This window comes from Oryx dammah, unplaced genomic scaffold (genome assembly GCF_014754425.2).
Source record: "Oryx dammah isolate SB20612 unplaced genomic scaffold, SCBI_Odam_1.1 HiC_scaffold_3, whole genome shotgun sequence".
NCBI lineage: Eukaryota > Metazoa > Chordata > Mammalia > Artiodactyla > Bovidae > Oryx > Oryx dammah.
Genome location: NW_024070187.1, coordinates 66,862,133 through 66,934,221, shown reverse-complemented (window position 1 = coordinate 66,934,221; position 72,089 = coordinate 66,862,133). Strand labels below are relative to the sequence as shown.

The following is a 72,089-nucleotide window of genomic DNA, read 5'->3' as shown; positions in this document are numbered from 1 at the left end:
GAAATGATATATTATATAGTAACATCATAACAATGTTCTCATTTCTGAGGCTGTAAGTTTGATAGTACAGACCTTATCAAATAAATGATTTTCATAATTTATCATAATTGTGAACTTTAACCTAGCCCTTTTGGACTTCCTCTAATACACATCCAATCTTGAGATATCAGCTTACTCTGAAACCTAAGATAAATGTGCTGTTGGAACACTTTGCAAAGTCCTCACAGTGCCTAAAGTTCAAAAGCTCTGTTTATATTAGAAGAAAGATACTAAAAAGTTATTAACCTGTACTAAAGGGCCAAAATTGATATGAAACACTGAAAACTAAAGCCATTTGGAGTGTTAATTGAGGGACAGCATTTATCTAAACTGAAAATCTGAAAATATAGTTACAAAATCATATTTATTGTCTTTCTATTCTGTTAATGACAGAGGCCAACTGTAGTCCTAAGTCATCATGTGTCAGATTTGCTTGAAGGGATGTATTTATAAAGCCATGTTATATTGTGTGTTAGATGCAGATATGTATAGATATATATCTCCTGGCTTCCTTGTTGGCTCAGTGGTAAAGAATCTGCCTCCCAATGCAGGAAACATGGGTTCAGTCCCTGAGTTGAGAAGATCCCCTAGAGGAGGAAATAGCAACCCACTCCAGTATTCTTGCCTGGATAATCCCATGGATAGAGGAGCCTGGAGGGCTATAGTTCAGGGGGTCACAAAGAGTCAGATACGACTTAGTGACTAAACAACAAACAAATATATCTCCTGCTGGATAGGACAAAGAGACAGAGGTTATGAGGAGTTGGCCTATGTAATTATGGAGGCTGAGAAGACCCATGGTCTGCATCTGCAAGCTGGAGACACAGGAAAGCTGGGTCAAGGGCCTGAGAATCAGAGGGGCCGATGGTGTAAATTTCAATCCAGGGTTCAGCGAGAATGAGATGAGGAGTCCCAGCTCTATCAGTGAGGCAGCGAAAAACAGAGCGAGTTAGACCTTCCTCCACCTTTTTATTCTGTTCAGGCCCTCAACCGATTGGATGATGCTCGCCCTCATTGGGAGGACAATTTACTGAGTCCACTGATTCAAATGCTAATCTTATCCGCAAACATCCTGGATCAGATAATTGACATAATCAAAAAAATTTTTTTTTCATTTTTATGTATTTATTTTTGGCTGCTCTGGGTCTTCGTTGCTGCTCAGGGCTTTCTCTGGTTGCAGAACACGAGCTCTAGAGCGTGGGCTCAGTAGCTGAGGCATGCGAGCTGAGTTGCCTCATGGTATATGGAATATTCCCAGACCAGGGATAGAACCCAGGTCCCCTGCATTGGCAGACAGATTCTCAACCACTGGACCACCAAAGAAGTCCACTTTTAGTGAGGGCATATATGGCTAGTCAAGTTGACACATAATCATCACACATTCTTTTCACTAATTTTCTTAAAGAAAAAATGAATTTGGATTCTAGCATCTCTAATAAAGAAGTATTCCCGTCAGAAGTTTCTAATTCTAGTAGTATCTTCGCTTATCTATTATTTAACAACACTTAAAACTTAGGATTTTTTAATAGGACACTAACCTCAAAGCCTTATTATAACCAATGAGGAAAAAAAAATGTTTTTAGGTCTCACCACTGTTCACCAATCCCAAAAACAATGGTTGGGACATTTCTCAATATACTGTAAGGAAGAACTCAGAGATGGGTCCTTAGGAATATAGGCTTCCCACAGCTACTAAAAACATATCAAAAATTTCAAGAAGCTGTGCTGATTATATCAGTTTTTGTCAACACAGCATCTTCTAGGATCATACTCCTTAATAACAAAAACAGTAATAATGATAAGAGCTAACACTTATGTAGCAGTTTACTTTGTGCCAGGAACTGTTTTAATGAGCTTATGTATACTAACTCATTTAATCTCATAATTACCTTCTGTGATAGGCTCACTAATACTACACCTACATTACAGCTGGGAAGCAGGCACAGAGAGAAACATCCAAATTCATACACTTACTAAATGCAAAACACACCCCGGATTCCATGTATTTTCCCTACCGAGGTGTTCGTGTGCCATATCTACACTCGTGTACAGTAAAGCAGACTTTCACGTTAACTGGATCATGTAAGGAAGATCTAATGTGAGATATAACTCAGTTCTTCCAGATTTTATTCTTTTATATTCATATTTTTTTTATGCTGGACATCATGGCATTTCACCCCTAAATACTTCAGTATGCAGCTCACAAATATAAGGACATCCTATGTAACCAAAATGAATTCTTTTTACTCCTAACAAGTCATAATATTAATCCTAATATTAAACTTAATGAGCTTTAATATCATTTATGACCCAAGTCTTATTCCAATTTTCACAGTTATTCTCCCAGTATATGTTCAAAACTGTTCAAACTAGAATCTAATCTAGGACCACAGGCTGCACTTGTGGTTGGGTCCCAGTTTCTTTTCCTCCATAACATCCTTGGTTTCTATGGTGCTGACTTGCTGGGAGTCCAAAGCAGTTGTCCACTGGAATATCTCACCTTTCAAGATTTGCCTGAATGCTTTGTCATACTGTTTAGCCTGTTCCTGCTTTTCCATTTATTTTCTTTCTTGTAAATACTCTTCTGATACTTAGAAAGGCAAGAAAATAAATCAAGTCTGCAGGTTATTAGAGCAACCTAGAAAGAAATTTCTGAAGACTGAAGCTGAAGAAATAAAAGAACATTTTTATTATTATTATCTTTAGATTTAAATCATTTGAGTAATTCTCAGGTGAATGACTGCAAGCAACTGAGAGTAGAACAGCCTAAACAACTTTCATTCTGAACAAAGACTGGGAAATGTAGGTACAAGGCAGCTTTGTGAAATGAAGGGCCCTATGATCCTCACAAAGTAGGATTTGGGTGTTTTGCCTAACAAGCTTTACCATATTAGGTGGGGCTTTGTGATACAAGTTCTGACTGGAGACTCCAATTTTTCCAGGGTCCAAATGTTAAGCAGCCAGGCTTAGCTGCCTGGGCAACCAACAAATATAAGACTGAGAGTTATAAACTCAACTTGTTGCTTACTTGCAGTCACGAAAGTCTTTTGAATCTTTCTTCAAAGACAGCTTATTTGAATGTGCTTTAAAAGCTCAGGAAATTGCCCTGGAAAATCTTTATTCAAAGCTGGTAAACAAAAACTACCCTTTCTACAGTATTATTCAAATAGACTGGATCCATTTCAAGATGCTTCCTGTGTCATCCACTTACCAAACACACTCAGGACTGCTTTGGTGAGGACCATGGACACATTGCATGTGTGAATTTTAGCTCATCTCACCAGGGTTCAGAAAAAGCCACGTTCTTATGTCTCTAGATAAAATTACAATTGTTAGGTGTACACTGCTACTCAGGAAATTCAAACTTGTGAATTTGATGGGGGCAGAGAGGGGAGGTACCCTTCTCCTAGGGTCAAGAGTAGGGCTCTGGGACTCTGGCACAACCCAGAGCATTTTAGACGGCCCTCTGATCCCCTGTGGTGCAGTGGAGATGGTCAATGTCAAAGTCCACACAATCCCTTGAAATCTGTGGCCCCAACCCAGCACCACAACTTATGAAGGCAGGGAAGCTAAATGTTCAATGACCCTCCCTTCTCGGGGCACACTGGAGCTCTTTTGCCATGAGGTCCTTTCACAGACCAGATCTAGAAAGAGGGAGAGAAGTGTTGGCCTCCACTCCTCCAGGTTCCACACATTTCTGTTTCCTCTCCAGTCCCTCCAGAAACTCAAAATCTTCCCTCTAGGATCAGTCCACTTCTCCCTCTCTCAGCCAGGGCTCTTTTTTCCTACCACAAAATTTTACAAAGGGATGATGTTCTAGATGCCTGCTTCATGCTTTTTAAATGAACTCTCCCTTTATACTTCTGATGCAAAAGACGTCAACAAACCTGGAGTTGTCACAGCAACAACAGAAAATGAGTGAACACCCTTGGCACATACCAAACAGGCCTCAAGTTTGGCCTACAAGAATTGAACAATCTTGGTTATTCTTTAGCTGTTACTACTAACAAACACTTGTAGCTGGACTTGTCCTTCTCAAAGCAAATTACTCTCTATACCCTGCACCTCGCTTTCTTTTCCCCCTATACTCTTGTAGCATTTTGCATCTCAAAAAAGAAGGTCACAGGTGGATAACCTCAGAACACAAGACCCAGTTACTGAATTATCTGATGCCAGGTGTGGCCATTTTGAAACTCTGCAAGAGAGAAAAAAAAGCAAAACCTTCAAGAGGATATTAAACCTCTCCCTATTCTCGAGAAAGGGAGACACAGTTCCTGAAACACTAGCCTGCTGTGTTTCTCTTTTGCCTGGCAAAAATAATAAAGCTCCTCTTTTCTATTTCCTCTAAACTCTGTCTCCGTATTTCTATTTGGCATTGCAGGTCAGGGAGCCAAAATTTTGGCCACAGAGTTAAGGCCACCCTTGAGGATTTTCTTGCTATGGGGAAGTCCCACTATTTGCTCAAGCTGCTGAACAAGAAACAGAAATTAATATCTTAAGGCGGTTTTACCGCCACAGACATGAAGGTGAGAAAGACAGTCCCTGCCTCCAGGGATCTCACATCTTGAGAGACAAATAAAGAGGTCATTCAAGTATAGCACACAGGAAGGATCACTGCACAAGAGGCTAGGGAGGGTTTTTCTGAAGGAGATGGGCGTGAACACAAACTGCTTGCTCTACTTAGGTGTCAGATACCATGCCAAGCCATTATTTATATTAATATAACTATAGTCTATAGGCATACATTGGGGCTATAACTGAATCCAGGCAATCTAGCTCGAGTCCAAGTACTAAATTCCTAGGCTCTGAACTCTGGGTGAAAATAATGTGTCAACATAGGTTCACCCATTACAACCAACACTCCATTCTTTTGGGGGAGGTTGATAACGGGAAAGATGTACAGGAGTGGAGGTTGGGGGAGATCTTTGTACCTTCCTCTTCATTTTGCTGAGAATCTAAAACTGCTCTAAACAAGAAAGTCTATTTTTTCAAAACACATCAGCTTTACCCAAACTTCTATCAATTAGATTTTGATTAATTAGCCTCTCTTCTAAAGTAGAATTATGCCCTGCAAGGAGCCAAATCCGTTCTTGTGTTTATCAGTCAGTTCAGTTCAGTCGCTCAGTCGTGTCTGACTCTTTGTGACCCCATGAATCGCAGCACGCCAGGCCTCCCTGTCCATCACCAACTCCCGGAGTTCACTCAGACTCACGTCCATCGAGTCAGTGATGCCATCCAGCCATCTCATCCTCTGTCGTCCCCTTCTCCTCTGGTCCCCAATCCCTCCCAGCATCAGAGTCTTTTCCAATGAGTCAACTCTTCGCATGAGGTGGCCAAAGGACTGGAGTTTCAGCTTTAGCATCATTCCTTCCAAAGAAATGCCAGGGCTGATCTCCTTCAGAATGGACTTGTGTTCATACCCTGTTGTATTTTTCACCATAAAATCAAATTGCTTTTCTGAATCTGTCTGCGATGTAGGAGACCTGGGTTGGGAAGATCCCCTGGAGAAGGGAATGGCAACCCACTCCAGTATTCTTGCCTGGAGAATTCCATGGACAGAGGAGCCTGGTGGGCTACCATCCATGGAGTCGCAAAGCATCAGACACGACTGAGTGACTAACACACACACACACAACACTGCTACCCCTACTCCAGCCACACTGGGAGGCCCTTCTAGAGAGAGGCTCAGATCAGACACCAAGACACAAAGATGACAGCGCCCCCTTGGAGAGAGGTCAAAATATCTGCCACAAGATATTATTGTCCTCTGCCTGACCGCATATTCTCTCTGCCAGAGCAGGAGCATTCTGGGTTTTGCATTCAAAGGGCTCTGCACATTGTAGGCTGTGGGAAGCAGCTCTGGAATATTAAAGTACTAAATTAACTTTCAGGATGTCAATCATGGGCATTCATGAGCAAAATAAAGGATAGGCCTGTCTCAGGAAGACTGGAGACACGACCAAATTGATGTACACTCATCCTTATATTTCAGATTTTCCCCATTTGGGCCAAAATTATGATCCTTGGGTCTGACTTTGCTTCTTGCTGAGTCTGGCAGCCTGAGCATCAAATCTAAAGAAAGCTAAAACAGCGGGGCTCTGGGTTGATGGCCCAAAAGCTCAAGCTGAGAGCCTGGCAACACGCCTATCCTGACAACCATGCCCATTCACAAAGGAGAACAGAACCCGTGCTCCATCTTTGCATCATGCTTTCTGTAAACCCAACTGCTCAGCTTTTGTGAGACTTGACATTATTTATTCCTCAGAGAGGGAATGAGTGACTCAACGAGATCTTGTGATTCACAGAAGTAGGCAGCTGGCAAGTGGGGAGCTGGCACAGAAAAAGGAAGGCTGGAAGGTGAGAGTTGCTCTGGCCACTCCAAGGTCATTCAAGATGCCCCCCACCATCCCCACCACACCCGCCCCCACATACACACACACAAGGAAACATCCCCACCAGATCCCAGAGTCCCTTTTAACCAGCAGGGAAGAGGTCGTTGTGAGCGAGCCCAGAGCTCCCTAAGGCACTTATAGAGATTCCCACCAGGATTTTGTTTTCTATGCATCCCCTACCCTGCCCTCCCAACTAGGGCCTGCTCTTCAGTCAGTCTCGTGGCAGGCTGCTCCTAAGTGCTTATCAGGGTCCTTCTCCCTACCTCGCTGCCTGAGTTTCCATACTCTGCCTCTAGTTTTGCATCAATTTTTGTGTCTTTTCTGCCCACCAGGGCTAGTGGAGACATATTTATTCTAGAGGTTCAGAGCATGAGTCTGGAGCCAAGCCACTAAGGTTTGAATCCTGGCTGTGCCTGCTCCCAGCTATGACCTTGGCTATGTTACTGGACTTCTCTTGGCCTCATTTTTCTTACATGTAAAGCTTGAATAATAATACCAATTTCTCGGGTTTTTTAAAAGGCCCTGCAACCATTTGGGGAAGGAAAAAAGGAGAAAAAGAGACTGTGAGTCTCTTGAAATAAAGGACCAGGTATTATTCATTTTTTTAATTCCATGCCTTATTAAACCTATTTACTCATTCTTGAGTTCATACTGTGTTCCATTTACTGAGCAAGATCAGTCCCTGTCCTCAAGGAGCTCACAGTCAAGAGGAGTGACCATGAATGACATCAGTGGTTGTAACATAAAGTGATGACAGCTGAGAGACAGTTCTGAAATGTACGGCTCTCAGTCCTGGGTTCAAATGCTGGTCCTGTCACTTCCTGGCTAAGTTACTAGCATATCAGTCAGGTGACTGCTGTGCGGATGGTTAAAAGGTGAAAAGAGACCAGAAGAACACGTGGCACATAGTGTTTAATACATGTTAGTTATAACTGTTAAACTTGTATACACATACGTGCATAACAAAAACATATATATGCACACACATATACATAATAAGTATCCACTGCAAAGTGCAATGGGAACCCAGGAGTTGGGAAAGCAAGCTTGAGTCTGGCCAAGCTGTCAAGAAGAAGTGATATCTAGGCATAGTCTTTAAGAATGAGTGAGACAACCAGCAAAACTAAAAGATAACCTACTGAATGAGAGAAAATATTTGCTGATAAGGCCTAATATGCAAAATATATAAACAGCTCACATAACTCAACATCAAACAAGCAAACAATCTGAGTTAAAAATGGGCTGCTACTGCTAAGTCAGCTTCAGTCATGTCCGACTCTTAGCAACCCCATGGACTGCAGCCCACCAGGCTCCTCCGTCCACTGGATTTTTCCAGGCAAGAGTACTGGAATGGGGTGCCATTGCCTTCTCCGAAAAAAAAAAAAAAGGCAGAAGACCCAAAAAGAGATTTTTCCAAAGAGGGCATGAAGATGGACAATAGGCACTTGAAAATGTGCTCTACATTGTCAAAGAAATTCAAGTTAAAAAACACAATGAGGTTATCACCTCACACCTGTCAGAATGGCTATCATAAGAAAAAACACAAATAATGAATGTTGGCAAGGAGGCAGAGAAAAGGGAGCCCTCATACACAGTTAATGGGAATGTAAATTGGTGCAGCCACTGTGAAAAACAGTACGGAGTTTTCTCAAAAAACTAAAAATACAACTACCATATGACCCAGCGATTCCACTCCTGGGTATATATACAAAAAAAAAAACAAAAAACACTAATTCCAAAAGATACATATATGCAATGTTCATAGCAGCATTATTTATAATTGCCAAGATATGAAAGCAACTTAAGCATTCATCAATATGAATGGATAAAGAAGATGTGGTATATATACAATGGAATATTACTTGGCCATAAAAAAATTTTTGCCATTTGCAACATGTGTGGACTTTGAGAACATCACGCTAAATGAAATAAGTCACAGAAAGACAAATACTGTATGATATCATTTATTTGTGAATCTAAAAAAATACAACAAACTAGTGAATATAACAAAAAAGATTCAGTTACAGAGAACAAACTAGGGGTTAACCAGTGGGGAGAGAGAAGGGGAGATGGAATTAAGAGGCACAAACTATTATGCATAAAATAAGCTACAAGGATACACTGTACAACACAGGGAGTAGAGCCAATATTTTCTAATAACCATAAGTGGAGTATAACCTTTAAAAATTCTGATTCATTATTTTGTACACCTGTAACATATAATACTGCACATCAGCTATACTTCAATTTTTTAAAAAATGGGTAAGGGAGGGGTGGAGAATGCAGAAGCTGAAGCCCCAGCATATGCAAAAGCATGAAGCATGAGAAGGGAGAACCTCAGTCTCTCTGTAGGACCCCTGAAGGGCCTAAGATCGCTGTGCTGGAGAGACAGGCAGGGGCTGAATCCTGTAGGGCCCTGCTAATGAGCTGGGATCTTTCCTGGGGACAGCACAGAGCTATGGAAATTGTTCAAGCTGCAGCCTGCCATGAACGTTTTTGCACTTTCTAAATCAGCCACAGTTTCTGTAACATTAGCCAGCGATAATCAACTTTGCCATCATGATCCTGAGGCCCCGGCAGCTACTGAGGCATGACCTAAGAAAGGCTCTGTTCACAAGATTGTAAATCAACTATATTTCAATAGAATTAAAAAAAAAAAAAACCTGAAACTAACACACTGAAAATCAGCTATATTACAATAATTTTTTAAAAATAAAATTTTAGTAAAGAAAGGCTCTGTTCAGTATTATCCACTTCTAGGGCTACAGATATTATATTTTATCCTAATTCTTTGGGAAGTGATCTGTCCTTTGTGGAAGGGACCCATGTCTTTTCTCTTTTATCTCTGAAAGTACCTAGAACAATACAGGGGCACCTCACATTTGTCCAACCAGTACCAGGTGATGAATTTATATAACCCATGCCCACGACATATGGGTGCTGTGCTTAATCTCTCAGTCATGTCCGACTCTTTGTGACCCCATGGACTGCAGCCTGCCAGGGTCCTCTGTCTATGGGGATTCTCCAGGCAAGAATTCTGGAATGGGTTGCCATGCTCTCCTCCACGGGATCTTTCCAACCCAGGGATCAAACACAGATCTCCCACATTGCAGGTGGATTCTTTACTATCTGATGGATAACTTCTAGTTATTTCAGACAATTAAGCAGAACATTCTGGTGGAAAGTAGAAATGAGGGTAGGGACATAGACTGTACTGTAGCAAGATGTTAAAAGGTCAAATGCCTGTAGCATATTTGTTGGAAGATAAACTTCGGTGTAACGGACGCTATTCAATTTTATCACAAAACTGATCAGAAAGCTCTTCCTTTTAGACCACGAAATAGAGTTATTTCTGACTTCCGGTAACACAAAGCAAAATTAGCAACAGAATTGTATCTCCTTTCATTTAGAGGGGGGAAATGGGAGTGAAAAGAAACCAGTGAATCACATGGAGGAACAGTGGTCTGGGGGTGTCCTGGGAAGAACACAGATTCTCCCAAACAGTATCCTGACATCCAGCCTTTGAACTCAGACTCATTGGCTCATTCATTCATTCAGCAGCTCTTCACTGGACCCTTCCAAATATGAGATGCTAAGTATACAATGGTGGGCAAAATAATACTATCTTGTTCTGTATCTCAGGAAGAGGACACTGAAGAAGGGGAAACAAATTTTAAAGGAGTAAGCACACTAACAGAAGTGTTCATGATAACGCATGATAAGTGCTATGAACAAGCAAAAGGGAGACCCACTTTAGGCTGCGTGGGGTCAAGGCAGGTCCCCATGAGGAAGAGTCAGAGAAGAATGAGCAGGAAAAAACCAGCACAAACCTGATGGGGAGAGGAGTCCAGGCAGGGGGGAGGCTCCATGCCAGGCCTCACTCAGGTGGGAAGAACTGGGTGAACACGAGGAACAGAAGGAAGGCCCAGTGGATGGCGGAAGGGCTCACAAGAGGCCAGAGGTGTAGAGACTAATTAGGACAGTCGGAAAAGATGTGAAATGATAAGGGCCTTCCATGTGAGGCACAGCCTCTCTTCCAACTCAAGACATTCCCTGAGTCCCAGTGGCATGTTCCAGGGAGGAATGGCAGCTGAGGTTGGGGAGAGTGACACAGGTAGGAAAGATGTATCTTTTATTTTTTACTTAAATACTTTACCGACAAAGGTTCGTATGGTCAAAGCTATGGTTTTTCCAGTAGTCGTGTATGGATGTGAGAATTGGACCATAAAGAAAGCTGAGTGCCAACGAATTGATACTTTTGAACTGTGGTGTTGGAGCAGACTCTTGAGAGTCCCTTGGACTGCAAGGAGATGCAACCAGTCCATTCTGAAGGAGATCAGCCCTGGCATTTCTTTGGAAGGACTGATGCTAAAGCTGAAACTCCAGTCCTTTGGCCACCTCATGCGAAGAGTTGACTCATTGGAAAAGACTCTGATGCTGGGAGGGACTGGGGGCAGGAGGAGAAGGGGACGACAGAGGATGAGATGGCTGGATGGCATCACCAACTCAGTGGACATGAGTTTGAGCAAGCTCTGGGAGATGGTGATGGACAGGGAGGCCTGGTGTGCTGCAGTGCATGGGTGGCAAAGAGTCAGACACCACTGAGACTGAACAACCAGTGTGGCCTGGCACAACTCAGTTGCCTGGTCCATAAAATGCAGATAACAGTATTCTCTGTAGAGAGTTGTAGAAAAGATTGCATAGGGATTGGCAAAATGAGTGAAGGGCATCAAAGGTGGAAAATTCCAGGTATAAAATAAGTCATGGGAATGTAACGTACAGCATGGCAACTATAGTTAATAATACTATATATATATTACATATTTGAAAGTTGCTAAAAGGAGATTTTAAAAATCCTCATCCAAGGGGAGGGGTGGGGTAATCTTTTTTGGTAACTACAAATAGTGAGGGATGTTAACTAGATTTACTGAGTGATCATTTTGCAACGTATACAAATATTGAATCATTATGTTGAGCTCCTAAACTTAATATAACATTATGCCAATTACACTGCAAAAAAAAGAAAAGACAAGACAAGCCTGCAGATAAGTGGAAGTAGCCGCCTCGTCCAAGGAGGGTGTTCAATAAATGGTTGTCGCTGTTTTTGTTGGGAGGAAAGGAGTTATTTGAAAGGCAATCGAGGAAGTATTCAGTAGAATCTACCGGGTGTCTGGACAAGACTTGGGAGTGGAGTCGGAGATTCCAGCAGGAGCCGAGTTTCAGCCGGGGCAGTTGTGTGTGGGTGTAAGGACACCAATAGAGAAAGGGACTGCGAGGCGGGGGATGGGGTGCACTTGTTGAATGACTCACGCGAGGAAGCGAGGGGCGGGGCGCCACGGGGGCGGAGCGAGAGTCAGAAAGAGGCGGAGGGAAGCTCCAGAGCACAGGCGAGGTCCTGGAAGCGAGCGCGGTAAGGGGACCACGGTAAGGGCTCCGGGGGTTCGCCAGGGGCGGGCGCGGGCACCGGGGAAGCCGGAGCATCCGAGCAGCAGCCGCGGCCGCACAGGGTGGCGAGCTTGGCTGGGAGCGCGAGGGAGACGCGGCCTGCGAGGCGATCCTCAGCCCCGCGGGTGTGCCCTCTTGGGGGGTGGGGGCAGGTAACAGCGGGTGCGATAGCGAGAGGGGGTGGCCTTCTTTGACTACATGACTTCTGGGGTCCTCAGGACGGTGGTACTTAGCCTAGAATCGCCCCTTACAACCCCCCCCAACCCGGCCCAGCTCCAGATGCGACCCCGATGGCAGCAATTTCCTGCAAGCTGATCCCGCCCCACCCCCACCCCCACTCCCCGTCCCTACTCCCCTACCAGAAAGTGCAGGCACCCGCCCCGGCTGTGTCGGATCACACGCCCGCACCCCCCTATCCTGCCGATCGCCTCCCTCCCACTGCCCACCCGTCAGGACTTTTGCCACCCCACCCCCAACAACTAAAGAAGCAGAGGGACCCCAAACCAGATCTGGGCGTAGGGTGGGGGCTGCACCTTTAGGCAACACCCTGAGAAGCCCAGCTTAGATGTGGACTGAAGGCTAAGTGGGTGTGAAGGGACTTCACCCCCAAAGCCCAGTTGTAGTGTTTTTGCTTCCGGATTTGAGGCAATGGCCTAACTAGGCAAAGATAATCTAATTTGGCCTTATGGCAGCAAAGACTTCCTGGAAGTCCTCAAGAAATAGGGTGCTCAAGGTTCTGACAGCTGCCCTTTGCTGCTCACACCCGCGCTGTGTGCTGGGTGTGGAGCTGCTGACTTGTGGACCTCACCCCTCATCCTTGTTCTAGCCACTTAAGGTCCACTACCTGCGCTTGGCAGTTGAGAAGCTGCGGCACAGACACTTTAAGTTCCTTATCCCAAAGCCAGGCTACCAAGTAGTCAGGATCTGAACTCAGGTCTTCCTGATTCCAAGACTTTCCACCCTAGGGCATCATACTCCCTCTACAATAACATCAAGCAACGAAAGTGAAGCTTGGTCAAGTACGGATCCCCTTGGCTGATATTCCTGGCAGCTTAGTAGGAAACTGAATTGTGTATGAAAATATGTTCATTTTGCATGGAAGTCAGTGGTTGTCATGGAGTCCAGACCTGCAGAGGGCAGTGGCCTGCTGGCTGGGCAGGAGGTTGGGTAGGGTTCATGGTCCATCTGGACTATGCTCGTTGTTCTGAGCCACGTGATCCTGATGATTTATTTCTTCCTCAGGCACTCTTTCCTCTTTGTATCAGCTCTTCTTTCTCAGTCCTCTCCTTGGCCTGTTGTTCTTCCTCCTGTTGGTATTCCCTTGGCCTCTGGTACCCTTCTTACCCAATTTTATTCCTGTTTCCCACTTTACCTGTCATCTCTTAGATGGCAACTTCCAAACTGATCTTTCCAGCCTACTCTTATTCCGTAACTCTAGACCCAAATCCTCAAATATTCTACTTCCTAATGGCTAATTCCAATGTATGCCCCAACAGGCACCCAAATCCAACATTTCCAGATGCAAAATGATCATCTCTAGCCTTCCCACAAGGGTCTTGGTTCAGGCCTCTTGACTTCGTTCCCTAGACTATGATGGCTCTTTCCAATCTGGTCTCCCTCCCCTGGAGTCCATCCACTCTCCAGAGGCCGTCTTGAAAGCTCAAGAGTCTCAGTCTTTGGTGCCTTCAGATCTAACCAGAGAGAACATGCCTTCTTTCTTCTCCTTCCTCAGCACCCTGTGCCTACCTCTAGGGAAGACTTCTGCATGTTGTATAACTGCCTGTCTTCCTGGTAGACTGTGAGTTACTTTAGTATTGATTTCGTCTTCTTTTGTATCCTTTGGTCTGGCACATAATAGACAGTAAATATTTGTGTAAGTTAATGACCTTGTAATGAATTAAAATTTTTTCGGGGTAGTTTATAAGTCTTAAGGGCTTCCCTGATGGCTCAGATGGTAAGGAATGTGCCTGCAACACGGGAGACCAGGGTTGGATCCCTGGGTTGGGAAGGTCCTCTGGAGAAGGGAATGGCTACCCACTCCAGTATTCTTGCCTAGAGAATTCCATGGACAGAGGGAGCCTGGTAGGCTACACAGTCCGTGGGGTCACAAAGAGTCAGACGCGACCAGGTGACTGACACTATAGGTTGTAAACCATTTCCTTATGCCTTCTTTGACATCCCACTCCACTCCACCTCTGATCTGTCACCATCAGTCTGTTAGTGTGCGTGCGTGTGTGTGTGTGTGTGTGTGTGTTGCTGGGAAAGGAGCATTAGAAAGTGAGTTTGCAGGTGGTTGGAAGTTAAGATTAATGACAAAATGAAAGTAAGTTTCCCAAATGGGAGAGTTGATCCTAAGGGTGTTTTTATGGTCGACAAAAATATTCAGTCACTGCAAGGCGACTCTCTTCTACTTTCCTTAGATAGTGGGTCAACCAGGAAGCCGAGTCCACTCAGCTAGAAGAGAAGCAAAGACAAGGTCATCATGGCTTCAGTGTCCACGCATGAAAACCAAGAAAAAGGTCCCCATTTGCCACCACCAAGCAAGCAGGTATGTATTTATCATTTGAAGTCTGCCATCCGAAGAGGAATATCATAGAGAACTTCCCCTTAAACCTCATCCGTGATCAATTGTCTTACTTTTCTCTGCCTTCCATATTGTGGGATAGGCTCAAGGAAAATAGAACGGAGAGGGAAAGTATGTTTCTGGCTGTCTTGAAAAGGAGACCTTTATTTACAAAATCTTTTCTTTACTCTTCCCTGTTTAGAATTCCACTTAACTAACACTTCTATAGGTTGTCAGTGACTGAAGAGGTTTCCTTTAGCAGAGCAAAACTCTTTATTGAATCTAACAGAATGCTACATGATGCAGGTTTTTTACGTTTCTGTTACCAAGGCTAATTATGCTAAGGATATGCTGCTGACTGTAGTTACTGTTCGAGATGGCAGAGCCCTTAACTACTAAATTAGTCATCAGATTGAGAACCCAAGTGTTAACTGGGGCACAGTTTTTCAGCTTGTTGAGACTGAAGATTATGTGTCTTGGGGACACATGAATGAAGAAAAGAGAAGGTATTGTGATGGGTAAGTAGAGTTAATTGTTCTCTGAGGTCAAGTTTTCAAGCTAAAAATGGGTTATGAGGATTATATTTAAGAGCAAAGTTTAGGAGAGGCAAATAGACAAATGATATCATGTCACAAGGAAAAGAATTTAGACACCCAAGTTGCCTCTGTGAAATGGAGAGCCATAAAACATTTATGGCTCCACAGAAAAGGCTCACCAGGGCTCCCTGAGGACACTCTGCTGGAACTTCAGTCTTGACTGCAGGACTCACAGCAGCTGTGACAGTCGGGTTCCCTGACCCTGCATGTGTGTGTGTGTCGGGGAGGGGAAGGAGAGAGATGCTTATCTCTGCCCCAGGCAAAACCAAGAAGAAATATTTAATATTAACCGAGGAGGAGTGTTTGCTGAGCTAACATGAGTGCAGCATAAGAGCAGCTCCTTCTCTGGTTGCTGTGGCTCACCCTGACCACTGCTTCCCCGTGCTGCACTGGGTGCTGTAGAGGAAGAAGAGAGGCGTTGCCTGCTTGGGTGGTAGGTAGAGCTCTGAAGGCACTGGCACCACAGGATCCTTGTACCTCACCATCATGCATGTAAAGTGCTTGGCACAGTGCCTGGCCCAGGGGCAAGTGTTCAAGAAATGGTAATCACCATTCACGCTGACATCTACTACAGAAACTCCAAAAAGAACATTCGCAAAATCAACAGGGTGAACTTCAAGAGCCATAGACCTGCACCTCAACAAGAAAAGCACTAAAATTCCAAGAGATAAAAGGCAAAGGACCTACATAAGTAATTCACAAACAAGGAAATATAAGTGTGATTTAAGGAAAAATTTCAATAAAGTTTGCTTCTAAAAAACAAATGAATCACCCACAGAATGGGAAAAATTATTTATGAATTATATAGCTGATAAGGGTTTAGTATCCATAATATATAAAGAGCTCTTACAACTCAACAACAGAAAGACAACCTAATTAAAAAATGAGCAAAGGGCTTGAATAGGTATTTCTCCAAAGAAGATATGCACATGGCCAAAAATCTGATGAAAAGATACTTAATGTCATTAGTCATTAGGAAAATGCAAATCACAACCTCCATTTCACAACCACTAGCATGACCACAATAAAAACAGAAACAATTTAGTTTTTTAGTTTAAACAAATTAATAATTTATATTAAAAGCATTTAATGTGCTAATTTTAAATAAGAAATACTGGGGTTCAACCCCTGGTAGGGGAACTAAGATCCCATAAATTGCACAGTGCAACTAACAGAAAAGAAAGAGAACAGAAAATAACAAGTGTTGACAAGGATATAGAAAAATTGAAAACCTCATACATTGTTCGGAGAAGGCAATGGCAACCCACTCCAGTACGCTTGCCTGGAAAATCCCATGGACGGAGGAGCCTGTTAGGCTGCAGTCTATGGGGTCTCGAAGAGTCGGACACGACTGAGCAATTTCACTTTCACTTCTCACTTTCATGCATTTGAGAAGGAACTGGCAACCCCAGTGTTCTTGCCTGGAGAATCCCAAGGCTGGGGGAGCCTGGTGGGCTGCCGTCCATGGGGTCGCACAGAATTGGACACGACTGAAGTGACTTAGCAGCAGCAGCAGCAGCATACATTGTTGGTGGGATTGTAAAATTGTGCAGCTCCTATGGAAAACAGTTTGGCATTTCCCCAATAAGTTAAACACAGAGTTACAACATGGCCCAGCAGAGCGGAAAACTAAAACTTGTACAGGAATGTTCACAGCAGCATTATTCACAATAGTAGACAGTGGAAACAGTCCAGATATCCATCAGTGGATGAATGGATAAACAGAATGTGTTTTGTGCATACACTGGAACATTACTGAGCCATAAAAAGAAATGAAATACATGTTTCATTGTGGATGAACCTTTGAAACATTACACAAAGGAAAAGAAGCTAGCCACACAAGGCCACATGCTGTATGATATTGTTTGTACAAAATATCCAGAATCAGTTCAGTTCAGTTCAGTTGCTCAGTTGTGTCTGACTCTTTGCGACCCCATGAATCACAGCACGCCAGGCCTCCCTGTCCATCATCAACTCCCGGATTTCACTCAAACATGTCCATCGAGGCAGTGATGCCATCCAGCCATCTCATCCTCTGTCGTCCCCTTCTCCTCCTGCCCCCAATCCCTCCCAGCATCAAAGTCTTTTCCAATGAGTCAACTCTTCACATGAGGTGCCCAAAGTACTGGAGTTTCAGCTTCAGCATCAGTTCAGTTCAGTTCAGTTCAGTTCAGTCGCTCAGTCGTGTCCGACTCTTTGCAACCCCATGAATTGCAGCACGCCAAGCCTCCCTGTCCATCACCAACTCCCAGAGTTCACTCAGATTCACGTCCATTGAGTCAGTGATGCCATCCAGCCATCTCATCCTCTGTCGTCCCCTTCTCCTTCTGCCCCCAGGGCTGATCTCCTTCAGAATGGACTGGTTGGATCTCTTTGCAGTCCAAGGGACTCTTGAGAGTCTTCTCCAACACCACAGTTCAAAAGCATCAATTCTTCGGCGCTCAGCTTTCTTCACAGTCCAACTCTCACATCCATACATGACCACTGGAAAAACCATAGCCTTGACCAGACAGACCTTTGTTGGCAAAGTAATGTCTCTGCTTTTCAATATGCTATCTAGGTTGGTCATAACTTTTCTTCCAAGGGGTAAGTGTCTTTTAATTTCATGGCTGCATTCACCATCTGCAGTGATTTTGGAGCCCCCAAAAATAAAGTCTGACACTGTTTGCACTGTTTCCCCATCTATTTCCCATGAAGTGATGGGACCAGATGCCATAATCTTGATTTTCTGAATGTTGAGCTTTAAGCCAACTTTTTCACTCTCCACTTTCACTTTCATCAAGAGGCTTTTTAGTTCCTCTTCGCTTTCTGCCATAAGGGTGGTGTCATCTGCATATCTGAGGTTATTGATATTTCTGCCGGCAATCTTGATTCCAGCTTGTGCTTCTTCCAGCACAGCGTTTCTCATTATGTACTCTGCATATAAGTTAAATAAGCAGATTAATGGTTGCTAGGTGATTAGGGAATGAGGAGAGACTCCTCGATGGGTATGGAATTTCCTTTGAGGGTGATGAAAAAGTTCTGGAACTAGATAGATATGGCTGTACAATATTATAGATATACTTAATGCCATTTATTGTATACTTTTTATTGTATACAATGGTTAAACACGTTTTGGTAAACCAACTATACTTCAATATAGAATTTTTTTAAAATAAAGTATACCAGAGTATGAAAAAAATTTTTAAGTAAAATTGTTAAAATGGTAACTATTATGGGTATTTTACCATAATAAAAAATTAATGAGTCACTGAACAACAAAAGATTACAACCCAGAGAGTGAGTAGAATTGCAGGGGAAGTGACTGTGTGCAGAGGCTAGAAGTAAGAAGAAAATGTGGGGACTTCCCTGGTGGTCCCGTGGCTAAGACTCTGAGCTTCCAATGCAGGGAGCCGGGGTTCAGTCCCTGGTCAGGGAACTAGAGCCCGCATGCCACAACTAAGAACCGGTGCTGCTGCTGCTGCTAAGTCGCTTCAGTTGTGTCCGACTCTGTGCGACCCCATAGACGGCAGCCCACCAGGCTCCGCCATCCCTGGGATTCTCCAGGCAAGAGTACTGGTGCAGCCTAGTTAAATAAATATTTAAGAAAGAAAATGTGGTCTCAGCAGTAACGCATTCTGACCAGATATCTGCTTTATGCTCACTAAACCATGAATCACTGTTTGCTTCTCAAATAAATTCTTTTCTTGCTCAAGTTCACCCAGCGCTTGCATCTGGAAAGCACTGGCTGAAACTGGCTATTGCTCAGTGCTGGCAGCCAGGATCTAAGGCACACACGCTGTGAGACCAGAGGGAAGAGACCTCCTTGCCCTCCTCGGGAGGAAAATAGAACAGATGCTTTTCTGATGATTTCAGTCAACTCATCATGTAACTTCTCTTGCAGAGTCTGTTGTTTTGTCCAAAATCAAAACTGCACATCCACAGATCAGAGATTTCAAAGATTATCCGGGAATGTCAAGAAGAAAGTTTCTGGAAGAGAGGTAATCGCACCCCTCTTAATTGTTGTTAACACTTTATTTGCTGCCTAATATAAACTGCCTAATATCATATTAGAATTATGGTAATGATTTTTTTTTTTGAGCAGGAACTTTGCATAATTCTGGGAAGAACATTGGTATCTGAGGCTGTTTGGAATTTAAATCCATATTGAGACTTTTTTAAGGGCAGGGACAATATCTGATGTAGGAACTGTTGACCCTCCTTAGCAAAAAGTGATTCACCCCTAACACTTTCCTTCATGTGACCGAGAAAGTGAACCAAGAGTGTTAACTTAGAATTTCTTGAAAGAGTAGACCTTCCACAATTCCACTGGACTCTAACCTTCATCAAGTTCAGGTTCATTGCGCCCTCCTAGAGCCAAGCACAGTGCTTCACGTACAAAAATATGTGAACCAGTTAAATATTTGTGGAATGAATGAAGAGTGGGAGCATTCTGTTAATGCTTCCCTTACAGTGTCTTGAAATAACTTTTTCTGTCAAGTCTCTTTCTCTTTCTGGGCCTGCTTTATATAAGACAAGGGTGTGAATTTAGGCAGTGCATTAAAGTCCCATCTAATTTTAAAAATTCATGACTTTTCATTTGAAAATGTCATACTAGAGCCTGTAGATATAGTCCCAATATTGCTGGCGTAGAGATAATTTTACTTTGAAATACTCATTTTGATTTCTTAAATCATTTAAATCCAGTATCAATTGTTTTGGAAATTACACTGCTTAGAAGTTGATATTTGCTATGCATTACTGTTTATTGATTATGCTGTTAGAAATTATTTTCTGATAACCCTTGAGTAAGTTATTGAAGTAAGCCCCTAGTAGATTAACATTACAGTATGACTCATTTGCCTACCATCAGGTAGATAGGTCTGAGTGGAAAAGCTGGTTGCTATTTGATTTGGCTTGGTTACTAGGAAGAGCTAGCAACTAAGCCAAATCAAATAGTGTGTGTGTATATATATATATATATAAAATATAATAATCCTGTTAATATATATAAAATTATATATATATATAATCACTTCTCCCTGCTGGGGAAGAAGTGATTTGACACATTTTGACTAGAAACTGCTTTTGCCAGACCAATGTGTCTGTTTTTAAAAATCATCTCTAAACATTGCCCATGTTTACTGCAAATATAGTAATTTTCAGAAAATAAACATATCCAAATCGTGCAACAAACTGGCAATAAAAGACAAAAGCAGGGCACTATCCTAAACAGGATGTGCATTTTATTGTCCTTTTTTTAAAAAAACTTTTTTGCAGGATTGAAATTTACTAACTATACAGCTTACGGCAACTCCCAAATTCCCCAGCTCAGTGCACGCTCACACAAAGATGCCTATGTTGTGTGTAGTGATGAGAGTCATGATGCATGGTGGGTGTTGGAGATGGAATTGCAGGGAGTCTAGATTTTGTTATGTTAATGCTGTGCATTAGGTTGAGTGCCTGGGGCAGACCCCAAGAAAATTCTCCATGTGGCGCTTAATATTTGTCAAATAAGTAAAGTAACAAATGACTAAGATCTCACTGCCAAAGTAAGAAGAAAAAAACCAGAGTAATTCTCCCTGACCTCTAGGGGAGGTGCCAAATTTCAAAATACCAATACTTAAGGGCTTTTTTGTTTTACAGCTCTGCCTTTTTCTCTTGTAAGCATGCTTGTCACCCAAGGACTGGTCCATCATGGTAAGAATCGGTATTTAGTAAATGTTTTAACTTAAGAGAATCCAGTTTCCTGTGGTCTTCCTGGCAGGTTTTGGTACAATACTTGGCATTTCTGTTTTGGTGAAGGATTTATTTATGCAGGCTTTAGACTGTTTCTAGTCTATGTCCCCATACTTCTTTCCCATAGATGTCCTCTTCCCTGGAACGAGTGACTGTGTTAGGTTACATGGCAAAGGGAAATTAAATTTGCAGATGAAATTAAGACTTCTTTATCTTTTATGAATTTAAATGTTATAAAATGAAATAATAATGTCTTTATACATTACTTCCTAGGTTATTTAGCAGCGAATCCAAGATTTGGTTCATTGCCTAAAGTTGCACGTAAGTGATAGAAGCTAAAAAACAAAGATTCATTTTTATAAAAAGGAAATGTTTATAGTAACTGGAGATAGGAATTTCCAGGTCAACCTCTCTGAAACACTAGTGTCCATTTTTTGCCGCATTGCAGTTTTTTAGTTCATTCGACACTTTCTGACAGAAAGCTGAGCAGTAGGGACTTCACCTTAGTCCTCTCTGAAGCGTGGCCCTCCTAGGGGGGCCTGGCAGGAGACACAAGAGGACATTGCCAGCAGAGCCTCTGAATAACAGCTCCACAAGGGATTTTAATTTTTTATTTTGGCCAATCTTTTCCAAATATTTTCTATAATGGACGTGATAAATGAATAGTTTTTTTTTAAATCAGGGCTTTCTGATAACGTTGTTGTTTAGTTGCTAAGTCATGTCCAACTTTTTCGCGACCCCATGGACTGTAGCCCACCGGGCTCCTCTGTACGTGGGATTCTCCAGGCAAGAATACTGGAGTGGGTTGTCATTTCCTCCTCCAGGGGCACTTCATAACTCAGGGATTGAACCTGAGTGTCCTACACCGGCAGGCAGATTCTTTACCACTAAACCACCAGGGAAGCCCATTTTCTAATATACATTTACCATAAACTTAGGCTTTCACCTTCTTGCACTGATTATGCAGAGACCTTTTATGTCCACAGAAGATGCATTCTGGTGTACCATCCAAAACCTCATTCCCAGCGAGAATAGCAGGTTAGAGATGTTTTCCATGGTCCTGCCTCGTGACCTCCCTCCCCTGCCTGCAAGATAATGTGGCTCCCCATACTCCATCCATACAGAGAATTAGGGGGTCTCCTACCTAGTGATTTGGAGGCTACCCAGAGCCACAACTCAAGTCCCCCCTCTCCCTTCCTGGGTGACTTCACAGACTGGTCTGCCAGTTGGGCCTCCCTCTGGCTGCCCATGTCAGAGCATCACCTTGGCTTGCTGTAAAATGGCCCTTCTATCTCCAGTTCAAAACTGAGGAGATCAAAAAGTCTCTAGTTCCCAATCCTGCTCTTTAATAGAGAGCTTCATTCCCAGAGTTTTTGTTCATTGATTTAGTCAGGTACTTTTGATATAAGAATTATTGCTGTTAACAAAGAAAGTTCTAGCAGACAATGGAGGTTCCAAATATTTAAATTGTTTATCTTTCTTAACCTGCTTTTACAGTTGCTGGTATCTTAGGATTTGGCCTTGGAAAAGCATCGTATATAGGAGTATGCCAAAGTAAATTCCATTCCTTTGAAGGCCAGCTGCGTGGAGCTGGTTTCGGTCCAGGGCATAACAGGTTTGTACTCTGTTTGGTTAAGGGATTATAATAAAGGTAACTATTAAAAAATAAATAAAAGGTCATTCAACCATTTGTAATATTAAAATAGTTTTTAACATTGATATGTTGAAAAAAATTCAAAGAGTTGTTGCTATTTAACTTCATTAATAATTATGATTTAACTGAGTTACCTATTTTGTTTGCTCATCAATCATTTAGTAAGTACCTACTATGTTCAAGACATTGTACAAGTGTCTAATGAATGCCTTAATCAGCCGACACAGCTTCCACAGTCACAAGATTACACAAGTTCAACCAGGACTCTCAATTGCAAGACTTCTCAGAGCCTTTACTATTAATACAAGTTGTGATGTTCATGAGGGGATACAAGCAGTAGGACTCTGGAGTTAGCCACATTACCTCTGCTGTTAGAGTCGCTGGGTTCAAAAGCAGTTCTGTTCACTTACCAAGTTGTGTGACCTTGGACATGTTTCTTAAACTCTCAAATCTTCAGTTTTCTCATCTGTATAAAATGGTGATCAGAATTTTTTTATGGGATGTTATAAGGAATAGGAATGATTGTTTATGACACTCAGTGAGTGCTCCGTGAATAATAACTATTTCTACCATGGTACTATAGGACTCCTGTTGGGGACACCTTACTCTAAACACCCGATACTTGTTTGAAAGGCCGCACAGCATGCTGACAACAGCATTGGACAGGAAGACCGTTGTTGGCCTTCTAGTGGGTGGAATTCCAGGACTCTGAAACCAAGAAACAACTCCGATTATTCCTGAGAAAAAACAAGCTTGAAAACTTTAGCTTAGAAAATACTTCTAAATAATCTAAAATATGATGTAAATGAATTTATTTACAAAACAGAAACAGACTCAAAAACATAGAAAATAAACTTATGGATACTAAAGGGAAAAGGGGGTGAGAACCAAATTGGGAGTTTGGGATTAACAGATGCACAACTACTATATATAAAATAGATAAACAATAAGGCCTTACTGTATAACCCAGGGAACTATATTCAATATCCTGTAATAAACCATAATAGAAAATAATATATATATAAACATATGTATATGGAGAACTGAATCACTTTGTGTACACTAGAAACTAACACATTGTAAACTAGCTATATATCAATTAAAATTTTTTTTTAATCTCTAAATAATATTGTGTTCAGACTAGAGCTTCCAGTGTCAAAGTACAAACCAACATTTTTGCTTCTGTTTTAGGCACTGCCTGCTTACCTGTGAGGAATGCAAAACAAAGCATGGATTAAGTCAGGAGAGAAGTTCACAGCCTTCAACTTCCTAAACTCTGTCTGTGGGCACTGAAGTCTCTAAAAGCATCTGAATTTGAACACCTTTAAAATGTCAAGTGTACTTTAAAATAACTTACTTATTGTGGAACAGCAACATTGTGATTCTCCTGCTCTATTGAAATGCTTTCTTGTTAATTCTCAATTTTGAGCATTCCATGTTTTCTGCTGTTTAAGAACATATTGGGAGCATTCATACACCAAATAACATTGCATTGCACTCTTATTTCCTTACAGCTAAATGAAAGAGTTTGAAGTCTTCTCTGATTCACCCCCATTCACCCCCATTTCACTCTTGCTTTTGTTCAGGGTTTTAAGATCTCTGATCGAGAACAGGAATGAATGCTGAGAAACTTGGGAAATCATGCCCAAAGAAAACCAATGTGTATGGAGGTAGAAATACAGAAATACAAGAAAGACTGTGTCTATGGGAAGTGGTTTCTAAAATGTAGGGGCCAAGCTTTTTTAACTTAATGAAAAATATTTCATTTGAGAGCATCACAATATAAATCAGCTGTCCTTTTAGTGATCTTAGAGACTGAAGCGACTTAGCAGCAGCAGCAGCAGTGATTTTATGTCTGCCCGGTTTGGTGAAGTTTTGGGAAAGCTGGTTGTTGGTTGTTTTAGGTTACTTGATTAGCTCATGGTCAGTTCTCGAGAACTGGGGCTTTTTTGTATGCTGCTGCTGGCTTAAAAGAATAAACACAACTTCTCCAAATGTCCCTCTGGAACAGTTTGCATATTTCTGGGAAGAATCACTGGAAGAATTAATTCAGAGACTGATAAACTTCAGGGTTTTAAGGGAGCTCAGAGGAAGCCAATCCAACCCCAAGAGTTGCATTCTTATTCTCACGCCAGGTTTTTTTTTGCATGAAGACAAACTCTCCCACTGGGGACCTTTTGTCTTTGTTAGGTTGTCTGAGCCCTACATGAAAATTTCTGCATCTTTGTACTTTCTCAGGAAAATGCTTTATATATGTGTGTCACTATTCATTTAATGAAGGTTTGTGTATGTACACTTTACGTTTTACTTAACTCAACTTGAAAACTGTATCATGGAGGTAAAAAGGAAAACCTCATTGAAAGTTAATGCTTAAAAATAAAAAAATTCAAAGAAAAAAATTAATGCTTGATATATATTTTATTTTCCACATCAAAAATATTTAAAAGTTTTTATTTTTACATGGATATTAAGTATATGAAATGGAGTAATTTTGACCATGTCTCTTTTTATATGGTGGGCTTCTCTTATGGCTCATGGTAAAGAATCTGCCTGCAATGCAGGAGACTCGGGTTTGATCCTGGGTCAGGAAGATCCCCTGCAGAAGGAAATGGCAACTCACTCCAGTTTTCTTGCCTGGAGAATCCCATGGGCAGAGGAGACAGTTGGGCTATAGACAATGGGGTTGAGAAGAGTCAGACACAACTGAGCAACTAACACCCACACACTTTTATATTACATACCCTGGGTTTTCTTCCTGTCAATAAAATTCTTTTTGTATAAATCAGGATGCAGAGCCAATATCCTGGGTTTTTGGGTGCAGTTTAACTCCTGGTTCTGACAACTAGCAGTTGATGACTCTGTATTATCTCAGCTATTGGCAGAAATTCAGAATTGGGCACATTTATTTTCTGTGTTCCCGAAAATGAATTTCCAGGGATCAGAGTATTTTCACATTGTTAAGCACAGCAAGTCAATGTGAAAACCCATCTTGGGGTAGTGGGGAAGGATTAATCTATTATTGCTGAAAGGGAACATTATGCTTATTGCTGACATCGTCATAGTCCTTCTGACTCCAATTGGGTTTATGGTTTGGGCTCTCTGATTTTCCTAAGTGGGTAAGTTTCTTATTGAAGCAGTTTATCACAGTGATCTTAGTGCGAAAGCAAATCAGGGAAAAAACCTCGAAGGTCAGCCAAGAAATCTTGAATATTTTGCTGCATTATCTCTGGTGTTTATTAGGAAACAGGTGTCTGAGGGTGGCTCTGTTTTTGCAGGAAAGATGTTAAAGGAGGAGCATTTGTCTGTTAGCATTTAGCAGTTATCAACACTCACCAGCAAGGTGGTCATAAGTTTTTGAAGCAGTATTTTCGTGATTTACAACAAAAAAAACCTTGGCAAAGCACAAGATAAAATTGTACATAAAATTGCATAAAAGAAAACTAAAGAGACTACATGGTAAACATTGGCTATCTAACCAGCTTCCTTGGCAAAACTTTCCTTATTCCTTATTGGACTGATGTTCAAGAGTGAATAAAATGGAAACTTTTCACATTTGGTTTTTGGAATTTAAAATGTAATGTTTAGATACTGCAAAGAAATAGAGGAAAACAATAGAATGGGAAAGACTAGAGATCTCTTCAAGAAACTTAGAGATACCAAGGGAACATTTCATGAAAAGAGGGGCACAATAAAGGACAGAAATGGTATGGACATGACAGAAGCAGAAGATATTAAGAAGAGGTGGCAAGAATACACAGAACTGTACAAAAAAGATCTTAACCACCCAGATAATCGCAATGGTGTGATCACTCACCTGGAGCCAGACATCTTGGAATGCGAAGTCAAGTGGGCCTTAGGAAGCATCACTATGAACAAAGTGGAGGTGATGGAATTCTAGTTGAGCTATTTCATATCCTAAAAGATGATGCTGTGAAAGTGCTGCACTCAATATGCCAACAAATTTGGAAACTCAGCAGTGGCCACAGGACTGGAAAAGGTCAGTTTTCATTCAAATCCCAAAGAAAGGCAATGCCAAAGAATGCTCAAACTACTGCACAATTGCACTCATCTCACATGCTAATAAAGTAATGCTCAAAATTCTCCAAGCCAGGCTTCAACAGTACGTGAACCGTGAACTTCCAGGTGTTCAAGCTGGATTTAGAAAAGGCAAAGGAACCAGAGATCAAATTGCCAACATCTGCTGGATCATGGAAAAAGCAAGAGAGTTCTACTTCTGCTTTATTGACTATGTCAAAGCCTTTGACTGTGTGGATCACAACAAACTGGAAAATCTTTAAAGAGATGGGAATACCAGACCACCTCACTTGCCTCCTGAGAAATCTGTATGTAAATCAGGAAGCAACAGTTAGAACTGGACATGGAACAACAGACTGGTTCCAAATCGGGAAAGGAGTACATCAAGTCTGTATATTGTCACCCTGCTTATTTAACTTATTTAACATCATTATTTAACTTTTAACAATTATTTATTTAACATTTATTTAACATTATTTAACATTTAACATCTTTAACTTATTTAACATCATGTGAAATGCGGGGGGCGCTCCGCAGAAAGAGAGAGGCAGTGGAACTTCCCTCAGCAAAGCCGAGGGGTCCCGAGGAGACGTGAGCCTGCTGTCCGCCAACCCAGCCCCTTGGCAGGCGAGAGACAATCAGACGCGACACGGGTTCCGTCTAAGCAGTTCCGCTTTGTTGTTGTAAGCTCTTGGTTTTTAAAGGCAAGCAGGGAGGGGTTTGCGAGGGACTTTCCATAGTTGTACCAATCACATTAAAGGTCAAATCGTCATGTGCCATCATTATAACAGGAGTCTATGGTGATCACGCGCTGTCTACGTGCACAGAAATCAAGGGAGCCAATCAAAAGTTTTGACAGACAACTTAGGCCGCGCCCTCATCTCTTCTGCCAGGCGCCATCTTAGCTCTAAACTGCAAAGCTAGCCCTTCTTTTTTAAGGTTTCCCATTTAGGGCCCCACAGTGAAATCCCAGGCTGGATGAATCACAAGCTGGAATCAAGATTGCTGGGAGAAATATCAATAATCTCAGATATGCAGATGACACCACCCTTATGGCAGAAAGCAAAGAACTAAAGAGCCTCTTGATGAAAGTGAAAGAGGAGAGTGAAAAAGTTGTCTTAAAATTCAACATTCAGAAAACTAAGATTATAGCATCTGGTCCCATCAATTCATGGCAAATAGATGGGGAAACAGTGGAAACAGTGAGAAACTTTATTTTTTGGGGCTCCAAAATCACAGCAGATGGTGATTGCAGCCATGAAATTAAAAGACGTTTACTCCTTGGAAGGAAAGCTATGACCAACCTAGACAGCATATTCAAAAGAAGAGACATTAATTTGCCAACAAAGGTCCATCAGGTCAAAGCTATGGTTTTTCCAGTAGTCATGTTTGGATGTGAGAGTTGGACTATAAAGAAAACTGAGCCCCGAAGAATTGATGCTTTTAAACTGTAGTGCTGGAAAAGACTCTTGAAAGTCCCTTGGACTGCAAGGAGATCTAACTAGTCCATCCTAAAGGAAATCAGTCCTGAATGTTCATTGGAAGGCCTGATGCTGAAGCTGAAACTCCAACACTTTGGCCACCTGATGCTAAAAACTGACTCATTTTAAAAGACCCTGAAGCTGGGAAAGATTGAAGGCAGGAGGAAAAGGGGACGACAGAGGATGAGATGGTTGGATGGCATCACTGACTCAATGGACATGAGTTTGAGTGTACTCCAGGAGTTGGTGATGGACAGGGAGGCTTTGAGCATGCTGCAGTCCATGGGGTCGCAAAGAGTCAGATATGACTGAGTGACGGAACTGACTGAGATACTTTATTTGTGGATGTACCTATAAAAAGAGACAAGTGATATCTGAAATCACAAGTGTTATCCTGCATCTGTATTTTATTTAGAGAACATGGTAAAATGTTCTTAACAGTGGCATGCGTACATGCTAGGTTGCTTCAGTTGTGTCTGACTCTTTGCAACCCCATGTCTGTAGCCTGCCAGGCTCGTCTGTCCATGGGATTTCCCAGGCAAGAATACTGGAGTGTGTTGCCATTATCTCCTCCAGAGGATCTTCCCAATCCTGAGATCAAACCCATATCTCTTATGTCTCCTGCATTGGCAAGCAGACTCTTTACCCCAGCACCATGTGGGAAGCCCATTAATAGTGGAGAAGGGCAGGAATAAGGATGATCCTCATCCAATCAGAAAACATCATTGAAGTGATTAATTTTACTTCCATGTGATACTTCCTGAATATACATTAGAAGGACTGATGCTGAAGCTGAAAAAACAAAAAAAAGGAAGCTTCCTATACTTTGGTCACCTGATATGGAGAACTGACTCACTGGAAAAGGCCCTAATGCTGGCAAAGATTGAGGGCAGAGGGGAGAAGGGGACGACAGAGGATGAGATTATTGGATGGCATCACCGACTTGATGGACATGAGTTTGAGCAAGCTCCAGGGGGGTTGGTGATGGACAGGGAAGCCGGGCATGCTACAGTCCACGGGGTCGCAAAGAATCAGACACGACTGAGTGATGAACTGACCTGACACTCCAGTGATGCCAGAAATGTGTTTCTGTCTAGGTAACGTATGTATGGGTGACTAGAAAGGACTCTATAAAAGATATTTTAAATTCTGAGACATTGCTCAAACGATCCACCCAGTATTAGCTAGGGTGACCATTTGTTTCTAAATTTTGCTTTGGTGTGATCCTGAAGTTCAGAAGTTATTGCTGGAGTTTAACTATATTCTGCATGAAATAAACATCTCACAATTTAAAAAATAGTAGCAAAATCCTCTTATGTCTGATTCATTTACCAAAGTAGATCATAATTTCCATATTTTTCAATATATATTGTATGTTATCTATCTATAACTATATATAATGATATACTGTATACAATGCTAATGTATTTTCTAAATTCTCATTGAAGCAAAGATTTTCTCTTCCTATGCTGTCAGAATGATTTTCCTAGTTTCTGTTAACATTGTGATAGTAATACTTATCTTGAATGACTTAATTAATGAAAATGTCATGTAGGTAATTTTCTTACTATTCAACAATGGAATTTGCTAATCAACAGAAAACATTTTCACTTTGAAACTCTACACCCAAATCTGAACTATAAAATCTGATTTCATAGACATTTATAGAGTTGTAGAGATTTCAGTGATTAACCCAGAGGCTTCAAAGTCTGCGACCAGAACATGTGGTTGTGTGAAGCTGGACCAGCGGCATATTATACACTAGCATATTCTTCACTTCCGCACACACGCAATAATAGTTGCATCATTAAAGTCAAGGACTTTTAGTTCTTCCTCAAGGTCTGTAGCTAATACTCTGAGTATGTCCTTTGGGATGTTTCGAAGATACTAAAACTCCTACCAGGTGGGAGAAGTTAACTGTATGCTGCCCACAAAACACATAGACTTCAAACTGTTGGAACCAGAAGGTTGATGATGTCAACTCCCGATTACCTCACCACCAACCAATCAGGCTAAGATCACCAGCTGTCTGCACCATGGTGGTTCGACCTGCTTCTGACCCAGATGCCAGAGGACCACACAGGGGAAAAAGGAGGTGGCACCAGGAAGAACCCTCCCTCTTTTCAGAAAGCAATGCATATGTCTCCCCCTCATTAAACTTTCCCTAAAATCCTGCCTCAGTCATCTATGTAAGAAGTTGATTTATGAACTAAGTTCCCATGTCTCCATTCTCTGGCCATTGAATAAGGCTTCAGTTTCAGCTTTGAACTCATTTTTGAGTGCATGAACCCCAATGGAAAAAGAACATTCCTCACTGAGGCAGGGGCCTCTGCTGGGCTAGAGCCCAAATGGGATCCTTATGACCTAATTCGCTAACAAATGGATGTTAGCTATGAGGATAACAACTAACTACTGCTATAGTCCAAACCTGTGTGATTGTGTCATGCCTTTGGCCCATGCTAGGCTTTTTCACATGATCTGCCTTCAAGTTTCATCTGCCTATTTTATGCTTATGCAGCTGGTCATTCTGAACTTCAGTATAACTCGTTATACACTTATCTCTTTTCAATTTCATGGAACTATTTTCAGACTCAAGTATCTGTCCTTTTCAGGCCAAAATTTGTGATTAAAGTTTTGTGTCACCTGTACTGAAAACTAGTTTGACCTTTTGCTTTATTAATGTGTAATATTCATGTTAATTGTCTAAAAAATCTTTTGACTGAAGGACTGTCTTGAAGAATTTATATTATAAAATATTTATTAGATTCTCTCATTTCTAGAAGCGGCTGGGGCAAGAATAAGTATGGAAATGGGGAAGTGACAAGAGAAGGAACCTGGGAAGTAGAAATTAATGATGGTGAGGAAAGAAATATCAAAAAGGAAGCTCCCTGGTGCTTTCCTGGTGGTCCAGTGGTTAAGATGTCACGTTTCCACTGCATGGAGCATGGGTTTGATCCCTGCTTGGGGAGCTAAGATTCTGTGTCACACAACATGGCCAAAAAATAGAGGGGGTTGGGGGGAAGGAAGCTTCCAAAGAATGTTTTGAAAACCAGAGCTAATGATTTGGAAGCCCAGAAAGGCTTCATCTATTAACTCCACAAATACTTTTCAGGACCTTCAATACGCAAGGCAATTTGTTTGAAGAAATAGGGATACATACATATATAAAATAATCCCTGCTTTCAAAGAGATTAGTGCAGGAGGTAAGATATTTAAATACATAGCTATAATACAATGTGATGTAATGTCTGTGTGAGATAGATACAAGCTAAATGCCTTTAGAATGCCAGGGGCAGGACTGGTCACTTCTGCTCCCCTTGTGATTGTACTACTGGCCCAATTCTTTTAACGATTCATTTATTTGGGTACACTGGGTCTTGTGGCACACAGTCTTTTAGTTGAGGCAAGCAAACTCTTGGTTGCAGCATGTGAGATCTGCATTGGGAGTACCAGGGAAGACCCTTGAGTAAGCCAATTCCTTCTCTCTCTTTACATGCAAGCTTTTTGCCATCTAATTTTGTATTTCTCTCCCATTGTTAGTGGGATGCACTTACCTATCTCTTGACCTTGGGCTTGTCCATATGACTTGTTTTAGGAAAAATATGAGGCAGAAATGAAAGTATGACAGTTCCAAATTTAGGCCTAGAGTGACCTGTTTCTACTTAGGTCTCTATCGTGACCGTAAGAACATGCCTAATACTAGTTGCAGACACAATAAATAGACTGATTTATCAGTTTCACAATTTCCTAAGGTCTAATTCCTTAACAAATCTCTTTCATTCAGAACAATTCTACTTTCTTATCAAACTCTTAATACAGAAACTGGGTAGCTGGAAGCAAGGAGCTGCCATAAAAGCCTGAAACACGTGGCATGGTTTGGGAAACACATGGCAGATGGATACCGGCAGGACCTTGAGGAGGTTTTCATGAAAACCTGAAGGGCCTGGATGAGGGTGAAAAGGAGGAATTATAGGGAATAAACGAAAATGTTATTGGAAGCTGGAAGAGACCCTAACTGTGTAAAGTCGCTCAGTCGTGTCCGACTCTTGGTGACCCCATGGACTATATACAGTCCATGGAATTCTCCAGGCCAGAATACTGGAGTGGGTAGCCTTTCCTTTCTCCAGGGGATCGTCCCAACCCAGGGATCGAACCCAGGTTTCCTGTATTGCAGGCGGATTCTTTACCAGCTGAGCCACAAGGCAAGATTGTGTAGTAGAGTTTAGCAAAACTGCTACCTGTGGTAAAATGGAAAATAAAAAATATATACACCTAATAAACTTGATCTAGTTATTTCAGGTCAGTGCTGAGGATGTCACCTGGATTTTTCTAGCTGTGTAAGTAAAATGAGGCGAAACCTTACATAAGGAACAAATGTGATTTGGAAAAAACATAAAGGCTCAGAAGAGTCTTTTAAGCCAGTAAAGTATTCTCATATACAGAAATAGCTTCCAGGCAAAGGTCAAATTCAGAGAAGGGCACCAAGATTTCATTTCAGATCTGAGAAAGATGACAGTGCCTCAGAACATTTCAGATGCAAATGGCCTTCTACAAGTCTTAAAGGTATAACTTTGAAGACCCTGTCCAAAGCTTCCAAGAATTTTAGGGAGGTCGTTCATCAGCCTCACAGGGAGGCCAACATAGAAGAGACTATTTCTAATAGACTTACAGGGGCTTTTGTGTAATCAAGTGGACCTACGAGCTCCACAGGTTTAAAAAATCCTATCAGCTTGGATAGGAATAATATAGAGACCTTGGAATTCCTAATTCCTACGGGAAAGAGGCAGCTTGAGAGCACTACTCAGTGGCAATCATGTGCTACCTTTGTGGGAAAGGATGACTCAGAGGGCAGGACCAAGAGCCCCAGGAGTTATGCCTAAATCCTAGTCAAAGCAACACAAGACTGGCTGGGTTTAAGTGCCAAAGATAAGTGACTGCTGTATGTCTCTCATTCTCATTCCCCCTTTAAAAAGGAAAGTCTAAAGCAGCAAGAATTTGGGACAAACAGGGAAGATTACTTCTAAGTTCATAGGTATTCAGACTGAGAGGAATGATACTTAAGGACCTTTACCTCATCCACACCTGGACCTGATTAGATGATGAGCTCCTAGACCCTGAGCTGTCACAATGGAATTCCGGAAAAAGTATGAGTTTATTTTACACGTGAGAATGGTGTGAATTACTGTGGTCAAATAGGGGGCTGAAGAGAGCTCAACATCTTCCATCCCATGTCTCTTTTTTTAAAAAACGTGACTAGGTGTGAAGTTTATGCTCCTGCCTTGAGGCAGGTTTACAAAAAATGCTTCGGGACTTGTGAGGTAAGGTCAGAAAAAAAAGTCAAGTTTCTGAAATGCTTGCTGCACTCACACTAGAGCCCTAATGATCAAGTAAACAGTCTAATGGCCTTGAGCACAACATGCTGTGGGGAGCCCACACTCTACCCAGAGACACAGCAAGGTCCTGAAGCTAAGAGAAGCCTGGCTAGGCCTCAGCCCAGCTGCCTGCTGTTTCCATTCCATCCAGCACCTGACTGCAAACCTCAGAGACCCAGAGTCACTCAGCTGAATCCTTCCTTAAATTCTGAGACAGAAAAACTGAGACAATGAATTGTTGCTGTTTTAGGCCACAAAGTTTGGGGATGATTTGCAGCAGTAACTAACTGAAATACTGTTTCTGGTGGAAATGTAATACAATTAAGTATAATTTAGATGAGACCACAATTTCACTTTCCATTCACCTGAACCAGAAACAAACATTACGTCAATAATGAAGAAAATACAGTATACCAAATTTTTATTCCCCTGGAATTTGCAAATTTTTCAAACACCGCTTTTTCAGGGCATTGGGCTATTCACTGTATGTTGCTTTATTTGAGTCACATTCTTTGTATCATAATTAAATATTCAGATAGATGACTTTATTTCCTATCCCTACAAAACTCTTTCTTATGATTGTACTTAAGAAGAGGGCAACCCACTCCAGTATTCTTGCCTGGAGAATCCCATGGGCAGGAGCCTGGCAGGCTCCAGTCCATAGGATTGCAGAGTCAGACACGACTGAAGGAATTTATCACACAGGCAGACTAGAAACAATAAGACCATAAAATCAATGGAGATACACGTTCCTTTATATTTTATTTACCATAAACACTAAGAGAATACAGCAAACACTGGAGAAAGGCGTTTTAATAATTTTGATGTAAAGTTTAACACTTAAAATTATGCTTGCTCCCCCCGACCCCAATTCAACATGCAGGTATCATTTATTTCCAGATGCAGTGATTGTAGAGCATTACATTCTCTTGAAAGTTTTATAAGAGTATCCTTGTCCTGTAACTTAAAAGAATTTCATAAACTACGTATAATCATGGTATAATAACATCATTCAAAGAGTTCCCCAAATGACTACATTCACACAATACTAATATTAAAGTCTTGAGTTTTTAAAACATCATCTCAATAAGCCAAACCACAAAAACCCAGGTTCTAGTTTTAAATGTGGCTGCTGAGCTCAAAGCATGCAGATGTTCATGACCACCTAGATGAAGCTGGATACTGAAATTCCTTCAGTAGGTCCAATGATGCAATTTTTCACTCATCCCAAGTGTCTCCGTATTTGTTTACTTTGACTAGGAAAAAAGCACAAATAATTGATGATTCCAAATAGTAATAAGTGAAAGGAACTTTTTTATGTTTGCTATTATTATGACTTAAATTATGTTTCTCATTTGAATAAATGTACATGAGAGTCAAATTATAATTATAAAAAGGGCCTGGCTAGCCTTTTGTGAACTGGAGGTTCGACATAAATACGGTATCAAGACCTTTACATATGTATTTGATCTCTAAAACAACCTGATAAAGTAAATATAATCCCCGTTCTAAGGAAAACAGATTAGTAACTTGCCCAAGGTACAAGCCTAATAAAACAGGTAGAACTGAAACGTGAACACAGGTCTATTTAGGTCCAAAGCCTGGGTACCTTTACAACTTTACCATCTAAAGTAAGCATGGTATACATTACAGGATGTACAATAGTTACCAGTAAATGAAAAATAAAACAATAATGAATATTTGAATTCCATTTTCCACAGAAATCTCAGATTAGATTAATTTAATCTCTCTTAGGAGATTAATACCAGTACAAGGAGGGAATGCTTTCCAGTATTTTTGTATTTTATGTGATATTATATTTTGAAACATGTTCTTCTATCTTCTCTACTCTTACTTTTTAGCCTCTCTTTTACACAGCCATCATCTGTGAATTATGACTCTTCAGAAGACCCAAGTATTCATAACAATGCAAAGAAGCAGTTATCAAAGTATAAGGGGATTCCCTTCCTCAAGACTTTTTCAATGAAGTCTTTAAAGTCAAAATTATTTCATCATTATACTAAGACACTGTTCTGCTTTTCCTCCTTGCTCTTCTTCCCTTATGTGTAGAAGGCAGTTTTCAAGGAGCCACATGATGTGTGAGACATCACTGCTGACAGCTAACTGAAAATATGTTTAGATGTTTAAAATTTCTGCCATAATTTCTAACTAGTTAAAGTAACAACGAATATAATCCACATAAACAAAAGCTGAGAATTTTTAAATGACACTTTTTGACCTAGTGAATCTACATTGTACTGTTAAATTTCTGTCTAGGTTCTAGAACAGAAATCACAAACTGTTCATAACTTTTTTCTTAAATTATATAAAGCACACACACAAAAAAGCTTTCTTTTTACAAAGAAAAACAGTTCACATCACTGTATCACGAAACACAACTTCAAAACTGTTCACAGCCAAAAGCACCAATGTCCAAATCCAGCAAATATCACTCATCTACCATGTTATCTTTTCTTGGTTTTTAGCACTAGAAGGCCCAACCAAAACACAACATTCCTGACATATCAAACAACGGCACTATGCTATGCAGATATACAGTAGAGCAGATTACAAAAATGAGAAGAATACTACCGCCTGCCCTCGGGGAGCTTACAGTCTAAATTGTCAAATTAATTAGAAGATTAGAGTACAAGTGAATCTTCACATATTACAGAGTAATAACTACTAAATACATAAGGCTTATGTTTTACTACAAACATTAACAAGTATTGCTGATTACAAATCTATTTTAAAGCTGTAAAGAACATCAATAATATGACAGAGGTGGATCACTGTTGTAAAATAGGATTAAATGAAACAATTACTACCGATCAGAAATAAAACTAGCTCTAAAGGAATGATCATAATAAAAAATACTAAGGATTTTTTAAATGTATTTTTGCATTCTCTGTGGCATACTCTCAAGAAGGTACAAAGGACATTTTTGTTCCTTCAATTTTTAAAGTAGTAAATAGAAAACCTTGAAACAATGATATATCCTCTAAAATTCCTCAAGAAAGATATTACAAAATTTTATACTGAAACAGCTACAAAGTCCTATTCAAAATGCCCTCTTGTTACTGACAAATCTTTGGTGTCAGAAAATTTACTCTGGGTTATGCACAGCTGCTCCAAAAAGTCTTAAATCGTGATATTAAAAATCTCTATGTATTAATTAATTATAGAGTGAAGTACTGTTTAGGGGCTTCCCTGGCAACTCAGTGGTAAAGAATTCACCTGCTAATGTAAGAGGTATGGGTTCAGTCCCTGGGTCAGGAAGATCCACAGGAGGAGGAAATGGCAACCCACTCCGGTATTCTTCCTGGGAGCCTGGTGGGCTACAGGACATGGGGTCGCAACTGAGCAACTATGCACAAAGTACTGTTAAAAGTCAAACTCCCTATTTGGAAATGTCCTAAAAGCTAGTTCATAAGCACGTAACTCTTTCAATTTCATAGACATACAAGACCATCATTTTATTACTCAATCAGGATTCTGTGATTCTGCCAAAAGTGGCATTATCAATCCAATCTGGTTTTATGCAATAGATAACATCATTTAAAAAAAATGTTATCAATTCCCAAGGTGGCTTCTCATACAATGAGATGTCTGTATAATTTCTACATTAAAAATTTAGTCTTACTGTTTTAAGCTATACTATTTGGACTTCATTATTTTCTAACATAAAATGGCTTTTGGAACACTTTAAAAAAGGAAGAACTGATAACTATTAATAGTTACCGTCTTAAAAAATGTTATTTTGGTTAATTGCCTGAGGCATTAAGTCACACGTTAGTATAATTAACCTGGTGCTGCAGTTTCTAATTCTAAAGAGTCAAGCGATTCAGACTAGACTGTCATACCTTCTTTTTTTGGCATTCTTTCCTGCATAGGCCTGACTGAGGGGTCAGTCTTATGTGTTAAAGTAACTTCATATGACTCTCTGTTCTTATTCCTTAATTCCTCATATGTAATATTTTTTCTTTTAGGACTTTCTTCAATGTTGGGATCAGGTCCTAAAACAACAAACAGTTAATAAATGGTGATAAAAGGATTTGAATAAATCTAAAGCAACTAAAGTTTACAAATGCTTCTTACCTACTAAAAAATTAAAGTGAAGGATCAGATTATTACCAGTATTCCAAAGGTTCTGTATTTTCCCCAAGGTAATTATAAAACCAAAATCTACTTCCTCTTACACTTTCAAGCTTGTATTTCTAAAGTTAAAAATATATTTTTTTAAACTACCCATGGCCAGAAGAAGAATGGATATAATATATACCAGCACAATTCACTCATTAAAATGCTAGTATTGCTCTAAACTGGGAGGTTATTCATACAGTTTATATAATTAAAGAGAAATATACTCTATTAGCAACAATTGAACAAACCGAGACATGGTGTAGATTTAGTAATAGTTCCATAGTTAAATGTTACTGTATCCAGCCTATATATATACAAACAACTCCAGCAATTAAAAAACATTTGTTTTCTTGTATTTCAATAATACTTGAAAATGGCTATTGAAAGGTATAAAATATAGTCTTTAACCACAGGAAGCATCATTTTGATTTAGGTCTAATGGATGCAATACTGAGGCAGAAAAAAGTAGCAACTTTTACCTGGGGAACCAGCATTTATTCTCTCTCTCTCCCAAAGAAAGTCAAAGTATGAAAACATTTTATCAAAGAGTCAAATACTGATATAAAAATAAGGAAATGGTTAGGTGACAGGACTAAATATTGAATACAGTTTATAAAATATATAGTTAGCAAGCAAAGCCAGATAACACTTTTTAAAAGTCAATTAATGCTAACAGTGAACTATTTAACTTACAAAATCTAACAAACCACTCCCAAAATAATATTTTTCAGAGGTTTTTAATGAGACACAGAAATTAGGTATATCATTTTAATAATATAACCATATGAATTAAAATAATTGTTTTAAAGCAGTTTTTATAAATGGTACTATTTTGAAAGTCAATAGTAAGATCCCAGCGAATACTCACATTTTTCAAAGCAACATAACTATTCATTGAATATATTCAACTACAATCTTTTACCATAAAGTATACTTGCACTGATACAAAGCAGAGGATTTAAATTTCTAATTAGTTCTAATATTATATACCATGGATAAAAACCAAACTTTTCTTGCTTAAAGAAAAATATTAAAACTGTATACTGCATTTAAAAGCACCTTGCATTTCATTAGTAATAAGTTATTGAATTCATTTCCTTTCAGCATAAATGATATTTTTTAAATTCTGAAGGAGACAGCTTATACTAGATGAGTAGTTAGGAACCCTAGATTCTCATTCCCACTCTGACAACATTTAATGAATGTCCTTGGGCAAATCACTAAGCTTCTTTGAGTCTTGGTTTTCTCAACTGTGAAATACGGAAGTTTGAACTAGATGACCTTCACTAAAGTTCCTTCCAGGTCTAATACATTTTCTTATCAAAAAGAAAGACATTTCATTGTTCTGAAATTCTGCAATGAATAATGAAAACACGAATCAGACAGAAAATTAGGGATAATTTCTTTCCGTTGTAAAAGCCAAATGAAAATATCTTGCACTGTGTAGGGAGCAAGAGCTGGAAGGAACAGGAAAATGTAAAAAAGCACTGATTTAAATCTAACTGTAATAAACTTATTGTAGTTTCATAACAACTATGAAATAATGCTTTCTACTCTGAGAGATTAATAACTTTCAATTCCTGGTAAGAGAAACCAGAGGACAAACAGGACTTAAACAAAAGGGGAGGATGTCCTGGTAAGGGAGGACTCCAGGAAAGCAAAGGAGGCCACTGTGGGCTCACGTGGGGAACTAAAGTGGCAATCTTGCCTTGGGGGTAGGGGGGTAAGACAGCAGAGCATGATGGATGGATGGCTACAGTGGAGGACTTAAAATACATTAAAGTTTGGTCCTTGCTGTAGTCTGTGGGCAGATACCAAAGGGCGTTTTGTTTGTTTTTACCGGCAAAGAAATTATGTAACATGGAATGAAATTTTCTAATGCAAATGCAAGGAAAGATGCAAGACATAGCAAGGGAAGACCTGGTACACGGCTAGAACAGTAGAATAGATTTGAATTTGGGAGACTGGAGAAATGGGAAACTCTGTGAGACAGCTGACTGTGGAGATAAAACGATGACTTTAACCATTCTCTCCTATGCTGCTGACCTCTTTTCCTCTCTCACTAATCAGGTGTCTCATGTCCAGCCACTAAGGGGGGAAAACAGGTGAGAATTAAAAGACTTTCAAACTTTCCTGATGATCCAGTACAGCATGTGGGTTTGATCCCTGGTCAGAGAACTAAAACTCCACACGTTGCACAGTACAGTCAAAAAATAAGACTTAAGAATCTCTTCAGTTATCTCAACCCTTTAACTTCACTTTCTCCTATCTCTTTTGAAAAGTTAAATATTCACTGCCCTCCCCACCCCCACCAATGACTCTTGCTCTGAGACAGTGCTGTCCAATACAATTTTCCATAATGATGAGAATGTTCTCTACACAGTCCAACACAGTAGCCAGTAGCACATATGGCTACTGAGCAACTGAAACGCTACCAAAGCAACTGAGGAACTGAATTTTCAATTTGTCTTAATTTTAATGAATTTAAACAGCCACATATAGCAAATGGCTATTTTATATCCTGACCAACCTAGAACCCTTTCTGCACCATCTGGAACCTTACTTGATCTATAATCAACACCTCTCTTTCCACTCTATACCTTCTATCCTTTTAACATATTCATACATAAGAGAATAAAATCTGTTCTGTCTGAAAACAAATGAAGGCCCGAATGTCCCTTTAACCTTGTTTGCTCCCCACAGGTACTAACTTATCGTATTTATTTCAAAGCACGTGTTTTCAAATACTCTATGAGATCCACAATCCCGTCTCCAAACCCTTGGGAGTCAGAAATGCTTCAAAAATCAGAGTTTTAGATTTTAGAAAAAACATTACCGTATATATCCCTTATTACTTAATGTCCATTGAAGTAGTGATGAATAAGCAAACACAACATTCCTAAAACAAAATCTAGGAAAAATATTAAGATAAATAAAGATTATCAATATAGTTCTATCCAGTTGAAATCTATTTGAGTTCAGGTCAGAATTTTATCACTAATTATTTAAAAATCTGTTCTATTTTTTAAAATTTTGGATTTTAGGTAAGGAATTACAAACTTACACTTTGTTTCCAATTATCTTTCATGGCAAATTAGACTGAAGAAAGCAAGGAAGCAAGCTAGCTAACATTTGCTGACAGTCTATTATTAATACTTTTCAGGCATTACCTCTCATTAGTTCATTTCATTCCCAAAGTTCTTCAAGAGAGGTATTATCATCTTAATTCAAGAGATCAAGAGACTGAAGGCACCACAAATTACTTGTCTAAAGACATATAGCTAGCAAATGTCAATCACGATTCATATGCAGGCCTTAATCCAAAGTTGATGTTGTTTCACTCACATCACATGATCTTCAAAGCTAATATTCACAACAAACTTCACAAAGCACTTTCACATGCATTTTCTCACTTGACAACAGTTCTGTAAAGCAGGTAATTTTTCTCACATTACAAAGAAGCTAAAAGAGCCTTTAAGACCACAGTAATAAATGAAATCTTTTAAAGACTCTTTCAAGGACCATTTATCATTTCATCTTTGCTATTTCACTAAACATGGTTAGCATTTTCAATTAATGGAGCATATTAATAAATTATTCTTATTTTTCTATATCTTCCAGCAGATTGAGAGAGTTTTTCAGGGCAAACAGCCAGCTCTTATTCATCTTTATTTCCATACCTAGCAGAGTACCTAATACCTACTGGACCTCAAAAAGTGTTGAATGAATGAAGAATGAATTCAAATGAACAGATGAGCAAACAAACATCTGAGTTTAGGCTGATGGTGGAATACAGAGGTGCTATCCAGCTAAAAAGGTCATCAAATAAAGTTTATACATACGTTGGACCATAAAAGCTGAAATTCATTTCAAGAGAAGTTTCTACCTTGGGCAATATGATCAGTAATACCAGTTGGAGTAGATTCATTCAAAGAAGCACTGAATGGAATTGGCTCATAATGAGGGAGCATCTCTTTTTCTAAGTTGTCTGCTGCTGGGGATGTTGCAAAAGATGAATGACCACTCACATTTGAGTCATATTTTGACCTCTGAGAATAGTGCCTATAAAATAAAATCATATTGTATAAAGAAACAGGGTTACTGTCTATGCCTTATTTAAAGAAGTGTGTTACGATACAAAAATTAAGTCATTTTCTAAATGAATAATATAATGTTAGTATAGTTATTTAAAACAGTAAAATAAAGTCTGTTTTTGCCACAAAAACAAAAATATGTTCTAATCCACTTATACAACTAAAAAATTGTCACTCTTAACATAGAGAAGAGAAAATATATATCCATTTTTCTATTATTAGGCTTCAGAGATCCCTTTAATGTGTTTAAAGTTCTTGGAAAGAAAAAGTACCTCAGATCAGAAAATGTGTCCATTTCTCACATTAACTGGGAAGTTACTTCCACAGGGAGTAGTCCATATCTACACGATTTTGCTGTAATCGTGTAGATTTCATATAAATGACAGCAGTTCTCATGGGGTTTCTGTCACTTGCCATTTGTGACAGGACAATTTATCTACTGAATCTACTTAATTATCTTATTATTTATCTACCTCTCAAGACAGATTCACTTATCTATACTTATAAAATTTTAAACAACAGGATTAAAAAGTTGAAATCTGTCAAGAGATGAGACTGATAATATTTGGCAATTAAAAAAAATAAGAGTATAGTAAGCAAACGAGTTTGCCAAACTAAAATCTCTCATTCTTGGACATGAACTCCCAATAGGATGCAACTCTTTATTTTAAACTAAACAAATCTTGTTTTTACTTTAAAAAATAAAACTAGCTTTAGCTTGCCGCAAAATGGCAAGTTTCCAGCGGTCCTTCAGTAAGGCAATGTTTCATGCACTCAACTACATCAGTATCTAGTTACAGGTTTGTTTTTTTTTTTTAGCTAAAATGAAAGCCTTTATAGAGTTCTGAACGGCCTACCCAGTTGGTGAAGATCGTCGTGCCTGTCCTGATCGTAAAGCTTCTCCGAGAGGGGAATTCTCAAGATTCTTGAACTTCTCCTGGCAAGTTTTCACATAGGAAAGCTTTCCAGCAAAGTATCCCATGATGCAAGCAACTTATTTGTAAAAATAAACAAAAAGTGTAACTCAATGTGCCTCTTTAGACAAAAATCTTTTCTAAAAGAACACTTCAAAAAAATGTAGTTCTAAATATGTCTCTGCTGTGGAAAAACAGATTTCCTGAAATACTGGTAAAAGTACAACACTGAGTTGCATTCAGAGTTCACAGAAAGGTTCAGTGGATATAATTCACTTTCACAAAATCAAGTAAGTTAAAAATTATGTGAAACAAATCCCTTAAAATGATAAATTATGAAGTGCTACCTAAGCATGGCTACTGTTGTATCTTTCCAATACAGAAGACAGAATACCCTGGAAAGATTCATAAAAAGCTTCAGACACTCTCTTTAAGGGCAATTTACTATTTTTTATTAACCATATCATAAAATGTAAAGAAACTATACTTATAAATGCTATTATGTTTATTTACTAATTGCAAATTAGGGTTTTTTAAAAATTATACTTAATTTTAAATATTCTTTGATTAATCAGAATAGCTGAACTTTCTTTCCTCATAGACCAAGATAACTTATTTTCAAATATTATATTTTTACAAAATAATTTAAAACTAATGGTTTTAGACATTATAAAAACAGGGGAAAATGCCTCTTTCAACTAACTCATGGTTTTTAACGCTAACAATAAAATGCCCAAGTAGTTCATTTAAAACTTAAACACAATGATTTATCAAAACAAATAACCAAATAACTGTTATTAGTAAGACAGAACATTTGTAAAAGCTATTTATTTTACTTAGGCAAAAAAGCTAAGAGAATTAGTATTGTTCATACTTACATATAAGTTTAGGAATGGAACCATATTTGGGATGACTTGAAAGGATTCCTAAAGATAAAACAGTAAATATTTCTGAGCAACACTGTTACATTTACATAATAAAGATGTTTTTTATTTTTTATTGCAAGGAAAGAAGTTTATGCTAACAGTATAAGAACGGTACAGAAATTATGGTCAATAATACAAAGAAAATAATTCTGCTAGTCACATACTTCTGCTGGTCTTTTATAATGTGAGACAAAAGTAGTTGTAAGTTTAGCAGTGCAGTATAAAGCAAGATATATATATTTCTTAGTGGCTTTGAGCAACCCACAAAGACATAAGGAAAAATTAGTACAGACTACCTTTATATATTATCTGACAGCATTAGCTCTTTCCAGAATACCAAAGCAGCCTGAAGCTATTCAAAAGAGAATTCAATATCAAGAGAAATATGAAGAAATCAAGATTCTAATCTATTAGAATGGATGAATTCAGCAAGATGACTTGATACAAGGTCAATATACAAAAATACACAAAAACAAAAAATACACATCTCTATGAATCAGGAACAAACAAACAAAAAACCCAATAAAAAAGGATACTACTACAGCACCAAAAACCATCAAAGACCCAAAAACAAATCTAATAAAAAATTAGAAAGATTCTGAAAACTAAAAAATTTACTAAGGGAAATGAAAGCTAAGTAAATGGAGAAACACACCATGTTCATGAATTCAACGATTAAATAAAGATGGTAATTCCTCATAAACATCTATATATTCAACGCAATCCCAATTAAAAGCTAAGAAAGTTTTTTCCCCAAACTGAAAAGCTTATTCTAATATTCATGTGGAAACACAAACGGTCAAGAAAAATCATGACAATGTTGAAGAATACCACAATGGAGAACTAGCTATCACCAGATATCAAGATCTACGCTAAAGCTATACTAATTAAGATAATGTGTTATAAGTACAAGAACACATAAACTGACCAAATTCAGAAAAATCCAGAAACAGACCCACACATACAGTCACTTGATTTATAACAGAGGCAACAACACTGCATTGCAGTGAACAAAGACTAGTCTTCAAAATATAGTGCTGGGCCAACCACGAATCCGTACGGGGCAAACATGTACCTTGATCCTACCTCATATAATGTTCAAAAGTAATTCAGGATGACTCAAAAATAAAAGTATGAAAAGACAAAACAGGGAATTCCCTAGCAAAGCACAAGAGTCTTCATGTCCTTATACCAGATAAATATCCTGAAGAGACTACAGAAAGCCCTTCTTATAAGAAGAGATCTGATAAACACACACGAGATCAACTTCATCAACCATGAGGGAGATGCAAATTAAACTATAATGAAATCACTATCGTGTTCACTAACAACGGCTAAACTTCAAAAGACACAAAAGTAACATGTGTTGGTGATAGTGACACAAACAGAAATTAATGAACTGATAGTAGGAGTGTAAATTGGTCTAAACAGTTTGGAGAGTTTAGAAAGTATCTACTAAAATTGAACCTGGACATAATCTATGACCAAGCAAAACGTCTACAAAGAGACATGGAGTTCATGGCAGAACCATTTGTAATGTCAAAATTGGAAACTACACAATCATCAATATACAAAAGGATGGACAGACTGCTATGATATATTCACATAGCAGAAAACTATATGCAATGAGTATATATAATTTACAACTACATGCAACAATGTGAATGAATCTAGTGACATGCTGGTAAACAAGCTCTCCAAATAAAAGGGTCTGATTTGTAATGTTAGTTGATTTCTGTGGTGTAAATACTTACCCTATGACCAATTTCAAGCTACTAATGTTTTAAAAATTGGTTTGTCAAGTTCCTAAAATTTTTAACAATTAGCCCTCTGGAGCTGGTACAAGCCAGTTTGGGCATACTACTGGATGAATCTCACAATGCTGAAAGAAGGTACATAAAAGATTGTATCATGTATATGTAATTTTGCCATTTAATTTTATATAAAATGAATTGAGATGATGAGAAAAGGGAGGACTAACAATATCTACATTTACACAAAAACATTGTTTCTTTATTCTGTCAGCAAATACCTATAGACCACCTATAATACACAGGCACTACATTCTAGGAAATAAGAATATAACAGTAAAGAGACACTATCTTTAACTTCACAGAGCTTTAGTCTACAGAGCAAATGAAGACAAACAGAATATAGTGTAATGGTTGCTATTCATCCACTTAAATACAGACACAGATTGGAGATAACTGCAGGTTCAGTTCCAGACCAGTGTAATAAAGCAAATCACACAAATTTACTGGTTTCTCACTGCATATTAAAATTCATGTTTATACTATGTTGTAGTCTATTAAATGTGCAATAGTATTATGTCTAAAAAACAATGTACATACCTTAATTAAAAAAAAATACTTTGTGCTTAAAAATGCTAACCACCTGAGCCTTCAGCAAGCTATAATCTTTGTAACAACATCATCAAAGAGCACTGATTACAGATCATCATGACAAATATAATGAAAAAGTTTGAATTACTGCAAGAATTACCAAGATATGACACAGAGACACAAAAGTGAACAGCTACTTTCAGAAAAATGATATTGATAAGACTTGCTCTATGCAGCTTGTCACAAATTTTCAATCTGTAAAAAAACAAAAGTATCTGTAAAGCACAATAAAATGAATTATTCTTGTATTTTAGTGTCTACTGCATGCACTATGCCCTGTCAACTGCCAAAAAAAAGTCCATATTTTAAAGGGAAGTACCAAGAATGGAGACAAATACAATTACTGAGACTAATGCAATATTCTTACCAACAAATGATACATGATAATTCATGGGAGTGCAGATAAAAATAGATAGCTTACAGAAATACTTAAGAGCTAGACTACAGAATGGACAGTTGTTGGACAAAGCAGGTAAGGAAGAGAAGTGAAAAATGTCTGTATCCTGGCGAGAGAGTGATGCCATTCAGACCCCGGGGGGAATGGAGGAATTAATTTATGGAGAAGTGAATTCAGTTTGGGACTGAACTTGAGTTCAATTTGAGGAGCCTGTAAAAGGGCCATTCATGTGGAGATGTGCAGAACGTGGTTCTGGAGCCAATTACCTAGGCTCAAGACAATTATGAGGATTTACAGCAATAAATGGTCACTAAACTTCCCATCACTGTTGGATAGTACACGGACTAAAAATTCAAAGGCAAAGTAAAACTCTTAACACAATGAAGGAAAAAACCCACACTAAGAATGTAGGCACTAAGAGGTTGTGGGGTTTTGTCTTCAATGCTACATACCCAGAACAGTATATAGTGCATATCAGACATTCAAAAAAACATGAAAAATAATGGAGAAGCTGCCTGCAATAGGAGAAAAACCAGAAGAAAGTGCTATAATTGAAGCCAAGAGAAGAGAACATTTTAAGAAGGACTGGTTAAAGTTGTGTAATGGTCATGAAGAAAACCTGTCTATCCAAGCAACAAAAAGGTTGCACTGGTACGTTTTAGTACATGTCAGATTATATACATAATCTGTGACATATACTGCAGTAGGTCAAAAGAAAAAGTGAAGTGCTCATTCATGGAGTCTGGCTTCAAATTCAAGACAACTAGGAGCAGCTGTAAAAGGATAAAAAAGATTTTTTCTTTTTTATGTTCTGAAGTTAGAAATGATCTGAGCATATTTAAATGTTTTGATTTAAAAGAATGACTAGAGCAGGAGCAGCTAAGACTACGTAGAGTATGACAAACTGGATTAAAAATCATACACATGGATAAAATCATACACAAAATGTTAGGCATTTTGATTAAATGCAAAATGCTTTGCTGGATTTGAATTCCTTTCCTAAAGTCTCTCTCAATATTTTTTTTGAGATTGACTTTTTCATTAGAATACCTCACCCTCCAAAAACAAGACCCCAATACAATTTCAACAATAATAAAAGCCCTCAATTCTGGGAGATAATTATATGGGTGACATATCACTCAATATTCTTTTCTATTTTTCACTCAAAGTATCAAAATCTCAACAACAAACTCTGACAAAGGTATAAAGGTGACAGGACATGCTCAATAGAAAATGTTATTCTACAAATTAGGTAAGTCATTTTCAACAATTCATCCTTTTAAAAAAATGGATTACTAAATCCTACTGAAAAGCTCCAAGCCCAGTCAGTCACTACGAAAAACTATAAAGATGCTGAAGATGGTTGTTGCTCATGGTATGATTTTTGCAAACAAAATCAGAGGCATAAATCACCATTAATTTCAAGTCAAATAATCACCAAACAGTAACCAGAAGTCCAAGATGATTTTGGCTGCAAAAATAATCTGTCATTTCAGTACCAGGTCCTAAGATTCTCAGTGGTAACTATGTAAGAACCATCCTATGAAGATGTTTGTTCAACGACAAAAAGCGAATTTCTGTCTGTGGTTTGGTTATGATTAGTTACAAGGCATTCGCAAACAGGCAAAAGCCCAGCAACAGTGTCATTTTATTGTTGAAAACATAAGGTCTAAGTGAGTAGGTGCAATCTGATCCTCCCAGCCTTTACCACTTGTGTCTTACCTTCAAGCTGTCCAAAGTCTCCTACTCTACGGAAGCCTCAAAGTTCCAAAGTTTTGCTTTGCTTTCTTTTTTTTCTTTTCAAAATTGCCATTTCTCTTGGTTCTATCTTAGCTATACATTTTCATTCTTCCCTGCATGATTTTGCCACTCTTAGCCATGTCAGTCGCCTGACTGTCCCCAGCTGTCATGGTTATCATTTTGATAACCAGGTCCCTCCTTCCTGAGACACTCTTACATCTCCTTTAATCTAAATCCTACCCATCTTCAAAACCTTCATTACAGTAGTCCTACAAAGATCTTTCTTCTTTGAAAACCTATAGCTCTTGGAGTCTCTACCACAAAACTTAAAAGCTTATTTAATATTTAATTATATTCTCTATTTGCTTTGACTTTGTATTCACAACTTTGTATTCACTTTGTTTTCCTTACATGAACCACCAGCTGTTATTAATTTTTCTTTTATATAATCCACCCCACCCCATGTCTAGCTCCAATCATTAAATGACTGACAGAACTCAGATAAATAAAATGGGTAGCATAATAGACACACTATAATTTCTCCATTGCTCAGTTTTTCCTTAAAATTAATGAAACTAAAATGTCTGTTTCACATTATAGAAACAACCCTAGTCTATAAAACAACTCTGAAAGACAAGTAAGAGCATATATGTATCTTGATTCATTTGCTTTTAAAAAATTCCTGTCTAGTGAGGTTCTTTGGAAATTCTTGAAATAAAAACAAAATTTTACCTCAAAAACTCCTCCCATTTCCCTACAAAACTGCTTTTCTCAACTAGTTGTGTCAATACTACTAAGTATTTCATACTGCTAATATGAAAAGGCTATATGTTCCTATCATAGTAACATCTTGGAAGGAGCTTGTTGACTATACTTTTCTGGAACATCTTCTAATTCCAAGAAGACAGTTCACAAAATAAATGTAATGAATATTTCTACTGTTTACACAACTAAATTTAAAGATGTAAAGATTGATATATTTATTTAATACCTACCTAAACGCAACTATTCTTTCCAAGTAGCATATTTTACTATGTAATTCAAATTTTTCATTTATTTTACTATATGCTGAAGCTGAAACTCCAATACTTTGGCCACCTCATGCGAAGAGTTGACTCACTGGAAAAGACCCTGATGCTGGGGTGGATTAGGGGTAGGAGGAGAAGGGGACGACAGAGGATGAGATGGCTGGATGGCATCACTGACTTGATGGACATGAGTTTGAGTGAACTCCGGGAGTTGGTGATAGACAGGGAGGCCTGGCGTGCTGTGATTTGTGGGGTTGCAAAGAGTCAGACATGACTGAGTGACTGAACCGAACTGAACGGAACAGAATATCTATGTATTTTCTTTTTGCTCTGGTTATTGAGAGACTGCCAACTTCACTATTTAAACCAACAGAATCTGGACAAGGAAGAACCTCCATTCCCCCATTATAAGACAAAGCTGGTTTAGGAAGCTAGGTAGAGAATTCAGTCTTTTAACCAATACACAAGATTCAGCTGGAGCCTTAACTCAGACTCTTGATTCAGTAGGCCTGGGATGGGGCCCATGAATATGCATTTCTAACAAGCTCCTAGGTGATGAGTTATGTGGATGGTCTACCTACCTAAGCCAGGTTTATTTCTCTACCTTCCTGTAAACCACCACTGGCTTTTAATTACTTTCTTGTTCTTACAGTGTTAATACACTACAGTGCAGGAGGACATCAAATTCTAAAACTTGCCATTTGACTCTGGATTCATGGAGATATATCTCTTCTGATGCAGAAATTTTTAATGATACATTACCATATGTCCCCTATCTAAAGATGAGAAAAACAGAACATAAAAACATGATATCCAATGTGCTAAACAAATTCAAAGTTTAAAATATTTACCTTTACTAATCAATCCTTGAGTAATCAACATACTTGTTGCAGCCAAAGGTACAGCTATAGAGGGAAAAAGAATTTGTCAACATCAATAAAAGGAAAAGATTTTGTCTGAGTTCATTAGGATAAATAGATGTATATCAGTAAAACCAGCTAGAAGTACATTGCAATTAAGATCTTCTAAAGAGATTGCTCCACTTTTTAAAGCTGTGCTATATATACTCAGGAAAACATAAAAAGCACTTTAAATTTAAGAAAATGTAACAAATTATTAAACATAATTTCAGAACCACCCAGATTTAGGCTCTAAAATAGCCATTCACTGATATCATCAATTAAAACAACACAGTAATAGTGATCAAAAGTTACCTCTGAAGTTGAAGGGGGAAAAAAATTATTGATGAGGTAGGGAAGACATATATTACAAACTGCAAAATTCCATGTACCATGTTAAGTGCTTTCAGCACATTATCTCATTTAATTTTTACCACATCTTTATAAGCTAGATATTACTATTGCCCTTTTAAAGATAAGGAAACTGAAGCTTAGAGACATTGAGTAATTTGTTCAAGATCATACAGCCACTTCAATGGCAGATTCCAGATTCCAGTGAATTCTGATGCCAGATATCAAGTTTTTAAGTTCTGTATTACAGAGTGAACCAATACACAAGATACACTACTTGCCCAAAATCATATGGTGATTGGTACAATTAGAAAGCATATATTTTAAACACCAATGCTTTCTCTTAAACCAGGGAATTCTGTAAAACTCAATGAAAATATGACTGACATACATATGCATATTAATGCTGAGTGAAAAATCCAAAACTCTCATAATCTCAAAGAAGCTCATAATTTATAAAGCCAGTCTTCTATACCCAAACTGCCCAAAAGAATTTCGATGTTAAGTCTATATCTATTTCCCAGTTAGGCAGTGTGCAGGAAAGATTTAACATGGCAGCCTGGAGACTGCTTTCCTTACAAAGGCCTGCTTTCAAGATTGGTCCCTCCCTTATATCTGGGAGGTTGACAGGTAAACCGATATAAAACTTTACCTGGATGATAAGTGGCTCACTATGCCCAAACTACTTGCACAAATACTGTTCATACCAAACACCTCCTTTCCTTCGGGGAGTCTGGAATTTTGTTACCTGCTTAGGCTGAGGGCGCCTATGTGACCAAATCCCAATAAAAACTGTGGGTGCTAAGTCTCTGATATGTTACTACAACATGCAACTGGAGAAATTTAGTACATTCCGTGTGTGTGACTACTTGGAGAGGACTCAGAAGCTTTGTCTCTGAATTTCACCCACTCCTTTACCTCTGCTGATTTTCCTTTGTATCCCTTCTGCTGTAAACTATTTTACACTGCAATAGCTACACATGGCTTGCACTGGAGACTGAAGTTCTAGGGGTTGGGTAATGGTCTGTAAAGAGTCATGTGGTAAATACTTTAGGTATTGTCCGCCACACAGTCTTTGCCCCAACTACGAATTTTAAAGCAAAAGCACTGAGATAAATAAATGAATACACCTATGTTCTAATAAAACTTTATGAATGTGAAAATAGGAATTCCAGGTAAATTTCATGTGTAATGAAAAATTCTTCTGCTTTGTTTCAACTATTCAAAAATGTGAAAGTCACCCTTAGCTCACAGCCATACAAAAACAGATTAGGGCCTTGGGTTACAGCCTGCTCAACTATGGTCTAGAATGTATATGGGCAATTTAAGAACCAAAGTCATTAAGCATTTGAATTATTAAAATATTCATGATTAAAATCCATAATGCTGGAATAGGGCATTAGCTTTGCCATCAGACACAATCTGCAGAAACTCTAAGGCTTAAATCCTTGCTCTATTACTTACTAATGGATTTTACCTCTGCTGGAAAAATGATCTAACGTTGGTTGGTTAGAATGCCTTCATATATTATTTAAGGTTTTTCAAAGGATATTCCTTTAAAATTACAGCATCAGTACAATTTGCAATCACTTTCTCCTTCAGCTTGGTTCAAGAACTGCAACTGGAAGCACTGAAGACTCATTAAGGATAGAAGGCACTGAGTTAGCTGGCCATCCCTGCAAAGGACAATTTCCCCATTCTGCTTTCTTCTTAGGCCAAGATGGCATAATGTAAAGAGCAACAGTTTGGTTAATGAGATTCTAGTACTAGTTCTGCTATTCACCACTGTATCTTTCCATAAATCTCCTAACTTCTTTTCATACTATAAAGGGTAACCGAGTAGAACTAAGGTCTCTTTCCAACTCATGCATTCTGTTACAGAAAAAAAGAATGGAAAATTAAGAGACTTCAGAGATTTAGTCTTTATTCTAGTCAGAGTAAAGAACTAGTCATTTGCTCAAAGCAACCCAGATGGTTTGTGGTAGAATTTAGATCAACATTCAAGTCTTCTAATTCCCAGGTCAGTGGTCTTTTCCCACTGCACTACTTGACTCCCACTCCAGAGTCTACTAAATGTTTCTTTAGGCAAATCAGTAAAACTGCTGACCAAATGCTATATTATGACCATGATCTCAATCATATTCAACACAAGAACCCCTAAGATTCCTTTTACTCTTTTCTTACACTAGCAAAATACTTCTCTAAACTCATAATCATTTTCAATTGAAACTTTTCATTCATCACAACAGCACTGACAGCCATTCAATATAACAGCTTAACACATAGTAAGTTAAACTGAATTAATCTCCTTAACAATCCCATGAGATACATTATTATTATCCCCACTTAACAGAGAAGGAAACTAAGGCATACAGAGATCAGGAACTTCTCTAACATCTCACAGCTAATATATGTTGGAGCTGTAACTTGAATCCAGACAGTCAGGCCTCAGAGTCTATGCTCTCTCTTACATAAATCATATACTATTTTATTCGAAAACCAATACAGATGTACGAAACATCATTCACAAAACCTGCAAGATGCATGAAACAAATATGAATTCATACACTTTTCAGGAATTGCAGAGATTAAGAACTGCTGTAACATATAATAGACATTAAACTAACCCTAGCATGTAGATTGTTACATTACCTGTATGTTTGTGCAGATGTAACTAGTTGTATACCTTCTTATTCTTCTAACCCATTCTGCACACTGCTAACTAATGTTCCTTTAAAACAATAACGTATCATCCCATTGGCCCAAGAACTCACAAGCATGTACTAAGTTGTTTCAATCATGTCTGATTCTGCAATCCTATGGACTGTAGCCCGCCAGGCTCCCCCGTCCATGGGATTCTCCAGGCAAGAATACTGGAGTGGGTCGCCATGTCCTCCTCCAGGGGATCTTCTCAACCCCTGAACCTACGTCTCTTATGTATCCCGCATTGGCAGGCAGGTTCTTTATCACTAGCACCTCCTGGGAAGCCCCCAAGAACTATTTCAAATCCTGAAAGATGATGCTGTGAAAGTGCTGCACTCAATATGCCAGCAAATTTGGAAAACTCAGCAGTGGCCACAGGACTGGTAAAGGTCAGTTTTCATTCCAATCCCTAAGAAAGGCAATGCCAAAGAATGCTCAAACTACCGCACAATTGCACTCATCTCACATGGTAGTAAAGTCATGCTCAAAATTCTCCAAGCCAGGCTTCAGCAATACGTGAACCGTGAACTCCCAGATGTTCAAGGTGGTTTTAGAAAAGGCAGAGGAACCAGAGATCAAATTGCCAACATCCGCTGGATCAAGGAGAAAGCAAGAGAGTTCCAGAAAAACATCTATTTCTGCTTTATTGACTATGCCAAAGCCTTTGACTGTGTGGATCACAATAAACTGTAGAAAATTCTGTAAGAGATGGGAATACCAGACCACCTAACCTGCCTCTTGAGAAATCTGTATGCAGGTCAGGAAGCAACAGTTAGAACTGGACATGGAACAACAGACTGGTTCCAAATAGGAAAAGGAGTACGTCAAGGCTGTGTATTGTCACCCTGCTTATTTAACTTCTATGCAGAGTACATCATGAGAAATGCTGGACTGGAAGAAACACAAGCTGGAATCAAGATTGCCAGGAGAAATATGCAGATGACACTGCACATATACAGATATGGAGATGACACCACCCTTATGGCAAAAAGTCAAGAGGAACTCAAAAGCCTCTTGATGAAAGTGAAAGAGGAGAGTGAAAAAGTTGGCTTAAAGAGCAACATTCAGAAAACGAAGATCATGGCATTTGGTCCCATCACTTCATGGCAAACAGATGGGGAAACAGTGTCAGACTTTATTTTCTTGGGCTCCAAAATCACTGCAGATGGTGACTGCAGCCATGAAATTAAAAGACATTTACTCCCTGGAAGGAAAGTTATGACCAACCTAGATAGCATATTCAAAAGCAGAGATATTACTTTGCCGCCTAAGGTCCGTCTAGTTAAGGCTATGGTTTTTCCTGTAGTCATGTATGGATGTGAGAGTTGGACTGTAAAGAAAGCTGAGTGCTGAAGAATTGATGCTTTTGAACTGTGGTGTTGGAGAAGACTCTTGAGAGTCCCTTGGACTGCAAGGAGATCCAACCAGTCCATTCTGAAGATCAGCCCTGGGATTTCTTTGGAAGGAATGATGCTAAAGCTGACACTCCAGTACTTTGGCCACCTCATGCGAAAAGCTGACTCATTGGAAAAGACTCTGATGCTGGGAGGGATTGGGGGCAGGAGGAGAAGGGGACGACTGAGGATGAGATGGCTCGATAGCATCACTGACTCGTTGGACGTGAGTCTGAGTGAACTGCCGGAGTTGGTGATGGACAGGGAGGCCTGGCGTGCCGTGATTCATGGGGTCGCAAAGAGTCGGACACAACTGAGCGACTGAACTGAAATCAAACCTTTAACTTCTTGGTATTATATTTATTTTCCACCCCCAACAAAAGACCTCTGCTCCAATCCCTTCAGACTCAAGGTTCCAGAAGAGATCAAGTTATTAGAGAACCTGCCTTTGTTCATTTAAATGCTCCCCCATCATTCTTCATTTAGCTGAAGTTCTACTGGTTGTTAAGCCTCATTTGTTTAATAAAGCCTTTTATAGCTAAATCAATTCCAACTAATTTATCTTTTTAATCCTATTGCTGTTATGCACTTAATCTTTCTCGAGGTGTCTCATGAGTTAGTTTTGTCTCAAGTACATCATAAAAATACTTCAAGACAACGACTGTCTCATAAAACATATTCCAAGCACAGTACCTTACACACTATATGCACAAATACTAGCCTGACTGATAAAAATGTACATCCTTTTTAATTACTTGTCACCCCCTCCTTTTTCAAAATCCCACCTTGTTTTGTTTTTTTTTTGCTAGAATTACCTTATCTGAAAGGACTGCAGTGACCTCTTGAAGAAACAACATGGTTCTATTCAAAGGAAAATTATGTTCTATGCTGCTTTCACCATTCTCTGTACTTAAAAAACAAAATCTTCATGTACAAGATCTCTAGTCAGAAATCAAGAGCTGTAGTGTAGTAACACTTCACATCAATAAAACAGAAACTAACAAATGTTTATCCTATAGCAGTTAAAAGTGTAAGGGGCAGAATCATGAACTTGTTTCAGAGAGACATGACTTCAAGTCCAGACACCATCGCTTACCAGCTGCGGAACACCAGATAGTATCTTTAATATCTCTAAACCTCAATCTCTTCATCTGTAAAGTGAGGGTAATAGTTATCAACCTTACTGGGTTATTTTTATATAACCCATGTACACAGTAAATGCTATAATCTTGAAAATGCTACAATCTTGAAAAAAATTATTACTTTAAAATGCATACAATTCTGATCATTTCATGATGTATGCAAAGGTCAAATGACTATGGAGTACACTTGAAACTAACATCATACATCAACTATATTTCAATTTTAAATGCTTAATAAAATGTATACAACTTTCTTTCTTTAACCAACCTCTTTTAGCAATAACCATACCAAAGTTAAAAAGCTTCCCATTCTTTCTATGGGAATTTCAGATATTAAAGATCAAATCTTGTTGATTAGAAAATTTAACTTACATCTGAACCAGAAGCTTTCATCATTGCACTCTGCAAAGACTCTTCTTTCTTCCTCCGTTGGAATGTAATCAGCCCCTATGTCTTTTTACCAAGGAAAATCAGTAAAATGTTAAAACATCCATGAAGAAAAACTAAGTCTAAAAAATTACCTTAGTCTAAACATTAACAAAACATAATTTTTAAATAAAGCAATGGAATAAGTGGATTGTAAACTTTTAATAAACTTTGACTTCAAATATAAAGTTAGTGCCAATATTCTACCAGCTATGTAGTCAAGATTGGCTACAAAATGGGCTGGGTCTAGTGCAAAATTAAAATTTGGGTCCTTTGTTCAAATTACTAAGAATTTAAGGGTGCCAAGAGTAGACCATTAATGGGTCCATGTGCAACCACAAAGGTCACACAGCCATGAAGCCAGCCCAGTGGCTACTGTTATTCAAGGCAATGAAAATTTCACTACATAAAAAATGCTTTTAATTATAAATAATTTAACTGATAGTTACGGGGAATTGGTCTTGGAACTTCTGCATTTGGCTCTCGAAAATCAGCCCTCCCATTCATCTTTCCTGCATCAAAAACATTTATGAAAAGCATTAGAAATGACTGCAACTGGCCAAAATAAATCAAGATATAATGTAGTAAAATTACTCTACATTGCAACCAGTCAACAAATATTTACAGAACACAACTACATCTAGAGTACTTGAAAAGTTGCCTAAAAAAGTCACAAACCTATTAACTATTTAAGAACGATTCATTAGGTCCTGTAATCGAAGAATAGATGCTTTACAATTATTTATCAGCTGATTATATCAAGATACAAAAGGTTATCGATTTTTTAAAAAGACTTATTTTTCCTTTCCTCTGAAGCTGATTTCACATTATCCTGTGTTAATAAGATCCTCTCCAAAACATATGCCCAACGATTAAGATAATTCACCAAAATAGAGAAGGAAATCTCAAGTCATTTCTGGGTTACATTTTTAAAAAACGAAATAATCACCAGGAAACACACAATCTCTTCTACAAAACAGTACCTCCCCCCGCCCCCCAAAAAAACTGAAATAACAAAGACGTCATTTTGTTCTCCCAGTGGTGGGAAGCTAACAGCACATTCGATTGTATCCTCTTCCCTCCCTCCCCAAATGGAGACCTAGAAAAATAAACGAGATACACAAAATGCATAGCATTTCAAGAACATACACTTTATTTTAATTTTTAACCCATGTCTCTGGATTTAAGAGATCAACAGATTTAGACAGCTACGTATTTTACACAATGTTCACATATAGTCTTTATTCTCATCTTAAAGACAATTTAAATGAAAACGGGAAACATCCCACGCGATGAGGATAGCAATTGGGACCCTTCCATAATTCACTTATTCAGTAAGTCGCCACTGAGGGCCTTCTATTAATTCATGCCAACCTCTTGACTAGGGAAAAAGAAGAGAGTAAATCAATGCATGGATGGATAGAGGTTCCCTAATAAACTACGTATATCCTCAAACAACCGTAAAAGAAAAAACCGAAAACCTCTTCTCACAACAGCATCCTACCTAGAAAGAGACTGTCAGGTTTGACAAAACCATTTTAATCTCTTGCTCCCAAAGAATAAAAAAACAACCGTCGATTCCTGCACTCCATCCCCCACGCACTGCGTCTCCCACCTCCAACACCTACACACATCCGTCACCACCAATTCCTCCCATGCACACCCCCAGACACGCTCCCTCACCAGCCCTGGTCACCGGCACCCAGGAGCCCGAGGCCCAAAGAGCGATCGGCCCACCCTCGCAGGCGGGAAAAATGGCGGCAGGCGCAGGGGAGCAGCCGGCCGCACAGAGATGGTGAGTGGGTAGGTGGGGGGCGGAACGGGGCTTTCTGCGTCATTTCACCCACCTCCCGACGACGACGGCGGCGGGCGGTGGCGCGGCGAGCACGGTAGACCAGGGACAAAAAGCCCGGAGGGGAGTCGGGTGTGGTGGAGGGGGGAGGGGAAGGCGGGAGGAGCGGGACTGCAGCGGGGTTGGGGGTGGGGAGCGGTCAACGACAGGACCGCCAAGAAGTCACCCAGATACGGACTCAAAATGACCGCGACCCGGAAGCAGTGGTGACCTACGGAAGGAAATGACGTCAAGACCTCCCTGCGGAGTCTGAAAGCTAGCAGCCTCAGAATGGACGCGAACTCCTGCGTCGGTCTGCGTTGTCCGCCTTGGCTTGTTCCTGCACCGTCCCGCTCCACCGCCGGCCGCGGCGCTCACGAGCTGCACTGCGGCTGCGCATTCCACCACTGCGGACCCGAGCCCCGCCCCCTCCTCTCTGCACCCCGCGAGAGGAGGCTAAGGTTTAGGCTGCTGTGACGCACTGATGTAATCTTCAGTTACTGGCCAGCAAGAACGTTCTGGAAGGCCTTTTTATCCTCTGTTGAGAGTTGGCTATTTAGCTTCCTCTGCTTTTAGGCTTTACATAGTGCACTTCTTTGGGGCCTCTAGGCTAAGTAGTAGCAAATAATTATTAAACATGTGCACTTGGCTGATACTTTTGAGCCTAACTTCTGTCTAGTTATAGAAACCTCAGGCAAGGTACCTTCCAGCTCTCTCTGAACTTCAGGTTTTTCTCTGCTGAAAAATGGAAATACGACCTCATAGGGTTGTTGGATTTAAAACGACACACTCAAACGAGGCGTAAGCCGTCCAAGTTCTCTAGTAATGGAAATTTGAGAGCGGGACTTATGACTTTTCAACCACCATTCATTCATTTCTTCACTATACAAATATTTATTGAGAGCCAGCTACTGAAAGTTATTGGTGATTAGGTCAGGAAGCAACAGTTAGAACTGGACAGGGAACAACAGACTGGTTCCAAATAGGAAAAGGAATACGTCGAGGCTGTGTATTGTCACCCTGCTTAGTTAACTTCTAGGCAGAGTACATCATGAGAAACACTGGGCTGGAAGAAACACAAGTTGGAATCAAGATTGCCAGGAGAAATATCGATAACCTCAGATATGCAGATGACACCACCCTTATGGCAGAAAGTGAAGAGGAACTAAAAAGCCTCTTGATGAAAGTGAAAGAGGAGACTGAAAAAGTTGGCTTAAAGCTCAACATTCAGAAAACAAAGATCATGGCATCCTGTCCCATCACTTCATGGCAAATAGATGGAGAAACAGTGGAAACAATGTAAGACTTTATTTTGGGGGGGCTCCAAAATCACTGCAGATGGTGACTGCAGCCATGAAATTAAAAGACCTTACTCCTTGGAAGGAAAGTTATGGCCAACCTAGATAGCATATTCAAAAGCAGACGTTACTTTGCCAACAAAGGTCCGACTAGTCAAGGCTATGGTTTTTCCAGTGGTCATGTATGGATGTGAGAGTTGGACTATGAAGAAAGCTGAGCGCCAAAGAATTGATGCTTTTGAACTGTGGTGTTGGAGAAGTCTTGAGAGTCCCTTGGACTGCAAGGAGATCCAACCAGTCCATTCTAAAGGAGATCAGTCCTGGGTGTTCATTGGAAGGACTGATGCTAAAGCTGAAACTGCAATACTTTGGCCACCTCATGCGAAGAGTTGACTCATTGGAAAAGACTGATGCTGGGAGGGATTGGGGGCAGGAAGAGAAGGGGGCAGCAGAGGATGAGATGGCTGGGTGGCATCACCGACTCGATGGACATGAGTTTGAGTGAACTCCGGGAGTTGGTGATGGACAGGGAGGCCTGGCATGCTGCGATTCATGCAGTCGTAAAGAGTCAGGCATGACTGAGTGACTGAACTGAGCTGAAGCAGTGAACAGTCAGCCCTCTCCGTTTAACTCCTAAAAACCTCTCAGATCACTTTTATTTCTTACTGAGCCCAACTGTGACTATCCTCATGCCATCTTTTTTTCACTGCCTTCATTTTATTCTCCTACAGACATATTTGGGAGACAGTCTGTGGTGATTCACTAAAATTCAATCCTGTTGTTCATTCCATAGAGCCTTTGATATCTCCTATCATGCACAGAATATCGAGCCCTTTCATGGCTTGGCCTCTGTCCTCTTGAGCCTCACTTTTTTCTATTTTTGTGTTCAGTGTAGGAAACTCCTTTGCACTCACAGTTCCCTGTATGCTTTGCCCTTGACGTAGTTATTCTTCCTGCCTTGTCAACACTATTGATAGTTCAAAATCCTGCTTTTACATTACCTCCTTTGCAAAGACTTTCCTGAAATACACCCTGAGGATTAATAACTCCTTCCTACCTCTTTGTGCAAAATTCTGTCACTATAATATTCTTCTGCCACTGTTGTGATCTTTTTGCTCATTTCTGTCTCTATTGCAGAGCTTCTTTCAGACTGAGAAGTTGGCTTATAAATTGCTATACTCCCAAATATATCCTTAAGGTCATCAATATTAATAATTAATATTAATTTTGCTCCTAGAACATGGCAGTCTGGTTCTGGGTTTGGGGCCTTTGTAATCATCCTTTCTTCTTCTACAACCACTGTTACTTTTTCAATAACATTGTTCCTCCAGATGATCACATGACTTCTTGTTTGTGGTTGCACCTGATGTCATCATATCAAAGAAACCTTCCCTGATCACACAATTAAGATAGCTCCCCAGTCACACTCCATTGTTACTCCATTTATTATTTTCATACCATTCATCATGACCTAAACAATTATTTGTCTATTCTCTCCTCCCCCTCTCCCCCCTCCCTGTCTCCTGCACCTCACTAAAATGAAAGATCCCTAACAATAGAAGCCTGTCCGGCATCAAAAATGATTAGCACATAGTATGAAATCAATAAGTGTTTCAAAGAAGAAACAAAAATAGGAAAATTAGAAGACACACTGAGTGAGCTTAATGGTAAAAGGTAATCTGCTCTTTGTTTTCTGAATAAATTGTAAGAGTACAGAACATAATTTTACCCTATTCTTTATATTACTGAGCCAGCCCTAACACTTGGCACATGATAGACATTGATGAGTGTATTTTCTGTTGCCCACATATTTCTCAGCAATCAAGTTAACCAAAAACTTGGATTTCTATTGAAGAAAGGGTATGGTACTCTTTCTGTGGGGAAAAATAAGATTCTAATCATTCAAGGTAAATTGGCATTTTCTCTTCTGGCATTTAGAGGTTAATGAGTCCATTGGTAATGCAACAATTGAATTTAAACATAGATTGGGTAGGCACCAAAGGCTTACTGAAAGTTGATTCACCTTTTGACTTCTCTCTCTCTCTTTTTTAAAATTATTGAAACATAGTTGATTTACAATACTATGCCAGTTTCAGGGTACAGCAAAGTAACTCATATAATTATATATATGATTTTTTTTCAGATTATTTTCCATTATAGTATCGAGTGAAAAAAAATGTACACCGTAAAAGTTGAGAATTATATTTTAGTCTGTGGACCTGCTGAGATCGTCAAGCCCAGGAGACAGCCTCTCAGACAGCTCTGAGGGACTGCTCCAAAAAGTTCAGGGAGGAGCCAGGATATACAATATAGGAGTTTTGCAACAAAAACCCGGTAGTCAGAACATCAAAAGATTACTGTTGGTTAAAGAATACCAGACATCTCAAGTTAATGATTTTAGTATTTTTCTATGTATGGAAAGATGCAAGAGTCATTGAGATCATTTCTTTAACATGAACCTTAACTACCTAGAGCTAGTGTCCTGTTCTTTCTCATCCTGAGTCCCCTCGTTGTACACCACTGGGGATGGCTGCAGTGGCTGAGGGCTTGGCATCCAGCAGCCCTTTTGTCTCCATCTTCAGTTCCCTCAGCTTACGGTTGTGGGCTGTGGTAGTAGCCGGTGGCTTGATGGCCACAGCCTTCTTGATATATCAGGCAACATTTTTTAATCCACAATAGGCTATTACAAGATATTGAATATAGTTCTCTGTACTGTACAGAAAATTCTTGTTGTCTATTTTATGTATAGTAGTTTTGTCTGCTAGTCTCATACTCTAAATTTATCCCTCATACTTCCATTCCCCTTTGGTAACCATAAGCTAGTTTTCTATGTTTGTGAGTTTGTTTTTGTTTTGTATATAGACTTATTTGTAATATTTTTTAGATTCACATAAAAGTGATAACCATATAATATTTGGTATCGGTCAGTCTTTCTCTGACTTACTTCACTAAATATGATATTCTCTAGGTCCATCCACGTTGCTGCAAATGGCAATATTTTCATTTCTTTTTTATGAGTGCCTAATATCCCATTGTATATGTATGCCATGTATCCTTAAGTCAATTGTTTGTTGAGGGGTACTTGGGTTGTTTCCATGTTTTGGTTATTATAATTAGTGCTGCTATGAACATTAAAGTGTATAAATATTTTTTTAATTAGAGTTTTTGTCTTTTCTGCATATTTATCCAAGAGTGGGATTGCTGGAACATATGGTAGATCTATTTTTAATTTTTAAATGAATCTTCATACTATTTTTTATGGAGGCTACAGCAATATAAAGTCCCACCGATAGTGTTCAGTTCAGTAACTCAGTCATGTCCGACTCTTTGCGACTCCATGGACCGCAGCATGCCAGACCTCCCTGTCCATCACCAACTGCCGGAGTTTACTCAGACTCCTGTCCATTGAGTCGGTGATGCCATCCAACCATCTCATCCTTTGTCGTCCCCATCTCCTCCTGCTCTCAATCTTTCCCAGCATCAGGGTCTTTTCCAATGAGTCAGCTCTTCACATCAGGTGGCCAAAGTATTGCAATTTCAGCTTCAACATCAGTCCTTCCAAACACCCAAAAGGATGGATCTCCTTTAGTATGGACTAGTTGGTTCTCCTTGCAGTCCAAGGGACTCGCAAGAGTCTTCTCCAACACCACAGTTCAAAAGCATCAATTCTTCAGCACTCAGCTTTCTTCACAGTCCAGGTCTCACATCCATACATGACTACGGGAAAAACCATAGCCTTGACTAGACGAACCTCTGTTGGCAAAGTAATGTCTCTGCTTTTGAATATGCTATCTAGGTTGGTCATAACTTTCCTTCCAAGGAGTAAGCATCTTTAAATTTCATGGCTGCAGTCACCATCTGCAGTGATTTTGGAGCCCCCCAAAATAAAGTCTGACACTGTTTCCACTGTTTCTCCATCTATTTGCCATGAAGTGATGGGACAGGATGCCATGATCTTTGTTTTCTGAATGTTGAGCTTTAAGCCAACTTTTTCATGCTCTTCTTTCACTTTCATCAAGAGACTCTTTAGTTCCTCTTCACTTTCTGCCATAAAGGTTGTGTCATCTGCATATCTGAGGTTATTGATATTTCTCCCAGCAATCTTGATTCCAGCTTGTGCTTCATCCAGCCCAGAGTGTCTCATGATGTACTCTGCATATAAGTTAAATAAGCAGGGTGACAATATACAGCCTTGATGTCCTCCTTTCCCTATTTGGAACCAGTCTGTTGTTCCATGTCCAGTTCTAACTGTTACTTCCTGACCTGCATACAGATTTCTCAGGAGACAGGTCAGGTGGTCTGGTATTCCCATCTCTTTCAGAATTTTCCACAGTTTATTGTGATCCACACAGTCAAAGGCTTTGGCATAGTCAATAAAGCAGAAAGAGATGTTTTTCTGGAACTCTCTTGCTTTTTCCATGATCCAGCAGATGTTGGCAATTTGATCTCTGGTACCTCTGCCTTTTCTAAAACCACCTTGAACATCTGGGAGTTCATGGTTCACGTATTGCTGAAGCCTGGCTTGGAGAACTTTTGAGCATTACTTTGCTAGCATGTGAAATGAGTGCAATTGTGCGGTAGTTTGAGCATTCTTTAGCATTGCCTTTCTTAGGGATTGGAATGAAAACTGACCTTTTCCAGTCCCGTGGCCACTGCTGAGTTTTCCAAATTTGTTGGCATATTGAATGTAGCACTTTCACAGCATCATCTTTTAGGATTTGAAATAGCTCAACTGGAATTCCATCACCTCCACTAGCTTTGTTCATAGTGATGCTTCCTAAGGCCCACTTGACTTCACATTCCAGGATGTCTGACTCTAGGTGAGTGATCATACCATCATGATTATCTGAGTCATGGAGATCTTTTTTGTACAGTTCTTCTGAGTATTCTTGCCACCTCTTCTTAATATCTTCTGCTTCTGTTAGGTCCATACCATTTCTGTCCTTTATTGAGCCCATCTTTGCATGAAATGTTCCCTTGGTATCTCTATTTTTCTTGAAGAGATCTCTGCTGCTGCTGCTGCTGCTAACTCACTTCAGTCATGTCCGACTCTGTGTGACCCCATAGACGGCAGCCCACCAGGCTCCCCCGTCGCTGGGATTCTCCAGGCAAGAACACTGGAGTGGGTTGCCATTTCCTTCTCCAATGCATGAAAGTAAAAAGTGAAACTGAAGTCACTCAGTCGTGTCCGACCCTCAGCGACCCCATGGATTGCAGCCCTCCAGGCTCCTCCGTCCGTGGGATTCTCCAGACAGGAGTGCTGGAGTGGGGGGCCATTGCCTTCTCTGGAAGAGATCTCTAGTCTTTCCCATTCTATTGTTTTCCTCTATTTCTTTGCACTGAGGAAGGCTTTCTTATCTCTCCTTGCTAGTCGTTGGAACTCTGCATTCTAATGGGTATATCTTTCCTTTTCTCCTTTGCCTTTGGCTTCTCTTCTTTTCACAGCTATTTGTAAGGCCTCCCCAGACAGCCATTTTGCTTTTTTGCATTTCTTTTCCATGGGGATGGTCTTCATCCCTGTCTCCTGTACAATGTCACGAAACTCCGTCCATAGTTCATCAGGTACTCTGTCTATCAGATCTAGTCCCTTAAATCTATTTCTCACTTCCACTGTATAATCATAAGGGATTCGATTTAGGTCATACCTGAATGGCCTAGTGGTTTTCCCCACTTTCTTCAATTTAAGTCTGAATTTGGCAATAAGGAGTTCATGATCTGAGCCACAGTCAGGTCCCGGTCTTGTTTTTGCTGACTGACCAATACACTGACCAGTAGTGTAGGAGCGGTTTTATTTTCTCTACACCCTCTTCAGCATTTGTTATTTGTGGGTTTTTTGATAATGACCATCCTGACTGGTATGAGATGATACCTTACTGTGGTTTTGATTTGCATTTCTCTAATAGTTAGCAGGGTTGAGCACCTATATTATCCGATAGATCTCATACGTTGCTTTCTCTTTTTTTCTTTCATTTGTCTTTCTGTATGCTGTGCTGACTGAGTGGTTTTCATTTTTCTATCTTCCAGATCACTTATTCATTCTTTTGTGTCACTTAGTCGGCTATTCATTGCTTCTAGAATTGTTTGAGGATGGAAAGAGGTAGTAGGAGGTTGCTGTCCATATGGTCAGGACCCAGTTTACTTCATGAGCCTCAGGATTAAAGTCTAAATGTATCTGTGTATAGGATCCACTATAGTCTTCAGACTTTTATCAGTGTGCAGCACTTTTTGAAGACCCTCCAAAAGGCAGGCTTCCCAACAGGATGTGAATTCACTGTTACTTTCGCAGCTTGCTCTAAATAAGCATAATTTTAGACAAAGGAAGTTTTAAGACAGTTTATCCCCAGCACTTCCTTACAAACACATCACTGTTCCTGAGTCTGTTCTATGGAGAGACCTTGCATCTGCCACTGTATAAATGTTTTCAAGAGCTGGGTGGAAGGCAGAAATCTTGAAATCATAGCATGCATCTGAACTTAGGCATGGACATATTCTCCTGGTGTATTTTGTGTTTGGTTTCCCTCTGACACCCAGGGCTTCCCTAAAGGTAAATAATATGCCTGCAGTGTGGAAGACCCGGGTTCAATCCCTGGGTCTGGAAGATCCCCTGGTGAAGGGAACGGCAATCCACTCCAGTATTCTTGTCTGGAGAATTTTACGGACAGAGGAGCCTAGCGGGCTGCAATCCGTGGGGTTGCAAAGAGTCCGATACAACTGAGCCACTAACACTACACTTCCCTCTAACAGCAGAAGAGATGGAGAAGAATATCAATAAAATCAGGGGCCCAGACTTCTGTATTAATGTGAACCTAAGAAGAAAGAGTCAGTTAATATTGCTGAGATCCCAAATCATATTAAATTATAAGAAAGCACCTAGTACAGGGCCCAGCATTTAGTTTACATGCAATGAATATGAGTTTATTTTTACTTTTCTTAAAGATTTGAAGTCCTAGAAAGGAATTTGAAAAAAGAAAAGAGAGGGGGGAGGGATAAGCATACAGGTGATGTAGCCTAGACTATTAATTCCTGGTTACCAATCATAAATAGTTAAAATTTAAAATAAGTTTATTTTTAAGGGCAATATGGGACTTCCAGTGGTGAATAGTCTAGTACTAACCAATGCTGTTTGGTAGTACTAAACAGTAGTACTAACCAATGCTTATAAATTCCAATTATATTAGTTCTTTGTTCTTCCATCTCTACCTCCAGTCTCCTGAGTATTGTGTTCAAATACTTCAAGTACTTTGTTGTAACTATGCAGAGTCAATTCTTCGTCAAAGGTTAAAAAAGAATTTTTTCCATATCTAGGTGATTTTTTCTTTTATAGAAAATCTTTTCACTACAATGAATGTTTTTAAACAAAGACTCTTAATAGCCATCCCTGCTTTTCTTTCCTGTATGACCCTTCCCTTTGCAGGCAGAAGCAGGAGTGGGGGTTGGGAGGGGCAAACCTTCACAGGAGGTGACCCTTGCCTTAGAGCTCCTCATGCTGTCAATCAACCGGAGAACCATCTGTCCTACTTTAGATTTCAGAAGCCATCTTGCACATCTGCTGCGCCTTTTCGAATGTCACTGATAGAACCCACTAAAAGCTGTTAGATGGATTAGGGCAGCCAAAGTGCAGCTGCATGTAGCTGATTTTGAAGTTTTGAATCTGGGTTCCACTCAGAAATTTCAGCTTTGAAGTTATTTTCTTATAAGATTAGAACCACAAAGGGAATAATTCATTTTATCATAGTAACTCCTAAGAGAGTGGGCCTTAAACTTCTTTTAAAGTTGAAATATATATATATATATATATATATATATATATAATATTTATATATTATTAACTCCCCAAAAATGTTTAAGATTCAGGCCAACTGTAAATATTTAAATAATTATTCATGAATTCTTTAAAGAAAAAGTATTACATGAAAAAAATATTTTTAAAACTTTGATTCAGAGCCGAGGAGTTTCTGATACAGAAATAAGTTTGAGGTCTAGAAATGTAAAGTAATAACAGTGTCAAACCAGTTTCACTGTATCAACGTCAAACTGGCCAAAATGCAAATACAAATATTTACTTTTCCATCAATGCAGGAAATGAGAACTTTCACATTCTTATAATGTTAAAACACAGAATTTTGCAAGTTTGCTCGGTACAGTTCAGTAGATAGTTGTGTCCGACTCTTTTCGACCCCATGAATCACAGTACGCCAGGCCTCCCTGTCCATCACCAACTCCCGGAGTTCACTCAAACTCACGTCCATCGAGGCAGTGATGCCACCCAGCCATCTCATCCTCTGTTGTCCCCTTATCCTTCTGCCCCCAAACCCTCCCAGCATCAGGGGCTTTTCCAATGAGTCAACTCTTCACATGAGGTGGCCAAAGTATTGGAGTTTCAGCTTTAGCATCAGTCCTTCCAATGAACACCCAGGACTCATCTCCTTCAGGATGGACTGGTTGGATCTCCTTGCAGTCCGAGGGACTCTTAAGAGTCTTCTCCAACACCACAGTTCAAAAGCATCAATTCTTCAGCGCTCAGCCTTCTTCACAGTCCAACTCTGGTTGGACCAGTCCAACATCTGGTCATACATGACCACTGGAAAAACCATAGCCTTGACTAGACAGACCTTTGTTGGCAAAGTAATATCTCTGCTTTTCAATACGCTGTCTAGGTTGGTCATAACTTTTCTTCCAAGGAGTAAGCGTCTTTTAATTTCATAGCTGCAATCACCATCTGCAGTGATTTTGGAGCCCCCAAAAATAAAGTCTGACACTGTTTCTACTGTTTCCCCATCTATTTCCCATGAAGTGATGGGATCAGTTGCCATGATCTTTGTTTTCTGAATGTTGAGCTTTAAGCCAACTTTTTCACTCTGTTCTTTCATTTTCATCAAGAGGCTTTTTAGTTCCTCTTCTCTTTCTGCAATAAGGGTGATGTCATCTGCATATCTGAGGTTATTAAGATTTCTCCCAGCAATCTTGATTCCAGCTTGTGCTTCTTCCAGCCCAGCATTTCTTATGATGTACTCTGCATAGAAGTTAAATACCAGGGTGACAATATACAGCCTTGACGTACTCCTTTTCCTATTTGGAACCAGTCCGTTGTTCCATGTCTAGTTCTAACTGTTACTTCCTGACCTGCATACAGGTTTCTCAAGAGGCAGGTCAGGTGGTCTGGTATTCCCATCTCTTTCAGAATTTTCCACAGTTTATTGTGATCCACACAGTCAAAGGCTTTGGCATAGTCAATAAAGCAGAAATAGATGTTTTTCTGAAACTCTCTTGCTTTTTCCATGATCCAGCAGATGTTGGCAATTTGATCTCTGGTACCTCTGCCTTTTCTAAAACCAGCTTGAACGTCAGGGAGTTCACGATTCACGTATTGCTGAAGCCTGGCTTGGAGAATTTTGAGCATGACTTTACTAGCATGTGAGATGAGTGCCATTGTGCAGTAGTTTGAGCATTCTTTGGCATTGCCTTTCTTTGGGATTGGAATGAAAACTGACCTTTTCCAGTCCTGTGTTCACTGCTGAGTTTTCCAAATTTGCTGGCATATTGAGTGCAGCACTTTCACAGCATCATCTTTCAGGATTTGAAACAGCTCAATTGGAATTCCATCACCTCCACTAGCTTTGTTCGCAGTGATGCTTTCTAAGGCCCACTTGACTTCACATTCCAAGATGTCTGGCTCTAGATTAGTGATCACATCATCATGATTATCTGGGTCATGAAGATCTTTTTGGTACTGTTCTTCCGTGTATTCTTGCCACCTGTTCTTAATATCTTCTGCTTCCGTTAGGTCCATACCATTTCTGTCCTTTATCAAGCCCATCTTTGCATGAAATGTTCCCTTGGTATCTCTAATTTTCTTTCCCAATCTGTTGTTTTCCTCTATTGCTTCGCATTGATTGCTGAAGAAGGCTTTCTTATCTCTTCTTGCTATTCTTTGGAGCTCTGCATTTAGATGCCTATATCTTTCCTTTTCTCCTTTGCTTTTTGCCTCTCTTCTCTTCACAGCTATTTGTAATGCCTCCCCAGACAGCCATTTTGCTTTTTTGCATTTCTTTTCCATGGGGATGGTCTTCATCCCTGTCTCCTGTACAATGTCACGAACCTCATTCCATAGTTCATCAGGCACTCTATCTATCAGATCTAGGCCCTTAAATCTATTTCTCACTTCCACTGTATAATCATAAGGGATTTGGTTTAGGTCATATCTGAATGGTCTAGCAGTTTTCCCTACTTTCTTCAATTTAAGTCTGAATTTGGTAATAAGGAGTTCATGATCTGAGCCACAGTCAGCTCCTGGTCTTGTTTTTGTTGACTGTATAGAGCTTCTCCATCTTTGGCTGCATAGAATATAATCAATCTGATTTCGGTGTTGACCATCTGGTGATGTCCATGTGTAGTCTTCTCTTGTGTTGTTGGAAGAGGGTGTTTGCTATGACCAGTGCATTTTCTTGGCAAAACTCTATTAGTCTTTTCCCTGCTTCAGTCCGCATTCCAAGGCCAAATTTGCCTGTTATTCCAGGTGTTTCTTGACTTCCTCCTTTTGCATTCCAGTCCCCTATAATGAAAAGGACATCTTTTTTTGGGTGTTAGTTCTAAAAGGTCTTGTAGGTCTTCATAAAACCGTTCAACTTCAGCTTCTTCAGCGTTACTGGTTGGGGCATAGACTTGGATTACTGTGATATTGAATGGTTTGCCTTGGAGACGAACAGAGATCATTTTGTCATTTTTGAGATTGCATCCAAGTACTGCATTTCAGACTCTTTTGTTGACCATGATGGCTACTCCATTTCTTCTGAGGGATTCCTGCCTGCAGTAGTAGATATAATGGTCATCTAAGTTAAATTCACCCATTCCAGTCCATTTTAGTTTGCTGATTCCTAGAATGTCGACCTTCACCCTTGCCATCTCTTGCTTGACCACTTCCAATTTGCCTTGATTCATGGACCTGACATTCCAGGTTCATATGCAATATTGCTCTTTACATCATCGGACCTTGCTTCTATCACCAGTCACATCCACAACTGGGTATTGTTTTTGCTTTGGCTCCATCCCTTCATTCTTTCTGTAGTTATTTCTCCTCTGATCTCCAGTAGCATATTGAGAACCTAATGACCTGGGGAGTTCCTCTTTTGGTGTCCTATCATATTGCCTTTTCATACTGTTCATGGGGTTCTCAAGGCAAGAATACTGAAGTGGCTTGCCATCCCCTTCTCCAGTAGACCACGTTCTGTCAGACCTCTCCACCATGACCCGCCCGTCTTGGGTTGCCTCTCGGGCATGGCTTGGTTTCATTGAGTTAGACAAGGCTGTGGTCCTAGTGTGATTAGATTGACTAGTTTTCTGTAAGTATGGTTTCAGTGTTCCCTTGGTGTCTCTAATTTTCTTGAAGAGATCTCTAGTCTTTCCCATTCTATTGTTTTCCTCTATTTCTTTGCACTGAGGAAGGCTTTCTTATCTCTCCTTGCTATTCTTGGCAACTCTGCATTCAAATAGGTATATCTTTCCTTTTCTCCTTTGCTTTTTGCTTCTCTTCTTTTCACAGCTATTTGTAAGGCCTCCCCAGACAGCCATTTTGCTTTTTTGCATTTCTTTTCCATGGGGATGGTCTTGATCCCTGTCTACTGTACAGTGTCACGAACCTCCGTCCATAGTTCATCAGGCACTCTATCAGATCTAGTCCCTTAAATCTATTTCTCACTTCCACTGTATAATCATAAGGGATTTGATTTAGGTCATACCTGAATGGTCTAGTGGTTTTCCCCACTTTCTTCAATTTAAGTCTGAATTTTACAATAAAGAGTTCATGATCTGAGCCACAGTCAGGTCCCGGGCTTGTTTTTGCTGACTGTATAGAGCTTCTCCATCTTTGGCTGCAAAGAATATAATCAGTCTGATTTTGGTGTTGACCATCTGGTGATGTCCATATGTAGAGTCTTCTCTTGTGTTGTTGGAAGAGGGTGTTTGCTATGACCAGTGCGTTCTCTTGGCAAAACTCTATTAGCCTTGCCCTGCTTCATTCTGTACTCCAAGGGCAAATTTGCTTGTTACTCCAGGTGTTTCTTGACTTCCTCCTTTTGCATTCCAGTCCCCTATGATGAAAAAGACATCTTTTTGGGGTGTTAGTTCTAAAAGGTCTTGTAGGTCTTCATAGAACCGTTCAACTTCAGCTTCCTCGGCATTACTGGTTGGGGCATAGACTTGGGTTACTGTGATATTGAATGGTTTGCCTTGGAAACGAACAGAGATTATTCTGTTGTTTTTGAGAGTGTATCCAAGTACTGCATTTCAGACTCTTTTGTTGACCATGATGGCTACTCCATTTCTTCTGAGGGATTCCTGCCTACAGTAGTAGATATAATGGTCATCTAAGTTAAATTCACCCATTCCAGTCCATTTTAGTTCGCTGATTCCTAGAATGTCGACATTCACCCTTGCCATCTCTTGCTTGACCACTTCCAATTTGCCTTGATTCATGGACCTGACATTCCAGATTGCTATGCAATATTGCTCTTTACAGCATCGAACCTTGCTTCTATCACCAGTCTCATCCACAACTGGGTATTGTTTTTGCTTTGGCTCCATCCCTTCATTCTTTCTGTAGTTATTTCTCCACTGATCTCCAGTAGCATATTGGGCACCTACCGACCCAGGGAGTTCCCCTTTCAGTATCCTATCATTTTGCCTTCTCATGCTGTTCATGGGGTTCTCAAGGCAAGAATACTGAAGTGGCATGCCATTCCCTTCTCCAGTGGACCACATTCTGTCAGACCTCTCCACCATGACCCGCCGGTCTTGAATTGCCCTGCGGGGCATGTCTTAATTTCATTGAGTTAGACAAGGCTGTGGTCCGTGTGATCAGATTGGCTAGTTTTCTGTGATTATGGTTTCAGTGTGTCTGCCCAGTGTGTTTCAGTTTACTGAAACAGTGTGTTTGCAAGTTTACTGATCCAGAATATTAAGCCTTAGGAAATTAGTCCTGGCTGCATAATTATATATTCTGAAACTTTTGTTCAGTGCTTTTCTCAGTCTTAGCTCCTGTCGTATTTTCAAATGCCTTTTTGATAATACCTTCACCACCACATTGTTTGTTTACTTATTTCACCCACAGT

General features: G+C 39.6%; 2 protein-coding genes across 8 annotated transcripts; one reads left to right on the top strand and one right to left on the bottom strand.

The window, feature by feature from the left end:
• Window positions 1-11,760: 11,760 nt before the first annotated feature.
• On the top strand, window positions 11,761-24,806 carry OCIAD2 (OCIA domain containing 2). Its single transcript, XM_040238181.1, has 7 exons — window positions 11,761-11,855; window positions 14,297-14,424; window positions 18,919-19,015; window positions 20,661-20,714; window positions 21,027-21,074; window positions 22,251-22,368; window positions 23,599-24,806. The coding sequence occupies exons 2-7, from the start codon at window positions 14,359-14,361 to the stop codon at window positions 23,678-23,680; spliced, it is 465 nt and encodes a 154-aa protein (XP_040094115.1). The 5' UTR covers window positions 11,761-11,855; window positions 14,297-14,358; the 3' UTR covers window positions 23,681-24,806.
• Window positions 24,807-34,038: 9,232 nt separating this feature from the next.
• OCIAD1 (OCIA domain containing 1) lies at window positions 34,039-58,081 on the bottom strand. 7 transcript variants are annotated; one of them, XM_040238174.1, is made up of 9 exons: window positions 57,922-58,081; window positions 56,304-56,366; window positions 55,801-55,881; window positions 49,791-49,844; window positions 43,325-43,372; window positions 42,390-42,525; window positions 41,325-41,500; window positions 37,159-37,311; window positions 34,039-34,551 (listed from the first exon to the last, which is right to left on the bottom strand). In XM_040238174.1, the coding sequence occupies exons 2-9, from the start codon at window positions 56,359-56,361 to the stop codon at window positions 34,514-34,516; spliced, it is 744 nt and encodes a 247-aa protein (XP_040094108.1). In that variant the 5' UTR covers window positions 56,362-56,366; window positions 57,922-58,081; the 3' UTR covers window positions 34,039-34,513. The 7 variants fall into 7 exon arrangements, with proteins under 7 accessions (XP_040094108.1, XP_040094113.1, XP_040094107.1 ...); XM_040238179.1 differs by lacking the exon at window positions 57,922-58,081 and adding an exon at window positions 57,702-57,909; XM_040238173.1 differs by lacking the exon at window positions 57,922-58,081 and adding an exon at window positions 57,538-57,680.
• Window positions 58,082-72,089: the final 14,008 nt, after the last annotated feature.

Coding starts and splice junctions, on each gene's coding strand:
- OCIAD1 (XM_040238174.1), bottom strand. CDS start 56,361: ATGAATGGGAGGGCTGATTTTCGAGAGCCAAATGCAGAAGTTCCAAGA. Junction 55,882..56,303: donor AGTTCCAAGACCAATTCCCC/GTAACTATCAGT, acceptor CTTGGTAAAAAG/ACATAGGGGCTGATTACATT. Junction 43,373..49,790: donor TCAAGGATTGATTAGTAAAG/GTAAATATTTTA, acceptor TTTTATCTTTAG/GAATCCTTTCAAGTCATCCC.
- OCIAD2 (XM_040238181.1), top strand. CDS start 14,359: ATGGCTTCAGTGTCCACGCATGAAAACCAAGAAAAAGGTCCCCATTTG. Junction 19,016..20,660: donor AGAAAGTTTCTGGAAGAGAG/GTAATCGCACCC, acceptor TTTGTTTTACAG/CTCTGCCTTTTTCTCTTGTA. Junction 21,075..22,250: donor TTCATTGCCTAAAGTTGCAC/GTAAGTGATAGA, acceptor CTGCTTTTACAG/TTGCTGGTATCTTAGGATTT.